Raw genomic sequence first — 67574 nt, forward strand, 5'->3', positions numbered from 1 at the left:
TTCAAACCCAGAACCTATTAAGGTTCTGGGTTTGAATCTCAATCAGCCATGGCATTTTCAACACATTGCAAAAATTGCCATTTCATCTAATCCTCTGAAGCAATACCTAAGGCTAAATAAAGGTATGATTACCAAAGTATTGGCATTTGTTTACTAAATATTGTACACTTCTATTACATAGCCCACCGAGCTGGTCTAGTGGTTAACTCGTCTTCGCAAATCTGCTGATTTCAAAGTCGAGAGTTCTATGGTTCAAGTCCTAGTAAAGGTAGTTACTTCTATATGGATTTGAATACTAGATCGTGGATACTGCTGTTCTTTGGTGGTTGGGTTTTAATTAACCACATTTTTCAGGAGTGGTTGACCTGAGACTACAGGTCTATACACTTCATTCACATTCATACATATCATCCTCTGAAGTAATACCTTAAGGTGGTTTCAGAGGCTAAACAGAGAAAGAAAGAGAGAACTTCTGTTAAATTATATTAACATGAATACTATTTTACCTTTGTATCATCAAATCATTTTTTGTTTAGCCAAAGTTCAGATAACATATTTATTTGTTTAGATTATTTTATATATTTAAGGAGAAGAACTGGCCTTACTTGATGGGCATGTTAGCCACTAATTCGGTTTTTTCTACCTCTGGATGAGAAACATAATCCTTAGATATAGTTCCCACCCCACTGACCTAAAAAAAAAGACCAGTTGCCCTACTGACTGCTAGAAGGTGCCAGCATGATATGAGGAGGTGCCGCCCAATCACATCTTCATGCTTGCTGTCAAAGAAGAAATGAAGTTTTTATAGAAAGAGATTATTAACCCACAAACAGAGTGCCTCTGATATGGGTAACTTACAAACTTGCTCAAGGCTTACACTAAGCATACATCTTCTTTAATGGCATCATGCTAAATTTTTCTATAACTTTACAAAAATAGAATAATAGAAATATTTTGCTGTGGGTATATGTGTTCTCTGTTAAAGCTACTACTGGCTAGGAACGGAGGGGGTGGTGTAGCGACCGGACACGCTACGAGGCAGGATCTTCTCCCCTGAATTGAGATGTGGGGGTATATGTGCTTTAAATATTTGCAAATAATAAAAGGAAAAAATATAACCAAACAATTTAAGATAAAATTTATCTTAAAATTCTCTTGCAACTAAGTGATAAAAGTTTTTGTAAAAAAAACACTAAAAAGTGGTGGTATATATTTGCCCTTCTCATTTAATGTAATAGTATCATTTGCTATTTGAAATTTATTTATGTTGGCAATTGCAAAGTGTTAAGTTCAAATTTTATTTTCTTAGTTTTGGTTCATATGAAAATGACTGAAATCTTTGGTTGCTAAGTGTTTATTTTTTCATTTAATCATAAAATAATAGTAATTTCTAAATTTCTAAATCTCTTATTTCAGTGAATGCATGCTAGTATTTGAGAATTTTGGTTTTGTAATGTGCAATCAGGGTCGAGATTAAATATGTTGATTGTAGCGCATTGGTTCGCTTCATTACCAGATAAGCAACTTTGATGTTGGGTATTATCCATAACAACTTTTTTCAGCGTGTAGAGCTTTGCACCATGTAGAGACATGGTCCATTATACTTTTGAGACAAAAATTTGTGAGTATTGAATCGCATAGGAGTGAAGAGCCTTGCAAAGGCTCTTCACTCCTATATATATTTAGGTGTTATATTTTCAATATTTAATATTTGTAATATTTTTAGGTTTAAATATAACACCTATTGGCTAGAAAAGGCCTTGCAATCAATGTATGGCCGGAAAGACTTATTGTTTGTCATTCTCACAGTGCGATTCCCCTTCAATTCAGATCTCCCTGTGATTCCTGTTTGGGCCACTGAAGAAGGCATATTGGGAGGACATCCCAGAGTGACAACAAACAGGAATTTGTGCATAATTGGCTTTTATTCCTAAAACATACAGTTCTTATGAAGAAGAAATTTCCATGCTACCCACACTAGAAAATGTTAAACAACTGTACTTAACTATTTAAAAACAAAAGTCCAGTATATCTGACTGACCCTCATGAAAGAGTTCTAATTTTTCAAAGCATGTTCTGGTCCATTATATGTTCAATTGAACATATAATATTTTACCCTTTTATGCACACTGCAGCAATGGCAGTAGTGACACTTTATTTAAAAAGTTTGAGAATGAAAAAATAAAGCATTCCATTAAGGAATATGCTTGTATTAAAAACTCTCACAATGAAAGTGTTACAGAAAAACTTATAAACCATTAGTGGAATCCTGGAACTGAGTCAGCACTGTGCAGTGTACAGACAAATTTTTATTTGGAGTAATTCAATCTTTCTTATCTTGTTATAAAAAATTCTATTAATAGTACAAATGAAGAATAAATAAAGGACAGAAGAAAAACAATGATGAAAAAATTGGCGCTGAGAAATGTAGGTAAAAGCAGATTGTTTGTGATAAATTTTAAAGCTTTTAATAGTTTTAACAACCGTTTTTAGGGTTGGATAAGATCCTTCCTCAAAAACATAATCTAATCTAAGTATCACATTTTCAATCTCTTTTTATTTCATGTTTGACTTAAAAAAAATACTTTAAAAAAAATTAATTTCTTTTTATTTCATGTTTGACTTAAAAAAAATACTTTAAAAAAAATTAATTTATTAGAAAAACTATGTCACATTTTCAATCACTTTTCATTTCATAATGTGTTATCTTTAGTCTGTATGATCCAAAACTGCACCATCTTGCTACGTAACATCCTGAAAAATAATTTTAAATTATTTTATAAAATTTATAAAATAATTATGAAATAATGTATGTATCAGGCAATCATCGCAAATTACTACAGTTCATTAGATATAGGGACTATATCTAATATATATCCGTTTTGCAAAGGGACAGGAAGAACAGATCCTAACTAAATTGTGAATATCAAAGACAATCTAAATTTCTTGTGACATCTTTGTCCTGTTCTGAAAAAGGTAAAAGAAGCCCTTAGTTTTGAAGAATTGCAACAAAAATAGAAAATTTCATACAAGTGAAAGTCTATATTTAATTAGTACCAGATTAATTAGTACAAAGGTACAACTAAGAATTAAGGTGGTCTTAACTGTGGTGATGATTTTTGCTTAATATTTTAAGAAGTTTGTTCTATCAGTAGAAGGACTGTATATAATACACAGGGAACAAGGAGACTGAACCTTGATGCTTGACTCCTCTGTTTTAGAGGGATTAGCATGAGCAAGAGGTATGGAATGACCAAGGTCATTACAATACAGTAAATAATTTTATGTTGCTTTAACTCACTTACAATATTTTTCTTTACATTGAGACTTTCTATACCTACAGACAGTAAAAACTTTAGAAACTTAAACAAAATTTATGAGTTATTTCTAATAATTGGTCCCATATTGCATATTACTAGAATAAATTTTATTATTTTGTCAAAGACAAACAAAACAAACACTGTTTGTCTGTACAGTTTTTGGTTTCAATATTGCTTTTCATTATTTTAATACTGATGTTTTCAGTGCAAATTACTAGGTATTAAATGTTAAAAATTATAAAATAAAATTTTGATTAATTTTTAAAAACTTGCTGAAAGAACAAACAAATTTTGTTTCTTAATTTCAATAAAAATAACAATGAATAACATGATAATTCCATCTATAGATCATATTTGATTTTTTCAACAGTAAATAAATTTTTATAGAACACTTACAATCACTAGGGATTAAGTATCTTTTAATTGACCTTTTATCTTCTAATTTTTTAATAGATATTGGCTTTCCCTGAGAACACAAAGTTTTTAAGATGACATGTTTATTGGGTTGTTGAACAAATGCTGGGCTATATCAATTTCCACAAAATCTGTATCATTAAAACAGCTACTTACTAAAACTGAGCTTAGCTTGTCTTTCATTATGCAGTTGTCTGAATAGTAAACCTGTAATGTCTTTTTTCATTGACTCCATTAGTTCAACATAATCACCCAGCGTATACTGTCTTTGTTACAGTTTGAGTATTCCACGTCCCCAAAGTCACTGTTGTTTGGCAAATAAGTGTGCTCTGGGATCAAATGCTTCAAACTAATTTTTTTTTTAGACTAGGTGGCTTCCAAAGCAGTTTTTAACATAAGTACGATGCTAATATTTCTATTTAGGCCTCCACATAAGTTGCTCCATTAATCTTGTGACTACTTCATTTCCAATAAAATTCAATTTATTTTTGCAAACATGATGCAACTTCCTGGGCACCATGACCACTTTTTAACCAAATATTAAAATAACTTTTACCACAACTTAGGTATCTGAAATGGTAAAAGTGAAAAAAGTTATTTTAATATTTGGTTAAAAAGTGAAGCTGGTCGTGAGTCGTATAAGCATAACTGTCTTTTATAGTACATACCATTTGTTTATAAATGGGGTAGAGGAAGTGTCTTCTAAATGGTCAGTATACCCTGACCATTTATTTTTGGCAACTGGACATAACTGCGTAAATTGTTAAATCATAGTCACAATTATTCATAAGAGCTTCTCCAGGTTGCATTCACTGTGGGTTTTATAGCCTGCCTGTGATAATTTAAGTAATTAAATTTAAGTTTTTACCTTTTACAGCATCCTAGATCACATTTATATTTCTACACTTAAAAAACACATTGTAGAGCAGTAAAATGATTAATTAAATTTAATGGTTTAATATTACACAGTGTGGTGGTATAATTTAAAAATACAAGTAGAGCCTATGTTGATCAATTGCTGTCAGTGACTATTTCAATTCCTGACATTTGTTCATTTTCATCCTCTGAGTTAGTAATGAAGGATTCAAGATCACTATCCTTTTGTAAATTCACGCAAACAGAAGGCCTGCTAGATAACGTAATTGATAGTGTTTGCATGAATTTACAAAGGATAGTGATCTTGAATCCTTTATTACTAACTCAGAGCATGAAAATGAACAATTACGTTATCTAGTAGGCCTTCTGTTTGTATGTAATCATTTTCAGTTGTTATGACATGATTACATTTTGATTCCCATTGTTCTTTAGGTATTCTAAACTTTTCTTCGCATAAACAAGTCACGTCACGTCATTTGTGTTAACAGTAACAATTTTGCTTCCAACCAAAGATTCTAAATCTGGTTCAAATCAGGATGGTAAGGCAGCAGTCTGAGTGAGATGTGCTCTTTTCTGTCAGCAACCAATCAATTTGAAATATCTTATGCCTCTGTTTATGAAGTTGTACCAATTCACACAATTCATTTTTCAACATGTCTTGTGAAAATGGTATTTTCATTTTTTGCTGACCACTCTTTCATTACACGATAGGAGCTTTGTTATGATAAGAATCACCATCCATTAAAAAACAAACATTTTAGGTGGTAAATTTGTAATTAAATTTTCCTTTAACCACCATTCATAATAATTATCAAAATTCATATTATCATGATAATCACTGGGGGACTGATTTGATTTATATATTAACAATGCACTTTGGACAAAACTATTTATACTCCCTGCATGGATTATAATTAGTCTCAGGTCCTTTGAAATAGGAGCAGTAAAACTTTCAGGCAAGTTGTCATGCCAGTTTTTTGGTCAAGTGTGGTTGCTATGAATGTAAGTCTTATCAATGTAAATAATAGGTCTATTTTCTCAGCAGTATCGTTAAATATTATATGCAATTTAATTGTATATCATGTGTTTCAATTAAAATCTTTTGTTTTTACCCAATTACATTTCAGTTCTTTAAAATTTTATTAAGACTAGTTTTCCCTCCTTGAAAATGAATAGATTCTCCTAAAATTGGTAGCAGATTTTTTAAAGTGGCTATAATCTTTTGTTCAACATAAAAATGATGTACTGTACGTCTGATTATGGATTTGTCGGAAGTCGTCAGCTTCCATTATTCATTTTGGTACGTTGTGTTTTTTACATGCAGTACTATGTATGATGTATTTGTGTTTTCACCAATTTCTTTTGACTATTATTCTAATGGACAGTTTTGAAATACCAGTGATTTGTGATGCATTCATGAATTTTGTTTACATCTATTACAAATCATCCGTCTGCTTCTTTCTTCATAAACTCTTATACATTTGCCACTATTTCTCTCTTGCTTGACTTAGAAGAGTTTTAAGGAGATTGGATAAACACAATTACATGGTCTCACTTGTGCTGACTGTACAAGTACTGACACTGACAGCACAAATCCATTTACAGAATGAAATGTGCACACACTACTACTGCTAGCCATTAACTAACACCTAAAAGCAAACTGTCGATAGCCTCAAACCAGGTGTTGTCTAAATAAAAATTTAGTGGCCAAAAACAAACTGCTGGGATATACTTCTAAACTTTCAACATTTTTAGCATTTTTCATTTCAGTCTAAAGGATCCTAAACCGTTTCAAACAATGTCAAGTGCTGTTGCTGTTAAGTAATGCTTGCATTTCAGTTTCATCTTCTATGTTAATTTTGACAACAATTGCATCGCATACCTAGCAAGTATCTTTTTTTTCAGAGGTTTTATTAGATAAAAATATTCTAGAAAAATCATCTGATATGAAAAAGACAGTATATTACAAATAGATGGCTTCTGTATTACTTCTATAATAATGACTTCTAATATCTGGGGAATTTGTTGATATGTTCTAGCATATCACTTTTTGACTTATCACTCTTTTGTCAATCATTGACTGAATGCAATTTTTTCATTTAAGTGTCAATGCATTGTGTTAAGATTCGCAAGTATTTTCTGCTATACCTTCTTTTGGAAGGTTCCTTGTCTCTATGGCATTCCACATTAGTTTCTTTGACCGTGTTTCCTATGAAGGCGATTTGGGCATTGCAGTCACCTAATTCCCAATATTTATTAAAATCTACTTTTCTTTCTTTCACAGTATTTTTGTTATTCACTTCTTTTGACAATTGCAAATATAATCTTGAAATAATTTAGGGTAAACTTTTTCACTTTTTTGTTTACATATGATTTGTTCAAACTTTTTTCTTCTTTTTCAAATCTTATCACTTGTCCATTCTTTCTTTTTTTACTTTTCTTAGGCCGGCCTTGCAGAACATTTTCTTCATTCAATGAATCAGTAGAGCTGTTATTTTCCGAATCATTTATCATTTCATCATTTGCTCCTGCATTTTGAACACTTGTATTCACATTAACATCATTACTTGCTAAAGAAGCATTTCTTGATTTAGTCATGGGCACAATTTTGGAGTCATTATTATACTTTATATCTATAGTTTCAATGTCTTCATTCATTCAAAATTACTTTATCCCTATGATGAACATGATGTCAACATTTATTACTTCAGTTAATACCACAGTGTCATCAACATTTGTTTCAGTACTATTCATGTTATCGAAGTCAATTATTATTACAGTATTTTCACTAATGTAGCAATTTGACTAAAGCTAAAAACTTCAGAATTATCTACTGCTTCATCGAATAAGTTGTGTTTTCCTGATGTTCAATAACTGTTTTTTTGCAGAGTTGATGAAATTCTTTTTCATTACTTCCAATATTTTCAACCCAAAAAAAACAAACTTTTGTTTTTTTAGAAATTTTTATTTCTAAAAAGCGAAGCAATATGGAACCAAATTCAAGAAAATATGCATTAATAAAATTATTAAAAAAGTCATTAATTCCAGATGAGACTGGAAATAAAGTTTTCCAGTTAAAAATAATTATTTATCTACAACACTATTTTAATCTTACTATTTAATTTTTCAGTAAGTTACTAACCTTAAAAGCATTTTTATAACAACACATTTACTAACCCGAACATTTGAAAAATGGTTGGACCTGTCATTATTCAGCAGATGTCTATAAATTTTTTACCCCTTGACAATATCATAAAAAGAAAAAAACTCTTTTCATGTTAATTTTTGCAATAATCGGCACTGTCAGTTTAGAACAATAGTAAACAAATATACAAAACTGCATTGGTTCTTTATTGCACTAACTAAGATGGCTCATATTACAATAATCTACTTAACTGTGATTGGATGTGGTTCCTTGTTGCAAAACACATTCACCAGTCTGGGTTATTGATTCTATGTTGGATGACACAAAATGTATGTTATTTCAATGGTATATGGTTCTCTGTTAAATAGCAATAATAAAATAAACTCCAATAATTGGATTTTTTTTGCATATTGTTAAACAGAATATATTATATAAATATATGACTTAACCTTAAAAACATAAAATTGGTAGTTTGTTCCCTCTTGCTTAACTACATCTAAAATGAAGAACTTCATTTTACCTAAAACTTAAACTAGGTTGAAACTGTAAACACAAGAGATAATTTTCTGATAAGAGATAAATCATAAAAGGAGACTGGAAGTAAAGAACTACAAATAACATGAATTTACTTGATGTTACAGTCATTTGTGGGAATGCGTTTTGGCTCTACTGTTGTCCGCAATGGATTAAAACTATAACTGAATTATGATTAACTATATATTAAACATGTTTTAAAATAATGAAAATTATTTTATAAGTTTCGCATATTCTTGCTATTCATATAGAAAACTTACAGTTTAACAACATTTAAATTGTTAAAGACACCCAGCATACAAAACTCCTAATATTTTAATGGAATCTGCTCTCAATTATATTTTGTCTATTATGAACGAGATTAAAATTTTCTAGAGCATATTTCACAACACAGATGAAAGTTTTTATAAAAGAATTTCCATCCATGATCTAATCTAGGACATTAGTAAAATTGTTAGCAATGCCATTCCATACTAGTACTCTTGTGCACATTTTAAAATTAAAAGCAAAGTTAACAAAATGTTATGAATGGTTTACAACATGAAATTGTAATTTTAGACTATTACAACTGACTAATAGTTAATATTAATGATATAATCACCATTTTTTCAACATTTTTATCTTCATTGATGTCAGCTTCATTTTTTACAGGAACTTCTTGAGTTGGTGTTTGCTCTTCACTTTGTGATTCTAAATTCCCAGATTGTGGATTTGATTTTGGTTTAACAAACACTCTTGACATAATAAGTGATTTACGAGTGCAACAGGCAAGTTTCATTGGATTTGATGTTTGTTTACTAAATAATGCATCCACTTTTTGCAACTTTTTTTCTTCATCTTCTTCAAAAAATACAGAAGTTCCAATAACATCGCGCCACTGACCTTGAAATACCTAAAATTTCAATTACATCAATGAAAAATCAGCAGTACCTTATTTTTTACATAGAGAATTTCTGTTACAGTGAGTTAAAAAAATCTGATGTGAACATCACATGACTTCCTTGTATGCCTATTAAATTACATATACACATTTTTTTAAAATGAAAAGTACATAAAATTTTATTTCTTTAATAACTTTAAAAAATTTATCGTACATTTTTATTACAATCAGAGGTTAATAATTATTAATAAATCAATATATTTAAATTAAAAAAAAAGGTGATGAAGTCTGATTACAACCAATGTGCCTTCCCCTTGTGAGATCAAAATATTTCATTAATTAAAATTTTATTTGGCTATAACTCTGGAACCAATGAAAATAAGTCCACTTATGATATATCATTGAAAATCTCTCAATGACAGCTTGTTACTGCAGTTAAGAAAAAGTCCAACATCCAAATTTTTTTTGGTTTTTCAGCTCTTTTGGATACTTTTGGTTCAGTAAATTGCAATCAAAAAGGTAAGTGCACAACTAGATGTTACAACAGAATCCAAAATTTCAACATCCTATGAATAATCATTTTTGAGTTATGCGACATACATATGTACATACAAACGTCACACTGAAACTTGTCAAAATGGATTCAGGGATTGTCAAAATGGATATTTCCATTAAAATCTGAAAACTACAATTTTTTGCGATACCATACTCCTTTACTTCGTACAAGGAAGTAAAAATATATTGGATTTCAATCAACAGAACATCTGAACCACTCATTTGAAGTATTTATTGAAATATGTCAGTAAGTTTTTTCTTGTCAATATGTTGACAAGAAGTAGTTTGAATCTATCAAACTTGACACTTTTTTCACCCAAAAATATATACATTTCTCATCTAAAAAAAGATAATGTTAATCGGCATAAAATAAATAAACAAAGAAGTTAAAAGAATACAAAAATAGTATAATTTTGTTTTTGTTCTCCTTTAACTTATTATTAAACTTATTCAAATGCAAAAGACAAATGTTAACACATTAAAGATATAAAGATTTTGGGAATGCACTCCAAAAGTTTTAGATTTGTCTGCAAATTATTTGGTTTGGTTGTCTTGATTAAAATTAACAGAAATATGAAAGAATAGCTTTAAAAAAAGAAGAAAAAGGACAATGTAAGATCAGGTGGATGGAGTGATGAGTGCATCTGACAAGGGTTCGCATATGAGTGGCAAAAATTTTGATGTAGAGGGAAATATGAAGGTGACTGATTATAAAACTGGTCTTTTTATCCTAAGAAAATAGAAATTTTTCTTATGGTTTTACAGTAAGAAGCATCTGTGTACAATTATTTTCTCCAAAGCTTATTCAAATCAAAAACTATTTAAAGATTAACAAAAATTAAGAGTTTAATCATAAAGCTTTTTATTTGTGGGTCAGAAATGTTGATTCTCAAGAATACAAATAAGAATTCCAGGGGTAAAAAAGAAGATTGATCAGAAGAATTTAGGGCTCTAAATAAGAATGGAATATTAGTTAAAATTAAAGGAAGATACAGACAGCTACACTACATGCATGCAAAAGAAAGAAATTTAAAAAAAGAGATTGGTTGAACAAGATGATGTATGAACATACATAAAAGTTAGATGTTTGGAAAAGCAAAGGTCCAGCATAGGGTGTATCAGCAAGAATATATGCATTACTATTAACTGATTATGCAACAGTTTATTGAGAAGTCAAATAATTTTCCTACCTTATTTCCAACTTGCATTAATGGATTCTGAGAATCAATTCCAATTATTTTGAATGGTAGTTCAGCATTGAACATGCTAGGATCAACTTCACAGTCGAATTCCACATGCACTAATATGTCCTCCTCTTCATATTCATCTTCATTTCTTCCTTCCTGCATACTTGATGTCAATGTTTCAGCAGTTACAGACATTTTTGTTTAACCAGCCAAATCTTAAATATAAGGATGACTACATTAAATTTAGCTATGATATATATATATATATAACATATGTGTGTATGTATAATATATATTATACATACACACATATAAAATGTTCTTTGAACATTTGTTCTTAAAATGTTCTTTGTTTACTAAACACTGTTACTAAATAATAAATTGCATTATTTTATAAAATGATTTCACATGTAGAAAAACTTTAAAGTAAATTTAAGGTTGACGGGTAAAATGCCAACAGTCTATCAATCAACAATCAGTTCCTATCAATCACATAGTTAAACAGTACCACCTGGAACAGTTCTATTCCAATCTATAATGTTATTTGTTGGTGGGTATAACAACAGTAGTTATTATTTATTCATCAGAATCAAGACTTACATCATTATAACTAGCTTATAGTTATTATTTATTTGTCAGAATCAAGTCTTACATCATTATAACTAGCTTATTAATGATGAAGTAGTAGCATCTCAGCCTTTCATCCATTTCCCAGATTCTAACACCAGTTACACAGGCCATTTTTCTGCATGCTACAAAATTTCCAGTATATTTTTTCCACGTGTTTAAAAAGCTTACATATTGAATTAATAATACACCAACTTGTAGTATATGAGGGCATATTGTACAAATCGGCTGGTTTGATTTGATCAATGTTAACATGATTGATGAAAAGAAAGTTGCTGTTCAAGAATTATAGAGTAGTGGGTAAAATTCCTTTCCTTTAAAATAACATTATATATATATATATATATATATATATATATAAAGTTTTTACTACTAGCCGAGTGAAAGATATTACAAAATCAACAAACTTCCACCGGTTCTATTCAACTATTATTAATTAGCCAGGTTGACATTAGAGAATAACGAACAGTACCAACTTAATAGGAAAATTATTCATTTACTTTGTCTAAAAGGTATTTCAAGATAAGAAAAAGAAGTCTAAGTACGTATACGTTTTTGACATCGGTGACTATATTATAATAATTAAAAGTATTAACCAAAAAAAGACGATTTTGAACAACTAATTACCACTAGAATTAAAAATAAATGACTATATAAAAATAATTTAGTTAACATTTACAGTAATTTTTACAAACTATTATTATAAACTTATTAATACATTATCTAACCTCAAATAATTACATGAAGTTTAAAGTTGCTAATCGAAAGAGTGTAATTTATTTTTAAATATATCAAGTATAAAAATCTGAGACTCGACTAAAATTACTGCTTATATTTCACACAGATGATATCTCAAGAACAAAATTGTTTGTAAATAAAAGCGATTCAAGTTCAGCTGCTTCTGATATCTAATAGCGGATTACACATCAGCTGTTTACAAACTCGTTTGTGGTATACGATGAATGATGGCTGGAACTCGTGGTAAAAGTTTGTTTTCGTCTGGAAATTACCATGTGCCTTTAATTTTCAGGTTTATAACTAATGCCTAAATGCTAATATAAAAATAATGGCAAGTGACAGAGAAATTCTACGTGAAATATGGGAGGGCAAACTACCTGTTTGCTTTATTTTAAATTCCGAAGAAGTTATCGATTTACCATCTCCTGAACCATACTATTTGATGGTACCAAGACTTAATTATTTTCCTCTTGTTACCGAAAAGGTAAGTTACAGATTATTACATTTTTAAATCTAAATTTGAATTATACATTTTTGTATCAAATTGATAGTGAAGTAACCTCATCAAATTGTCTTTGTAGCTTGCAATTAATAAATGCACCTTTAGATATTTTAACGTTATTATTGTTTTTGTATGAAGAGTTAAATATTTTCGTTAAAGTGGATAATGTGAACTAAAACAAAAATGCATCAGAGGTTTTATTATTTTTTTTAATTTATCTATCTTTACTTAAGTGTTCATTTAGAGTATTTATATGTTAACCTTAAAATTGTTACATAACCGAAGCCTTTTTAATGTTTATTTCTAAGACCTTGGACATGTTTCTATACATATTATATTGTGGAAAATTAGATGGATAGTTGGTGAGAAAATTCTTGCATGTCCTTGCTAGCAGTTTATCTAGAGAACAACTGATTCAGAAGCCAGCATATTAATGTGTATTGTATTTTCTTAATATACTTAATTTTGTTTATGTTTTAGGTTCGTAAGCATTTTCTGCGGTATGTACATCAAGATAAACATGAAGCAGAAATGTGGCTTGAATTTAATGGACTTCCTATTAAGTGGTAAAATGCAAATATTGTTATAAAGTAATTAAATCATTGAAAATTTATGGAAAAATGTTAAAATGACTTGCAAATTATTTTATTAATGTATATGAAGAAGTATATCAGCTGGACTGAAAACTCATTCTCATTCAAATTAATAAAAATTTCCCTTTAGATTAGATATAGCCTATTTGTTATTTTCCCCCTGTTATTTGAAAAAAAAAGTTGTCTTGTTGAAGCCTTATAATTTGATATGGGGTATTTCTATATTTTGGAAAATAATAATTGCACTAAAGAAATGTTTAGTTGACAATAAAGAATTATGGAATCGTGGAGTACTTCATATTTTTATTCAGTATGAAAATTCATTTAAGTATTGTATCCTGATATATTTTGTAACACTGGTATCACTTTATTAATGGTTGAAAGTTCATAGATAGAGTATAAATATACCAATCTTATTCAGTCTATAGTGTTAAACTCCATATTGTATAAAAAATATTGTTCTTAGTAATAAATTCACATTCCAGATATTAATGTATTTGTAAAATAAATTTTTCTTTTCCTATTGTAGTTGTAGAATCAAACAAGAACTATCAGTCTTTTGGTTGTGACTGTTAATGTATTGAATTTTATCCTCTCCCTATACTACTGCACTTCATTATACATAACAATATTATTTGTACATCACCTAAAATAGTTTGAGGGAATATTTTTGTAGTAATCAAGATAAAAATGCATAATGAGAAGTCTTAAGTTATGAAAACAATTTTGGTAACTTTATCTATTTTAGTGTGATATATAACTAAATTATATTGGCAAGCTACTTGACCATCATGATTAAGATCTAGTGTTCTGGCATTTAGGCAGGTCTCTATGTAGAAGTCATTGATATTTCTCTGCTTATATTCTATTTCTTTTTACTGTTCCTTTATCTTGATATTGGCCTGTAACTGATAATTATATCCTGTCCCTCTTCTAATTTTAATGTTTCATTCATATGGCTGAATTTCATATGAAACACTGCTATTAACTTTTGTCCTTCCTTAATGTTCATGTAGGCATGTTCCTTATTGCCTTCTGTAGAAATCATGATATCATCCATCTTCTTTGCACCCGGGAGCAAATAGTTACCTTCTTTTTGTCTAATTATCATTTCCTTAGCTGTACTTGGGACTCTTTAACTTAGTTGAAGAGTATAAAACTAAGCATAAACTGAGACCGTTATTAATTAAATTTCTGATTGTATGGTATGTGACAATGAGTGGATGAGTTCAATGGTAGGTATCAGTAGGTTTTTGATAGGCACGTACTGTTGAGTCATTGTTTATAAAGTATGTGTAATCATTATTATATACTGTAAACCAAATCAATTATGCAGTGTTATTGAAGTATTTTTAATAACTTTAAAACTTTTTAATCACTTTTACAACCATCTTCTTTGAATGTTATTGTTGTTCACACCCTGATATCAGCTGTTGCAATTGCTGGTGATTACTTTTTAATTTGGCAGATATATATTTATAATGTGGTCAAAAAGTGTGTTGAATTTGAATTGTTTTGGTTCATTTATTATGTTGTACTTACTTAGTCAAATCCTTTTTTATCCAATGGGTGTCAAGGAACAAAAGACTTTCCACTTCTGTCTCTCCTCTGCCAGCTATTTTATCATATTAAAATCTCCACCTCTTGCCTGAACCAACGTTTGCACCCCATCCCTTCATGAATTCCTTGGTCTTTCTCTGGGCCTCCATCCATCAGTCCTGGCCTACCACACCTGCTTAGGCTGTCTTCATCCATTCTTATTAAATATCCCAGGCATCTAAGTTGCTGCTATTCCACATTCTCGATAGTGGGAATCACCTTCAGCACATTCCTTATAAATTATTCCACAGTCTATCCCTTCTTATCTTTGCCAGGATCCTTCTTAAAAACCTCATTTTCTGTGCCTGGATCTTACTTTTGTGCTTCTCAGACAAGGTCCACCACTCACAAATATATGTAAGAGTCTGTAGAATAGTTTTAACCTATTCCAATGGAGTAGGTTGTTATATTGCGAGTTTATATATTTCATGATTTTTAAAGCGTTTTAAGATTGGTCCTTTTTAACATATGTACAGAAGATCAATTTTTGGATTGCTTGCATGTGTTTGTGTTTACTGCTTCTGTAATATGATAATAATTAATGTTGGCTCTGCCATTTAATCCAGTGATTTTTTTTTTAGAAGATTTAACAAAAGATGTAAACCATTACTCTGTTAATATTACTGATATTATTTTTTTCTATGATTAAGAATGTAATATAATAAAATGTTTTCTTAAATTTTGGTATTTTTTAAACAAGATCCATCAACAGTTCTTAACTCAGTACCCAATCTAGTGGTACTTTTATTTAAGATAAACAACCCATATCTGTATTTTAATAAGTATGTCCCACTATTAATTAAGGGTAAAATAATTTTGTTAATTTGTATGTAAAATATTAAGATGTAATGCTTTTCTTTCCTCAGGCATTATCCAATTGGTGTGATATTTGATATAAATAAAGCAGATATAGAACTTCCATGGAATATAACTGTTCATTTTGATAAATTTCCAGAACATGAAATATTACATTGTTCAAATAGGTGAGTTATTATTTACCAAAATGCAACTTCATCATATTTATATTTTTGTTAAACAAAAATTCAGTAGGAGTGAAGTTAAGAGAATGAAGGATATGTGGAACTAAGGTTAATAGTGTATTTTGTCAAAGTTTAAATGTTTTATTATCAATTATAAACATTTTAATTTCATTCTCATTTGACAAATCAAAAAGTTCCTAACTGACAACATGTTTTCCTTTTTGTTTCTTGGTCAGCAGCCTTGGCACAAATTTTGATATGTGATCCATATTCAACTTTTCAATCAAAGTCAAATGATTTGAACATTAATAAAATTTCAGATTTTCTGACACTTTTGGACCGTCAATCTTCATTTTTTCTCAAGAATGGAGCATGTACTTATTTAATTAGATTGCAATCAGTTGGCATTGTTAGCCATCCATATTTTTTATTACCCTCAGTTGTTATTCTGCCTAATTTGAAATGATTAAATCAATAATCACAATATTTTTACTTTACTGAGTGTGACAACAGAAGTTTTCTCTTATTTAAAAGAAAACATAGCACACCATTGTTCTTGAATATCGTTCATCTTTTTTGACTAGTAAATTACCTCTGAGATTAAACATACCATCTTTTACCTCAATATTAAATTTAAACTAAGAATCTTTGTGTTATTTAGGTATATGAGAGAGTAAGCCAAAGAATAGAACATTTTTCAAAAGAACAGAACCAGAAGGTAGATAACGTCATGCCAAATTAAGAGAATTTTTTGAAGTTTAATTTATTTTTGGGCAGTCTGGTATACACTATTGATTTCCTTTTACAAATATAAATGCTGCTTTTTTTGTGTGTGTTTTTTACAGTTGTGAATTAAAACCTGTATTCAGTTAAAGACTTTTATAGTTATCATTTACACTGTCAAAGTAATAGCGATTTTTCTGTTGTTGAAATGAACAACCATATTTTGGTTGTTTCTTCTGTGTTACGTAAAGTATGGCAAGTTATCAGTGGAAGTTATAGATTCTTTTTTTGTTTCATCATTTAATCATTTAAAGATTGAAATACGAGGCATATTCATAAAGTAAGGGCCGTTTGGTCATTAAAAAAAATTAACTTGTGGGAAAAGGTTACTTAGTTTTAGTTTTTTGGTTTTTTTTTAACCTCCGGGACAGAGGATGAGATGGATGACAATGTAGCATGTGAAAATGCTATGCCTGACCAGGATTCGAACCCAAGGCCTTATGAAAGGCTGAGACACTAGCATTTGCACCACAGAGGCCGGCTACAGTTTTAGTTTACTACATATCTACTTCTCTTTTCCACATAATAGCCGTTCAATTCTAAGCACTTTTCATAACGCTGCACCAGTTTCATTAACACCTCTGCATAGAAGTTCGCCGCCTGTGAATTGAATCAATTGATAATGGCACTCTTGAGTTCCTTGTCGTTTTCAAACTGTTGTCCACCAAACCACTTTTTCAAATGCAAGAAGAGGAAGTGTCACTAGGCGCAAGGTCAGGACTACTTGGAGAGAGGTTAAAAACTTCCCAACAAAAATCTTGAATCTTTGTGGTTAAGGCAGTGGTGTGAGGGCAAACGGTCGTGAAGGAGGATTACACTGGACGACAGTTTCCCATGTCGTTGATTTTGGATCACACATCTCAGTTAGGTGAGTGTTTCGCAGTACACATCAACTGTAATTGTTAATCCACATTCCATGAAATCAACCATAATGACGTTGTTTTCGTCTCAGAAAATGGTAGCCAACATTTTTTGACTCTAGTACGGAAAGTGCTTAAACTTTTTTGCTTTTGGGAAACTTGAATAGCGTTATTATTGACTGTAGTGTAATATGACTTATTAGCGTAATATTGACTGTTGTTTTGATTCTTTGTTGATGTTGGATATCCGCATCTTGTCATCCATAACAATGTGGAAAAACAAATCATCTCCATCTTGTTGATAGCAGTCCAAAAATGCTCATTCACTGCATATTCATTGCTCTTTGTGTTGGTTAGTGAGCATTTTCAGTACCCACCTTGCACACAATTTGTGGTATCTGAGCTTTTCTCTCACAATCGTGTAGATAGAGGTGTGTCCAACATACAGAAATTTATCAGCCAGAGCACTAATCATTAATCACTGATCATATCGCTGTTTTCGGTTCACTTGTTCAGTGATTTTGTCGGTCTGAATACTGGGTCTGCCACTCTGTTCTTCGTCATGCATATTTGTGCAGCCATTTTTAAAGTCTCGACAATATTGTCTAATCATTCCTTCACTCATTACTGTTTTTTTTCTGTTTGTTCTGTTGTTCTGGCTTTACTAGGACTTGAACGCTGTAACTCTCGACTTCCAAATCAGCTGATTTGGGAAGACGCGTTAACCACTAGACTAACCCGGTGGGTCACTCACTCATTACTGTTGGTATGAACCTACCACACTGTTCACTAGACACAACTTCTGATGAATTTCAGCAGTTGAAGATCCTTTTGCACACGAAAATCGAATCTCAGCATGTACTTCATAGCCGGCAGGAGGAACAATAGTCACGGACATTGCAATCTGCATTTACTGGCAGGCAAATGATTACTGTATCAAAAAACTGCAGTGGTTTCATAAATAGCTGATAGATGGCCCTGCATACGTGAAACTGTGTTCAGACTCACTAATATTTAAATATAAGCCAATTGCCCTTACTTTATGAATATGCCTCTTATATAGTTTCTAAAGTTCATGCGATTTCTTGAAATATTTTCTCCTGCTGAGACTTTTGTTATTATTAATGTTTCTAAAATTCCTTCTTTTAAGAACAGTAAACTTTTTCATTTTTGGAACTGAAAAAATAATTAGAAACTTCTAGAATAAAGTAATCGTAATTTCAAAATTATTTTAGGTTCAAATACTGTTAACTTGTTGAGTCTGTTTATACATAATTCTCTGTATTTTGTTTGAAAATTATTTATTATGAGGAGATAGAAAGCATCTCTGTAATTGTATATTTTTTCATCATACTGCTAATTAGTCTATTCATATAACAATAGTTTTTTGTGTAATATCTATTACGGCTTAGACTCGCAAATTGTTATGAGTGAAAAGTAATTGTGTAAAAGCTGTACAATCTATATTATAGTCAACCTAAGGAAACTACCTAAATTATTGTTCACTAAATGTCCAAAGTGTTTTGAAATGGAAGTGAAGATTAAACATGAATGTTAGTTAATGTGCTTTGAGATAAAAGGATTTTGTTTCTTGAGATATTAACATGCGGTGGAATCATCATCTTGTAAGATATAAATTTGCTGCATCAATTGTAAGCTCTTTTTTAATTTCTACAATCCATTAGTATTTTAAATTGTGTAACTTACAATTTGGTAAAGTTCTTTTCAATATAAGTTATATTTTTTATGTCTGTTTAGGGAAGTAGTAGAGTCTCATTTTATGTCCTGCATTAAGGAGGCTGGAGTATTAAAGCATCGTAGTCAAATTGTATCAAGTATGCAAAAGAAAGATCATAATCAATTATGGCTTGGATTACAAAATAGTAAGTAGTTGTGATTTATGTTTAAACATTATTTCATTTAGTTATCAAGTAGATAAAAGTATGTTTTTTATATTAGTTTTCAAATTCTGTTGTGTTTATACATTTTAAAATTGTGTATTTTATGTTTTGAGTAAATAAATTTTTTTTTAAATATATTTTTTAGAATTCCAATTAGTGTTAGTTAATCAAATCAGGTTATTAAAAGGGTGGTCTTAATAACAAAATTAAATTATCTACATGAAGATTCATTTACTTGATTTATTTTGGATACATTGTCCTCATATTAATTTTGCAAACTGTGTAGTATGAGGCCATATTGAGGTGGAAGTAATTTTTATTCTAATTGTCATTTTTGTATTTTCTGAAGAACAGACACTAGTGTTTATTCCTTTTGTTATTCAGTTAAATTGTTATTGATTTTATCATTGTCATTTATATCCATTTAATATCAATTTATTCACGTAGCCGTACAATAATTTATTTACAACTACATCATACAATACATAAATTAGTTATTATTTTTAGGAGTGTTAAGTTCAGTATTCCATAAAAATTAATATACCTTTTTAGTTCAATTTATGTATTGCATTAACTGAAGGTAACTTGCCAAAATCCAAAGTCACTTGTACAAATATCCAAATTGTACAATGTATGTATTGGTGAACAGAAATCCACTATGTAAAATCTAAAAAAAAGATGTGGAAGCATCATATTGTGTATCCTAATGTTTAACATGCATTTAATCAGTTGTTCACTTTCAGTTTTGTTATAAAATACATTTTTTATTGTTATTTACTTTTACAGTTTCTTCTATTACTTCCAAATGGTTTTTAATCATGAAATCTATATTTTACATATAGCACTTAGAATTTATTTCAATAAAATATCTATTAAAAATATTAAGTGCTAAGCTTATTCTATCAGTACAGCAGAGTTGTAAGTGTTAAAAGTTAACTTAAAAATTAATGTTTCTAGTGTTGACAAATATATTTTGCCCCAACATTTATGTCATCTGTATTTCTGGCCACCCATCATTGCTACATGGTAGTGTTTATTTTTTTGCTGTTATTATTTACTCATTCAATTGTACATTTATTTTGAAGGTCAGATTTTACATTTGTTCATTTTTGTTTTAAGAAACTGTACTTAAGATTTAAAAAAATTATGTGATCTTTTTTCCACTTTGTTATAAATTTGCTATAAATTTTTGTTTGTAATCTGCATTATACATTCTAAACTTTGCAATAATAAATGGGATTTTTACATTAAATTTTGTTTTTAATGATTTAGTTTATAGCTTTTGGCTTTTTTTTTATATAAGATAAAATACATACAGAATGCTGTATATTTTAACTTTAGATGCAGTATTTTTAGGTAGTATTAACTTCAAAAATATTAAGTATTAATATAATTCTGAGTTGATGTAAACTTTGTTTAATCTACAGTTTGAGCGTAAAGTTCCTTTACATGTTAATAGCGTAGTACAGTTAGATATGTAGATAAGCATTGTTATGAATAAAAAAACAGTATATTTCAACATTTATGTGTGGTTTTACATTAACATTTATTGTGAATAACATTGTTACAAAAGTTTAAGGTTCATTTATCAACAACATCAGTGTGCACTCCTCCACATGTTTGATGCAAAGGTTGATGCGCCACTATTTTCTTGTGTGCATCCGCTGCAGCACATCAGGAGTGATCCTTTCAGATGCCATACAAACTTCATCTTTCAGTTGATCGTCATTTACAAACGTCTTCTTTTATTATCCCCCATAGTGCATTGTCCAGTGTGCAAAAGCCATGGCAACGGTACTGGAAGGTCTTGTGATCCACGTCCAATTCAGCACAGAAACAGTTCATTTAGCCATGTGCAGCCACTCACAGCAAAATGTAGTAGAGCAGCGTCTTGTTAAATTGTAATGATGTCAGCTATTCCATGTGTTATGTGAAGATAGCTGTGCTGGCTCACAGAACAATCAAAGAAATATAGTCTAAGCAGATTGTCTGCCATTATCCCTGCTGAAATCATAACATCCAGCAGATTGCACTCAATTTCCTCATAAAAGTGTGGATTGTCTTTTGCTTAAAAAAAGATGTTACGATTTTGTGAGCTGCGATAAATTGCGCACTCGTCAGAGAACATTAATTTTTTTGATCATTTGTATGTGGGAAGCATGTGAGCAGCATTTCACATTATTCCAACTCACGATCATTCAACTCATTCACTGAGGATGGCCGAAAACATGAAACATTCAAGTTTTTCCGCATGTGGTCTCGCATAGTCGATCGCAAGATGCTTAATTCTGCAGACCGCTTATGGGTTGACTTCATCAGTAATAATCGTTCAGTTGATTCCAGCATAGCAACATAAGTTTTGGTGTGAGTCATAGGCCTTCTACTACATGGTGCATCAAAAACACTTCCTGTCACAAAGGTTTTCTTCTCCCATGCAAATAATGTTGGTCGTGATGGCGGTGGTTTTCCAAACTGTACAGTGAAGTCTATCAAAATATCTGCCAATATCTATCAAAAATGTATACCATTTTTTGTATTGTTTTGTATTTATAACAGTATTTATCTACATGTCTAACTGTACTGTGCTATTAACATATAAAGGGAGTTTTCGCCCACCTTGTATGTGTGAGTGTAAATAATACACACACAAAGCATGAAACTGTAAGCTTAGTTCTACATCAGGCAGTGTTAAGTCAAAAACTCTACACATATTTCTTTATCCATTATACTTATTGCACTCAGTAATATTTATTATACAAATTAATTTTACTTATTCATATTCTAAATGTTTATTTTAAGCAAAATTTCAAAATATTTTTTTTTACTTGGTCTTTGCATTATCCTGCATGACTGCCAGCTAATTATAATAATTTCTAATATTTTAAACTGAAACTTGTCATAATTACAGTAAAGCCTGAATTAACGGAGTTTTCAGGATTGAAAATATTTTCCTTTGTGAACAGGATTCCGATGAATACAGGGATGAACTAGCAGACTATACAATTTAAAAGAAAAAATATAGTAGTGAACGTACTAGAACCCCATTTAATTTTCAGCAGTGGATTGTTCAGTAGTTTGTTAGTGAATTCATAAGCACAAAATTTCTATCTTATTTTAACATGTACAGAACAGTATACTAGATTGTAGAAGAATTTTCATATTTTAATTTAAAAAATTTTAAATTTAGAAACTGATAATGTTGAAGAATAACGAATTTCATTATGACTAATACACTTTAATAAGAAAACATAATTTAAATTAACCTAAATGTACTTTTTTACTGTTCATTATGTAATTTAGTCTTTATTATAAGAAAAAAAATTGGATTTTTTTTTTTGTACTGAACTTTTACATTCAGTACAAAAAACTGAATGTAAAGCTGTATAAAACTCAAATATCAATTGATATTTGAGTTTAAAATATCAATTTTCACTAGATGGTGGTCAATAAATTTATCTATATTCTCATATTCTCTATGTTAGCCTCGGTCTCTAATAAGTTGCAAGAGTAATTAAATTATAAAGTCGAGATTAAATTATAAAAAAGATTAGAGGGGTTGTAAGTTACATTTCAGCCACCTGGTATATATAATTTAATCAATAAAATCAAAACCATCAAATACAGTACATTAAAAATTAAGAGACATTTAACAACTGTAGCGCTTTCAAAGTCAATATTTTATAATCAACAGTTAACACATAAGAAAATCTGCATATAGTACTTGTCATTTAATATTAAAATCTCTATCCCATACCATGGTGTGGCATTGAGTAATACTTCATATTGATGTCAGTATCAGTATTATAATATTGTGATGTCAGTTCAATAATAATAGAGAAATTGATATTTTTAAAGGATATTATATCAGTAAATTTAAAAATAAATATAAAATAATAAACAGAATATGATGGTTTGTTATATTGATATAACTGATATCATAATATTTTAATAAGAAGTATTACTCAATGCTGTGCCATGGTATGGGATAAAGCTTTTAATAGTAAATGGTTAAGTACTATATGCAAATATTTTTACATGTAATTTATAATTTTAACTGCTGATGATGAAGTATTGACTTTGAAAGCACTGCAGTTGGTAATTATGTTACTTTTTATTGTACTGTATTTGGTAGTTTTGATTTTATAATATTATCATCGGTTAAATTATAGAAATTCAATACTGTAGAAAAAATGTTTGATAAAATATATGAAATTATGTGTATTTTTTATTATAAATATGCATGTGTGTGTTTGTGTTTATTTATATTTACATTATTATATATTTTTAACCTACAGAAAGTAACTTTAAAATCCAGATTTAGTTTTTGTTTTATTTTTATGATGTTAAAAAAGTAGCAATCCACAAAACCAATTTTATATACATTATTATGTTTACTTAAGATATTTGAAATAGTGCTTGATTAGTTCAAAATCTTCAGGTGCTAAAGAGAATTAGCAGAATATAAAATTATTATTATTTTGTAAATATAAAGAGTTATATAAATTCTAAAATAATTTTGTTTCAGATAAATTTGATCAGTTTTGGGCAGTTAATCGAAAACTAATGGAAGTTGGTCAAGGAGGGGAAGACACATTTAAATACATTCCATTCCGATGTCATCATGGCGACAAACCCATGATACAGAGACTTGTCCGGCCTGTAACAGAAGAAGGACATCGTAAAACTCTTTTACATTTATTACAAGAAGTTTATCCTAATGAATATCAGAATTGTGAGTAAAATAATAAAATTATTTACACTTCTTAATTTGGATAACTACAGTGAAACTTTCCAATAATCGACTCCTCATAATACCAGAAATTTTTAAATTCCATGGCAATTTTGTACTGGTATTAATGGATAAAATACTTCTCTCAGTAATAGGCGCAAACAATGAATTTACCTATAAAAACTTTTCAATCAGTTTTGAAAAATGGAGCAGGAATAAAAATTGCATTTTTTTTTTTTTTTATATTCAGTGCAACTAATTTATTTATCTGTTGTGAATTACACCACTTCCTGTCTGGACATTGATGTTATGAATTCAATCACTTCATCATCCAGTGTGATTTGTCATCACTGTGCAAGTATATACTGTACATTGAATATGTGTAATATTTTTGTTACAATATAGTACTGTATTTCTTCCTCCAAATACTATTGTAGTACGTCAACTGCTTGATCCGGGGATCATTCAGAACTTTAAAATTAAGTAATTAATTTTAAAGTTCTGAAAAACCAGTACTTATTGTGAACAATGAAAGTCACGTTTGCTGATGAGCTTTCTAAGAGCATTAATGTATTGGATGCAGTTTTATGGATTCATATGGCTATAAAGCAGGTTACTACTATGACAGTAAGAAGTTGTTTCGTAAAAGCTGGTATTAAACCTCCACACACTAACTTCAATCTTGCTGAACCAAATGAAAATTCTGTGGAATAGAGTGAATTACAGAACTTTAACCATTTGGAAATACAAAGAATACCTGAACACTGACAGTGCACTCAACACAGAGGAAGTATTGACTGACATCTGTGATATTGTTGCTGCCACTGACTTTATTTCCAAAGTAAATGACTGTGACTGAAGATGATGATAATGACAATGAACCTGGAGTTACCATCATGAGAAAGGAAGCAAGAGAAGAGGTTAGAAAATTAAAATCAATTTCAAAAAGGATTACCAGAAGGCGTTGTTTTAATATCATAACTGTAGTTGCATATTGAAAAAAATATGTACCAGGACTTCAAACTAAAATAGACAGCTGTGTTAAACCTTCTGCATATAAATAAATTATATGTAATCGTATTTGGTTTTTTATTTTGATCTATACATTATTTTTTTTACATGTGTTTTGATTAATATCTTGTATACTATAGCTTCTTTGATTAATATTTTTGCAGCTTATATTGTTTTTATTCCATTTTAGTATAGTACAGAAATTTTATAGGTTGATTACAGTAGTATAGTACTATTTTTTTTATTCAAATATGAACATAGAGGACAGTGTTTTATTTTCAAAGAAACAATAAAAAAGCTTGAATTTTGCAGTCATTTAAATTAGCAACTAATTTTTTTTTTAATTTTAATTTACATGAAATAAATAATAATACTGTATTCACATTTTTCTGAATAGAAAACGCTTCTAAATAATGGACAGATTGTTATTCCCAAGCAATTTCTGATATTGGAAAGTTTTACTGTATATTTATAATATTTCTTCCCTATTTATTTACATGCTGCAGATTTGTATGCATGTAACTTCAAACAAAAATTAGCATCTCTTTTCCTGAAAAGGAATTTATGATTAAACTAAGACTTAATCGATTCATGCTTCTTTTTCCCTATTATTTATTGGTTAACAAAGTGCTTTATTATTTATTTATTATTTTATTATTTATTATTTATTTTTTTATTAACAAAGTGCTTTCCTGGAAAAAAACCAACTAAATGTGTATTTATTTTGAAGTTTATTTAATATGATTTTTATTAAGATTTTATAGAAATAAGTCTTCTATTACAATGTTACTTAAATTACTATGGAAAGATTTATATTGCATTCTGCTGTAAATGTATACAGTATTTGTGTTATTACATTAATGTTAATGATATTTTTACTTTTCAGTGAAAGTTATAATGCACGGTGTCGAACCACCCAGGGAAACTCCATTACAATGGATGAGTGAACATCTTAGCTATCCAGATAATTTTTTACATCTGAGTATAACAATGCAACAATCATCGTGATGTTATAATGTTAAAGATAATGAACATATACTATGCCAACTCGTGTTACCTTTAGGTATATATGTTATGACTGTTAAGGGTAATCTAATTTAAACTAGTTCTCATTAGTTCATCTTTGTATGTTATGTTTTTTTTATATTTTATTAATTTTATTATAAAATAATTGAAAAATAGTAACATAAAAAATGCTTAAATATTTATAATCTTTTTCACAATTATGAGTGTAATAAATATTTCAAATTGACTTTTTATATTGTAAGAAAAATATTGTTACATTATGAAATTTCTCTTTTATTATAATTTAGCAGTATTGATTATTTGACAAGCTTATGTTGTTATGCGACAACATGTTTTATCTATCATAAAAGTATCATTTGATACATATAGTTAAATAAATATTTGAATTACTTGAAATAAATGTAAACATAGAGATGAGTTAAATCTATTTATGTATAAATACAAATAATTTTTAATGTATGCTTTTTATATTATTATATGTCATGTATTTTTTTTTTCAGTTTGAATTCAGTGTCTATAGTTCATATTATATTGTTTTTAAGTAAATCTTGTTATAATTATCTTATAACATAATTAATCAAATGTTGCATGAATTAATATCAGCATTATAATCATTGGGAATGAATGTTACTACTTATTGGTTTGCAATATTGATGAAGCTGTAATTAAATGTAAATGATAACAGTTGATTTATATTTACTATTGCTTTTTTTTCTTTTTAATTTATAAGTATATGATCATTTATTTATATGTTTAAAAAAAAATTATATATTTAATAAATTTGAAAAGCGCCCCCCTATCCACTGAATTATCATGCACATTTGATTTCTGGCAGAATGTTTTTCAAGTTAAAAGCATTTTTATTATGCGTCTAATTAGCTGTTCTGTGATTTTTTTGTAACCAGCAAAAATAAATCATTTGTTGAAATAAAAGTAATAATAAGCTGATTTTAATTAAAGATTTGCTTATTTGATTGTTACCAAAAAATGTACCTTTCAAGTAAGTTACTGGATTTCATTTCTCAATCTGAATCCAAAAAGTTTACATAATTTTTCTAAATCTGTTACATTTTGCTTAACTTTCTGTAGTTTCTAATGGCTTGAACCAGCTTCCTTTTTAGTCATAATGAAGACATTTTGTTTGTCTCTTATTCATAGATGGTGTTCTTGAAGTTTGTTGTTCACACTTAAGTAGTATGGTGAACAATTTTTGTTGTTGGCTGCTTCAAAACAATTGCCTACAATTATCATATCAAAAAAATTATCATAATTTACTGGAATGGTTGGAATTAAATAAAAAATAAATAAGTGATGGTTAAAAAATCTTTTTTATTGAAAAAAGTTAAGGCATTTAAATTTTGTGATTTTTATATTTACTTCCTTTTATTATGGTTTTGACTATGTTTACCGCACAAATATCATGGCTATTGTGAAACTGTTATCGTACAGAAAAATTATTGGAATTAATGAAATGTTTATTATTTCTTTTAAAGGTATTGTTTTAACATTATTTGATTCATCTCTCCTTTCTGTTTGTTTGGCTTACATTTACATTGTTCTTCACTACTTCCATTTGGGCAGTCACCAAAAATAGTTTGCTGTATGTATCAACTGATATTACTGATTACTGTGAGTATTATGTGACAGAGTGATAGCAGTGGTTAGTGCTCGCTAATCTACTGTGTGAGGTATACACAGTCTGAAATCCAACTGGCAGTTATAATTTAATGTTGATCCTTGATACTGTTTCACCATTCTGTTGTTATTTTTAATAATACATTTTCATTTCATGATTCAGAGCTGTAACCGGATATAGATATATCGGCTACACGAATGAAACATTATAGTTGCTTAAAAGTCTTGATTCAAGGAAGTTGCATTACATGTCTTGAGACTAACAGAATGTCATGGAATAAAAAAAGCTTTGATCTCTTGAGGGGCATAGCATCTCTGTATGGTTTGATTACTTTTACTTCCTCGCGTATCCCTCTTTTCTTATACTATATTTTTATTTCATTAGATGTTATGGGAGTTTTGGTTAACGAAATCCTTTCCAGTGCTGTTGGAGAGGCAACTACTCCTTGGTGAAGCTTGCTGAGATAATGCTCTGCCTGTGAGCTTCTTTGGAAAGTTCCTTTCCTGGTGTTGTGTATTTACCCTCATAAGACTTAAGAAGATGCAGATGTGCCTGTGTTATTATTTTGTTAGAATTACAAAAGATTTTTAAATAATTGGATAATTGCTGAAATTGTACATAAGCAGGAATTGCTTACGTATAAATTTTCATCTAAATTAATTAATAAAAAATTACAAAAAATAGTATGTTTGTTGAAAAAAATAAGTATTGACATGACTGATTGATTTTTTGTAGGGAAATATATTAAAACACGGTTTTGCAGTATGATGTTAAAATTTGATTGCTTCCTAAAGAAACACAAGAAAAATATTATTATATTCAGTATAAATAATGCAATATAAATAATAAAATATATTGGGGGTAGTTTTATCTAAAAATTGTTAGATTTTTTCAACATAATCCTAATTTTATATTATGTATTCACTGGTACAAATATAAATACAAAATATTTATACTTTTCTAAGCAATATTTACTTATTTTTTTATACTTATGTTTAGATCAGCAGCATACAGTTTAAAATTATCAAATATGTGGAATCTCTCCAGCATGCAAGTGTTTTGAACAGGAGTGTCTTAAATAGCTATCGTAAAATATAACAAGAAAGAAAGTAATGAATTATCCGTTTTATTAAATGTTTTCTTTGTTTCTTTTATTTATTTTGTAACTGAAATTCTGTCCTGTTAGTGTGTTCATAATATGATGAGAAAAAAATTAATATTCTTGTTTTCTTCCTTGGATTATTATTTCACCTGAAATTCTATTTTAATTCCTTGTTTCGTATACAGTTTTCTCCAAGAATAGTGATGTTCACTATGTAGCCAATCCCTACTGTGTTGTGAGTGAGCGTATATTATCTAGAACTGAATATCATCTGCATTTTGCTCCCATATTGATATGAAATAGTGCATTTGCCTCAGTAAAGAAAGCAACAGGATATCATTTCACCTCATCTGCTTGACATGAGATGCTGTACCATTTTTCAAGATTGACATAATTTGCATCTGGTCATCTGTAACTGTTACTGTTGAGGCATACAATGGCTAATGGAGACAGAGCTTAAATTTAACTCTGTTGAAGAGTACCAAACAGCATTGTTTGAAATTGGCTAGTTCTTTGAAATTATGTGTTGCATTTAAAACTGGTCTGACAGTCAAATTTATATTTCTTAATGTGCTATAGATAATTTTTCATTGAACTTCTATAAATCTGTCAGTTATTACAATGTCGCAGATGATGTATAAGAAGCAACCTGGTTTAAATCCTGAGTCTGTTACACAGTTTTAACATAAAATTTTTGTTTCTATAAATTCTTTTTATATGTATTCGATACTCTATAAAAATCTCATCATTGTTGTTAATGTTTAATTTTTATCATGTTTATTGCTGTTATTGATTCTGTTTTATTTATATGTATGTGTTTTAATGTCTAATGTTACAAGTATTATATTTCATAGTAATAATTATTTTTATAAAATCGATCCTTTCAAGAATCATATTTTTCTGCACAATACAAATTATATTAATCCGATCAACCTAAGTACAGAATTAAAATAAAATAAAATAGGATGACACCTATTTTATTCCATAATTCAAGCCAAGGGTGCTTTCGCGAGTCCCTCGTACCATCAATTGCTCGATACAATTTTTCAAATCATTCGTACCAATTTATACATTAAAATTGAAATTAAAAACCCTATACTATACATAAGATCTAAAATTTAGAATTGTTAAAAGATCCTTTTACAAATTAAAATCAAAATAGAAATAAAACTAACATTTTTCAAATTCAGAAATTTTAAATTAAAATTAAAAATTGCATATATATAAAAAATATGAAGTCATGTAATAAAATTAAATTAAAAGTCAAAATTAAAATCAATAATAAAAACAAAATAGAAAAAAACATGGACTAGCTAGCCAAAGTTATGTGACTGTCATTATCATTTATAATAATTAATAAATAATAACAATAATAATGTGAAAGCAAACAACTGACTTGTTTTGTCTATTAATACATTTTTATTATTGTGGTGCCATTATTAGCAATATTAAATCTATTTGAGATGGAAGTAAATTTCTTTGAGGTAATTAACATAATTTCAAATAAAAAAAAAACTTGATGAATTAAACTTCTTTCAAATAAATAGGAATAACAATCAAAAAAATGAAATTAATAAATTGTTATTGTATTTACACATTTCAAGTGAATTTGTATGTAGGTTTTCTTCACTATCTTGTTTTGTAACTATTGGGAATATTATATTTTTAAAATGAGTATTAATAAAATATATGATGGAAAGCATTCAATTTTTCTTTATTCTAATGATAATTGCTGAACTTTTAGGAATTATAAAGTTAATAGTTATTTTTATTGTTACTTGCTCAAATTTGTTTTCATTTTGCTTTATTTACTGCTTGAAATGGTATATGTACATCAGTTATTTCATATAATTTTTCTTGGCTTGTATTAAATAGAGTATTCTCTTAGAATTTAGTGGACTTCTGTCTTCTGTAACAAGTCACAACATCACAAAACTTGCCTTAATAAGATTGTAGCTTGAATGTATTTTTTTGTGGTTACTTATTTAAACAGTTTTGGGCTTCAGAGAATTATCTGAACAACTTTGATATTGAGTAAATAATTTATTTATTAAGATACAAAAATGAGTTGTGTGAATTTAGAAGCATTAAAACTGAAAGCTTTTTTTACCTGTAATCAAAAAGGCATTTAATGTGTGTATCATTAGTTATTCAAAAATATCCAACTGGTAATTTCACACAATGTTTGTTATGACATATCCACATCTATGCATTCAAATGCGTTAACAATACTCTCCTTAAGGTCATCAATATTCACTACATGAGTTTTATATAATTATCATTGATGAAGACCCATAGGAAAAAATTACATGGCTATATCTGGTGATAGATGTGGCCAAGCAGTCGGTCTGTCACATCCAATCTAGCAATTTGGGAATGTGTTTTTTCATGCGAGGGATTCACACACTAATAAACCCCAGTGTGGCAGCACTGCATCATGTTGAAATATGATTTCAGGTTATAATTCTTCGACTGAGGGTAAACAAACCCTTCTAACAAATTCAGCTAGATTTTCGGGTTAACTGCCGTTTCCGCATAGAAAAAAGGTCCAGTCACATGATCATGAAGCAGTTACACCAAACATTTATTTTTGGGCTATCTCTGGCGTGATTAAGTGTAACGTGTGGGTTCACTGAACATTCCAATTGTTCACTTTTTCAGACCCATGAAATGTAGCCTCATCTGAGAATATAACTTTTTTAAGGTAACAATCGTCATTTTCATGTCTTTCAATCATTTCCACAAAAAAATTCCTTTCTAGCAGTGTGATCTTGCGGTGTAATGCAATTTTTTTAATTTTTAAAGATGCAGTTTTAAATGTTTCTTCAAAACACCAGGAATGATAGATTGTGGAAGATTTAACTTATGTGCTGCGCTCCAAGTTGTCTGCCCAGGGCTGCAAACAAAAAACTGATGAATGATCACCATTTTTCATCTGATGTTCTAGGCCTGCCTGCATCCTTCTTATGTTCAACACAGCCAGTTTCTTTAAATTTATTGTACCATGAATGAATACTTGTTCAAGAGGATGGTGATTAAGTTGTACCAAATTCAGAGTTCTAAATTTGCGTAGAACTTGTGAGTTTGATTTTGTTTCAATAAACTACTCTGCGCATTGTTCTTTCATCTATTAATTCATGGAAACTGACGTATGTGGTTATATATACAATCATAGTGCTATCTAGTATTTGCTGAGGGAAACTTTATGAGTTACCTGTTAAATAGAGCCCAACCATTCATTAATAGAACTATTTTTTTTTTCCTAATAAAACTCTAAGTTTGGATAATTCTCAAACACCTGATAGATACATTTTTGTTAATAATTACTTATTATTAACTAATAAAATACAGACTTGTCCAGTCATAGTCTTTTCATCACAGATGATTCTGTAGCAAATGAAAATGTTAACCAAGACCAGAATTTGAACCAAAACCTAATGGACAAAAGTCTGAGATTCTACCATTCTTCCATGGAGGTCGGTGGAGTGATATGCAATAATAATAAAAAGTACTGCATGGCTTAGTGATTAGAATAACTATTTTTAATTCTCAAATTGCCATAATTGAAGAAAAATAGTTTTTCTTCTTTTGTCAATTCATTTTATAACAACCATAAAGAAAAACGTACATCCCAATTTTCCTATTGGGAAATAAGATAGTTTTTATTAGTATATTTTAATAATTGATTCTTGCTTAATAAACTTATGTAGTATGCAAGCACATTCCACATTGTGATCTATGCCTAGATACCCTTAAATCTATTTTTTGTTGTAGACATGTTGTAGAGTGCTTATTGTAGTCATCTGACTAAAATATCATCCCAGATTCTTAAAATAACTAACTTATTTTCTGTATGAATCATGAAAGGGGAAATTTGTTGCCAATTAATCTTTTTAACTCTATTATCTTCCTTGTATGAGTTGTTTCATCTTTTAGCCTTAGTAAGTAAAATTAAGACTAAATCTTCATGAACAAATTTTTTAAATCTTTTTTTTATTTTTGGGAATGTGTTTTGGTTTATTTACAATATATATTTTTTTAATTGTTTTTGAATATTTTTTTATACCAATGTCAGTTATTCATAACTAAGTCACAGTCATTGTTAATAAATTTCTAACAGAATTATTAAAATAACTTATGAATTATAAAACTGTAAGTTTATAAAATTTGTGAGTAGTGCTTGAAGATTTTTCTTATTTTCAAATTTATTTCTTCAACTGTTAAGCATAGTTTTTCTTTGTACTTTATTTTTAAAGTTTCTTTATTATTTTCAGCCCCAATTTTGAATTTAAAAATAAATAAAAAAAATATAAAAATAAATAAATAATTTTATTGTTATATACATATATGTTTTATTTCAAAATGTAGTTCTAGATATATCGTGGTTGATTTATAAACTTCTGAAATAAAATTTATTATTTTCATCTGTTTATATTACTGTAGAATATTCATGTAACAGTGATCGGGGTTTGTACACTATACTATAAATTTACATCACAATGTCAATAATAAATTTATGCTTTTTTTAATTTTCATTTTATTTTGATTAACTGATGTTCTTTGTAGGTGGCAAATTGTATGTAATTCTTGACAGCTGTTGAGATTATCGGTATTAGTACAGCAATGTCAGCTTTTGTTGATTTCTATATACATTTTTTTAACTTGTTTAATGTTTTATAGGTTGCAAGTATAAAAAATTCTTGTATAGTTTATAACATGAGATCTATTTTTATATTTATATGACGTGTGTTTGATTTTCACATAATTTATAACATAAAATAAATAGATGATATTTTTTCACTACAAAAAGGAAAATATCATTTATAATATTGTTCTAAGAGAACAATAATTTAATTGTATTAGAAATTATTGTTTTTGAAATGTTATGTATAATTTTGTATTTTAATACATGTATATAATACATAGTAAAGGAGTTTATATGTCTGCTTATTAATTTCTTAACTACAAGGCTTGGCTGATAAATTTTGGATATATATGCGTAGCATGTGAATGAAAAGAATAAAAAGTGCAATAACTTAGCTACAGAATGCAGTATTTATTTTTCAATGTAATCCCCATTTACACTGATACTCTTTTCCCAATGTGTGACAAGTGCATTCCGTCACTGGAAAATTCTGGTGGTCTTTCTTGGATCCAAGTGACACAGCTTCCTTCACCTTATCATCAGTGGTGTAATGATTACCTTTGAGATCCTTCTTGAGATAAGGAAAGAAGTGGAAGTTGCATGGAGCCAAATGTATAATACCTAACTGAATAGTGATGTGATATCGCTGAACACCAAAATACCTAACTGAATATCGATGCGTTACTGGGTGATTTGCCGGTCATAAGTCACAGAACCTGGTCATCCACTGCAAGATGTGTCCTCAATTATCACTTTACCAGCTTCACATTCACAAAATTTCAACACCCACCTATTCACAGTACCCCTGTCAACAGTTTCACTATCGTAAACTGCTTTTAAATGATGAAAAATATTCTTAGGATTCACATTTTCTCTGCTGTTAAAAATTTGATCCCTGCTTGCTGTTTTAACTGTGTTGACATATTGACCGTACTTGACTCAATTTTAACTGCTACTGAAAACAAAACTGGTTAACGGATTTCAACACATTATCGCAGGTGGTTTGTAGAGGAGGAGTTTAGCTATCATGTGCTGCCATGCCAAACTCGATAGTACCTTTCATCTCCGTGTAGCATGCTAGTGTGCAAAATTTATCAGCCGAGCCTTGTACTCCCCTGTTTAATTTATTCTTAACAGCTCATATGAATGTTTAAACTCTATCTATACTCTTTACAGCTGATCTACCTACTTTGTTGAGCATTTCATCAGTTAATTGTTATCTTTACTAACTGCCTGTAAGAAAACCAATACAATAATTACCTAATGTATCAACAGCAGTTTTGCAAATTTCTTTGATAAGTGATAGTGATTTACACATAACAGATGTAGTGATTTTCACTGTAGATATAAGCACAAGCTGATTCTGTTTAGTTTTACTTCGTGATGTTATGCAGAATTTTAATTTTCTACCTGACGAGTATAGCATATTTAATGAAATTGTGTCATAGTTAAGAGCCTAAATCGCATCACAAATAGGAGCTGCCATATTTCTGTATGCTGTGATTCTCTATATGCACTAAAACTGCGATTATATAATTACACTTAGTTGTGCAGGAATTTCAGCAAATGAAAGAGCAGATGTAACATTTAAGGAACACTTGGCTGATTTTTATTGAGCATATTACTGGATAATCATCTTTATATTGGCTTTTGTTTTTTTTTATTACAGGTACTGGTATCATATAACACATGTCTCCAAAATTTGGGTTGCAGAATGTTTTTTAACTTTTGATAATTGATTCTTGTATATTTTTTAGAGATGAATGCGAAAATAACCTTAATTTTTTCACATCGAGATTTTTCACAAATTTCAAATTTTGTAAAAAATTGAAAAATTGTTAAAATGTGATATTATAAAATTGATATAAATTTTTTTTTTAATAATAAATTAATGTAATATATTCACTTTTTTGCTTGTACTATACATTCTTATAGCTAAACAGTTCAGTGGTATAAAGAGAAGGACGGGGTGGTTTGGGTTGAAGGTGATGAGATGGTGGGAGAGCTTGACTGACAGGTTGTGACAAGACTGAACAAGATGTAAGATCTTGTTCAACAGATGGCAGCTATCTGTGCCACTCACGCACCATGAAATTACTATCAATACTGTTTCAACCAGTGATAACTATCAGTGTATGTAAAGGAAGTTTTTTCCATCCTCTGTGATCAAATGTATTTTTGTCTGTGGAAAATATATTTTCAGGCCATAAAGCAAATGTTCCATTTTCAAGGCTGCAAAAATTTAGCAGATACTTTTTGTTATTTGTAGTGAGTTAATGGTGGAAAGGGATAAAAGAAATATAACAAGTTTCGTTCGACAAGTGTACATCACGTATTTCAGAGTGAAAATAGGAGATCAAGACAAAACTTTGGCATCCCATAAGTTTGCTACTCATGTGTTTAAAGACTTAGGCAGTGGTCAAATGATGAACATGAAGCATTCAGATTTGGAGTTCCAGTGGTGTGGCGAGAGCCACAAAATCACACCAATGTTTGTTACTTTTGTTCAACTTGTGTTCACAGTTTCAATTTGAAGAATAAAAAAGAATTGTCTATCTAAATATGCCATCCACTTTATACCTGGTTCCTCATGGTCCAGATGTACTGGTACCAATTCCTTCAGAAAATTTACAATAGACAGTTCCACAAGTGATTTAAATGAAGATAACATCGAGGAGTGTGAATCCAGAGATATCTGTGTGCCAGAGCTTTATTCACAGTCTGTGAAAAGACTGTGAAACGTCTAAACCAAACCAACGATTTGGTTCAAAACTTAACATCTAACCAAAGAAAATTCATAGTTGCTTGGTTTGATTTATAGAGAAGAACCTGCTCTCTCTGGAACCTCATTTTCCTGGTTCAGGTACAGAGAAAGGGTTTTCTTCCATATTTTTCGGAATAAGGAAAATTAGTTTAGTGCACTGATGTCCATGGACTTTTGATTTGATTTAGCATTCCGTATGAAAGTACCAATTGGAAATTGTTCATAGATTTGTCCATAAGAAGCCTCAAAGTTGTATCCATCAATACCCATCAGATGTTCTGTCCATTTAAAAGAGGGTTTAGAAGGGGTAATTTGAAATTCGTTCTTGATAAATTTAAATATGTCAATTATAAGTGGATTACGTTCTGCAATCTCAAAATAATATCGATCCTACTATCTATAATAATATCGGAGAATATACAAAGTTTCTGTGGTTTTTGTATGAATGGGATAGTAGAGACAGAGAAAATCATTGGATAAGGGAAGATTGGGCAAAAAGAGCTTCATTAGAACCTGGAACCAAAAATGTGCTCTGAAAAGCTCTCATACATCCAAATAAAGTTCTCCTTCCACCTCTGCATATCAAGTTAGGCTTGATGAAGCAATTTATCAAAGCCTTACCAAAAGAAGGTAAAGTTTTTTACACATCTTTGACAAATTTCTAATTTTATCAACCCCCAGACTAAAAGAAGGTGTCTTTATTGATCCTGATGTTAGTAAACTTCTCAAAAATGGTAATTTTGAGAAACAAATGAGAGTTACAGAAAACAAAGTCTGGGAGCCTTTAAAGATGTAATAGCGAAGTTTCTGGGCAATAAGAAGAATCTGGACTTTAAATCAATTTTGAGAACATGCTGCAGAATTACAAAAATTTAGGCTGTTCCTTGAACTTGAAGGTTCATTTACTAAATTCACATGTGGACTATTTTCCTGAAAATCTGGGTGCCATTAGTGAAGATGGGTGAGATTTAATCAGGACATGAAAGAAATAGAAAGGAGTTATCAAGGAAAATGGACTACTATGATGATGGCACACTATTGCTGGATGTTATACCGAGATGAACGCCAATAAAAGCACGAAACAGAGTTCCAAAGAAACTTCGACACCTGGAATAAAATTGTAAGTATTTTACATATTTTGTCATTAAGGATGGGTGAAGAGGGTGAATGGTTTCCAAAGGCATGATGTATCTAATAAAAATAAATTAATTTAAAAATGTACTATAACAGAAATTAGGCTTATTTTATGGCAATTTTCATTATAATAGAGGAAGGCGCGTGGTCAATGACCCCCGTACCCTTCTCTTCAGACCACTCAACTGTTTAGCTATAAGAACTCATAGTGTAAGCCAGAAATATGAATATATTAGATTAATTTATTATAAAAAAAAAAACACATATCTATTTTATTGCATCCATTTTCACAGTTTCTCAACTTTTTACAAATTTTGAAATTTACAAAAAATCCTGCTGACATGATGGAAAAACTTACTATAAAAAATGAAGCGCTAAAAACTACATAAGAATTAATTTATAAAAAACTAAAAATCACAACCATCACATGCTTCTCTGAACCTGTGTATAAGGTGACATTTTCAAACAATTATTATAAATAAATTATAAATGACATAATAAATAATTATTTTTTTCCACAAACAACATACTTAAATATTAATTTCTCCAATATTACTCATTACCAATTTTATTTATTTTCTTAAAATTTTTGCATCTACCATTATTTTATATAATTATAATAACTGCGTATTTATCAATACACAGTTATTGTAATTATATAATAAAGATAAGTGATACATCTTTTTTATTCATTAATTTTTTACTTTGTACTATTGCTCTGATCAAGGTTTTTGTGTTTCCCTTGATATGTTCCAAGCAAGTGCTGGAACAGTTCTTTATGTGTAGAATAGTACACCTACCAGTTTAATATGATTTACAGTAATGTATACTTGTTTTATGATCTCAATAAAATACTTATTATTGTGCAACATTAGTTGAGGACACCATCACATAATGAGTGATTGATAATGTTGACAATAAGCGGTGCCAAATTGCAGTTAGTGTATTCCTGTAGAATTTGTATGTGGTCACCATAAAGGAGTTGTTTTTGTTTTAGTGTCAGCAAGTTAACATATAGATTTCTCATGGAACCTAGTAAATGCTTCAATATGCCTAATTGTAAAATTACTTATAATTTGAAGGAGGGGAATTATTGAAGGAAATAAAAACAATTTTCCTTAATAAACTCTTCCATTTTGTAATAATTTTTGTACTGTCATAGAGTAATTTTTACATGAGCTCTAATGGCTCATGTTATTTTTTTTTAAATCTATTGCCTTACAATTCTTTTGGTCAGGTAATTTTAGAGTAATTAATTCAGCGTCAAATAATGGGCAGGCAGGAGTAGGTTTCATGATGAACAAGAAGATAGGGAGGAGAGTGGAGTATTTCAAGACGCATAGCGATAGAATCATTGTAATAAGGATAAAATCAAAACCTAAACCGACAACGATTGTTAACGTCTATATGCCTACAAGCGCCCATGATGATGATGAGGTAGAGTGTGTATACGAAGAGATTGATGAAGCAATTAAACACGTAAAAGAAGATGAAAATTTAATAATAGTTGGAGATTGGAATGCAAGCATTGGAAAAGGCAAGGAAGGAAATATAGTGGGCGAATACGGGCTGGGCAAAAGGAATGAAAGAGGGGTCCGACTTATAGTTTTACACTAAGTATAATTTAGTAATTGCCAACACCCAATTTAAAAATCATAATAGAAGAATATACACTTGGAAAAAGCCAGGCGATACTGCAAGGTATCAGATAGATTATATCATGGTTAAGCAAAGATTTAGAAATCAACTCGTTGACTGCAAAACTTACCCTGGAGCAGACATTGATAGCGACCATAATTTGGTGATAATGAAATGTAGATTGGGGTTTAAAAACCTGAAGAAAAGGTGTCAGATGAATCGGTGGAATTTAGAGAAGCTTGAGGAAGAGGAGGTAAAGAAAATTTTTGAGCAGGACATCGCAAGAGGTCTGAGTAAAAAAATATAAGGTAGAAAATGTAGAAGAAGAATGGGAGAATGTTAAAAAGGAAATTCTTAAATCAGCAGAAGCAAACTTAGGCGGAATAAAGAGAACTAGTAGAAAACCTTGGGTTTCAGACGATATATTGCAGCTGATGGATGAACGTAGAAAATATAAGAATGCTAGTGATGAAGAAAGTAAAAGGAACTATCGGCAATTAAGAAATGCTATAAACAGGAAGTGCAAACTGGCGAAAGAAGAGTGGATTAAAGAAAAGTGTTCAGAAGTGGAGAGAGAAATGAACATTGATAAAATAGACGGAGCATACAGGAAAGTTAAGGAAAATTTTGGGGTACATAAATTAAAATCTAATAATGTGTTAAACAAAGATGGTACACCAATATATAATACGAAAGCTAAAGTCGATAGATGGGTGGAATATATTGAAGAGTTATACAGAGGAAATGAATTAGAAAATGGTGTTATAGAGGAAGAAGAGTAAGTTGAGGAGGATGTAATGGGAGAAGCAATACTGAGATCTGAATTTAAGAGAGCATTAAAAGATTTAAATGGCAGAAAGGCTCCTGGAATAGACGGAATACCTGTAGAATTACTGCGCAGTGCAGGTGAGGAAGCGATTGATAGATTATACAAACTGGTGTGTAATATTTATGAAAAAGGGGAATTTCCATCAGCTTCAAAAAAAGGGTTATAGTCATGATACCAAAGAAAGCAGGGGCAGATAAATGTGAAGAATACAGAGCAATTAGTTTAACTAGTCATGCATCAAAAATCTTAACTAGAATTCTATACAGAAGAATTGAGAGGAGAGTGGAAGAAGTGTTAGGAGAAGACCAATTTGGTTTCAGGAAAAGTATAGGGAGAAGGGAAGCAATTTTAGGCCTCAGATTAATAGTAGAAGGAAGATTAAAGAAAAACAAACCAATATACTTGGCGTTTATAAACCTAGAAAAGGCATTCGATAACGTAGACTGGAATAAAATGTTCAGCATTTTAAAAAATTAGGGTTCAAATACAGAGATAGAAGAACAATTGCTAACATGTACAGGAACCAAACAGCAACAGTAACAGTTGAAGAACATAAGAAAGAAGCCGTAATAAGAAAGGGAGTCCAACAAGGATGTTCCCTATCTCCGTTACTTTTTAATCTTTACATGGAACTAGCAGTTAATGATGTTAAAGAACAATTTAGATTTGAGTAACAGTACAAGGTGAAAAGATAAAGATGCTACGATTTGCTGATGATATAGTAATTCTAGCCGAGAGTAAAAAGGATTTAGAAGAAACAATGAACGGCATAGATGAAGTCCTACGCAAGAACTATCGCATGAAAATAAACAAGAACAAAACAAAAGTAATGAAATGCAGTAGAAATAACAAAGATGGACCACTGAATGTGAAAATAGGAGGAGAAAAGATTATGGAGGTAGAAGAATTTTGTTATTTGGGAAGTAGAATTACTAAAGATGGACGAAGCAGGAGCGATATAAAATGCCGAATAGCACAAGCTAAACGAGCCTTCAGTAAGAAATATAATTTGTTTACATCAAAAATTAATTTAAATGTCAGGAAAAGATTTTTGAAAGTGTATGTTTGGAGTGTCGCTTTATATGGAAGTGAAACTTGGACGATCGGAGTATCTGAGAAGAAAAGATTAGAAGCTTTTGAAATGTGGTGCTATAGGAGAATGTTAAAAATCAGATGGGTGGATAAAGTGACAAATGAAGACCTCTTCATTTGGGATGTAGGATGTAGAGGGTATACTGAAATGAAACGACTAGCACTAGATAGGGAATCTTGGAGAGCTGCATCAAACCAGTCAAATGACTGAAGACAAAAAAAAAACAATTGATTATTGCTTCATAAATAACAAATGAAGGAATCATAATTAATAATTCTTTAAAAGGTTGCCTACAGTTTTATGTCCATACTAAATTGCCCACTGCCCAACTAAACCTTGTTTTATGATGCTCTGTTAAATAGTATGAGTATCATACTTGAGAGATTATAAATTCACGATACACTCCTCTATTCATTTATCATCTCCAAACCTACAGTCAACCTAGAGCAAAGGTATTTTGAAGTTATTTCTTTGCAGATGTTATTACAGTCATTTTGAAAAGATTATGTTTAGTCATTAAACTGAAGAACTTGTCTATTAATAACTACTGTATATGGTATTGCTATAACCTACCATGATAGTGATATTACTTTAATTGCTTCATTTACTTATAAAGTTTATAAAATTGAATACATTCTCATTTTATACTTAGTGACACTGAATGAGATGTTTATTTCAGTGAAAATACCTAAATATATCTACATTAGTATTAGATCATAACATTATTTTGGTCCTCCAAATCAATGTATCTTGATTGTCATGAGTGTAAACAGTTAAATTAAATAAAGATACTTTTTAAATATGTGCTTATTTATCCATTTTACTTAATTTGCTCTAGGAATAACATTAGTTTTTCTAATTTACCTTGTATATTTTTTACAATAGTAAAAAATATTTTCCACAAATGCTGTTTGCTATGGTGGGTTACCACATTCATGTTAGGTATAGAATATTACTTATTCAACATTTAACTAAATAAAAAATCTTATGGTTATTTTTTGTTTAGTTATTATAGAAACTAACAATAATTTTATGGTTCCCAATTAGTTATCTCTATTTTTTACATATATTTTATTTAACCTTATCAATTAACAATTTTTAAAATGTATTTAAAATATTGTGTCGCAGATATTTTAATATATATTCATGTTTGTAGTAAGTATATTATCTGAACACCTTATTGATTGAATTGCTTGTTACTGATTGCGTATGAAAGTAACCACTTCAGTTCCAGGCAAGGATTTAAGTTTCCTTTTAGTATGATCAAATTTATTTCATGGACTCACTCAATAAATGCCATATATTAATATTAGTAATCGTATTTTTATGTATTTGTTTGATAACTGACAATTTTTAAAACACATGGCTCATGAATCTTCAGCTAAAATTTAATTTACCTGGTGGTTGGTAGAATAATACATCAGTTCTTTAAAATTAACATCACAGTCTTTTATTATATTTGTGAATTAAGAATTCTCAGAATGTTGTTGCTTATAACTAAGAAAAGATTTTGTCTTCAGTTGCATGCTTAATATAATAGCATTAGATATCAAGGCAAGTTAGATATTGTCAAAGTACATTTTTATTTGTTGTGCTGAAACAAATTCTATATTTTTTTAATAATTTAAATTCCATAGTAATTATAAACATTTGCTGTTTTTAAATTTATGTTGTATCAGTGGCAGGTCCAGGTTTTTCATGGTAGACAGAATCTGACCACATCCAATCTGTAGGTAGGTTTGTAGTTTATAGTATATGATGCCAGAAGAGTTTAAACACAACATTGTATTATTTTGAAATTTAAGGTGTAAAAGTAAATTTTTTAAATTTATTTGGATTAAATTAAAGTAGGATTGGGTTTTCAGAGAGTGTTACGGATGAAAAGCCCTGAAGATGTTCCATGTGGGTCATGAAAACATAGCATTTGCAAAGTTGTCATGATCATTGTATTAAGCAATCGTAAAGCAATATTGTTTGTGTGCTATTCTTGTTTATAATTAAGTAAATCAATAAAATTGTTTTAGAATTTTGTTTTGATGATCATATGATATGTTAATAATTCACAAGGAATTAATGTTCATTTTTTTAGAACTTTAGATATGTTACATATGATTGGTTAGTAACTGCTGATGAGCAGAAAGAACATGTATGTTCAAATGTTACTATTTGATAAGATTTGTTTGAATTATAGGTTAGTCTTTACTTCTCTCTCAAACATACAAATTTGAATCCTTGCCATAACAATTTTTTATTTTTCATCTAGCTATTGCTGTACAATCTAACTCAATAGGAAACTATTTTAGCAAAGAGTGGTGAATTTTCTTTCTTGGCAATAAAGGATCTACAGTCATGATTTAATATTTTCATACTACTGTTTTATAATGTCATCTTACACTATATATTGTTCTAAAACATCAGTTTACACATTACCCTTTGTTGTAAAACAGCCACAATCTCATCATCATAAGATATTATTTAGTGAGCCGATTAAACATTTTGTAAAGCATCCCTGATTAACACCTGTCATTCTTTGAAGTCAGTATATATTTTCCAAACTAGATCTCAAAAATACAGCTGTATTTACTATCCATCAGCATATTTATCCACTACGATAACTTCCACTATTTAATTTTCAGCTAATTAACTATAAGAAAATTGATACAAAATACCTGATGTCAGACACAAGATTCTGCAGACTTCTTTCCCAGATGAACTAAGATATAATGATTTACATCTGGAATAATGAGCAATGAATGATGGAAATAAGCAAACAATTCTGTTAGCTTTTTCTTTGTGGCAATTCATAGAATTTACAATTTGGTCTGCCTCACAATTTTTGTACATTTACTATAAATAAATAGTCTTTTATTCTGATAAGTAAATAATTAATATATTACATTGGTAAAAAATATAAAAACATAAATTATGGGGGGAAAAAATTGATGTGTTAAAGCCCAATATTAATTATCTAAAAACTGTTCATGAAATAATGTTGAAGTAAATATATTAAATATAAAAAATTACTCTAGAATAAATAATTCAGAAGGCGCAATTGAAAGTTATTTTGAGTACATATTTAGTACATTGAGTGGTATGCAGAAATATCTGGTTTTTTACTTTTGTCTAATTAATATTATTCAGAAATTCATAGACTATCAATTTTTTTTCTATCAGAAAATTTTTTAATTATATTTTAAATAGATAAGAAGATTTTTCAAATGGTTTGGTAATTTATTCAAAATTGCAGTGGAAGCATATTAAGGCCCATTCTTGTAAGCTGAAGTATTTTGTTTAGTTAAATGAAAACAATTCGATTATCTGGTTTGTTATTTTCTTAGAATAAGTGAATATTCTTTTTAGCAAAGATGTCTACTGCAGTTTTATTGAAGTGCTTTATTCATAGCCCTTCATCTCACAGTTAATCAATTATTCTTATGTACTATGATTTAGTAAGTGCTCTTCATGCCTTACCTGACATATTTGATTCTCAAACAATGACTGTGAACATTTGAGCATCTGTCTTTTTTTGTTCAGCAATCAGTACACATAATTTTTTGCTGGGTTCCTAGGATATATAGGAATCCCTGTCAAACAATTTAATGTAGACACCAAGGAAACTTTGCATTCAGCCGATTTTCAAATGTAATTTTCCTAAACTAATGTAATGTTTGAATTCATCAGCTCTTAATTATCTGTACTGAAGTTCTGTGCTTTATACTGTATATAGTACTAGCATGTATTTGCATATTTATTGGTTGTATATTTAAAATGTTATGGTATTTTTTCACAAATTATTGGTTTCATTGGTTGTGCTCTACTTGAAAATTTTGTTGTCTTCTTTCATTTCTTTCAATCTGTTCTAGAAAATTTTACAAATGTTTTTCACAGTTCATAACAGTACAACATAATGTTAGTATTTCTTCTTTTTTTTGGCAATGATAAATGTCTGATTGTTTGCTTTTAAAATAAAGTAAAAATTCAGGGATTAGCATTTTCAAAATAAAAGCGTAATGCAAGGAATAAATTCCAGTAACCAAACCTATGATGCTTCTAAGAAATGGCAGTACTTTTTCATTTCTCCCCCTCCCAAAAGTTTGCAAGTTTTTCAACTGGAAATAACTCAAAATAGCAGGAAATATTGATATTAACAATAACCAGGTTGGATAAATAACCCAATAACACACTAACATGCTGTTTTATATTGGTCATTTTAAATATTTTCCATATTTACATATTTTACAAATCTATCTAAATAAAAGTGTAAATGTTAGTTTGTTCAAAATCTTAAATCTCCAAAAGTTCTTCACCGATTGCTTTAAAATTTTGACACAATGTTGCATTCGAATACAGGTGTGTTTTTATATACTTAAGATGTTAAACCTGTGACAGGTTAAAACATGCTTTTTTTGAAAACTAGTGCTATCTGTTGGACGTAAAAGTAACACACGCTATACTAAATATTTTACGATTCCATTTCAATGTTTCCGATATGTGTGTCCACTATAAACTAAAAAACTACTGGACTGATTTACGCGTGGGGAAAAGGGTGAAAGGGAAAAATCAGAAAAGGGATAGAGGGGAAAATGGAAAGAAGAAAAAAATGGGAAAAGGAAATGAGAAAAATAAATGAGGGAAGGAAAGGGAAGAAAAATAAATGAAAGGAAAGGGGAATATGGTAAAAATGAAAATGGGAAAAAGGAAAGGGTGGCGGGGAGGGTGAAAGGGAAAAAGGAAAAGGTTAAATTTTGTGAAGTTCTGTAATGTTCATATGTTAATGTTTTATCAAACTCTCAATTGTGTTCATTTATATACTTAAATCTAGCAATAGTGAAGCATTGCTGGGTCTGCTAGTTAAAAGTGAAGCATTGCTGGGTCTGCTAGTTAAAAATATGACTATTATTGCTTATAATTATAAATTATAAATATAATCTTTTTTTTATTATCTTTTTTTAATCACTACAGGGGCAACTGGTAATCACTTAGTAGGCGTTGCCTCGATCGGCCCTGAGTGACGTGGTGTAGACTAACACCCACCTGTCTTGGATCCGTAATCGGATCCCCTATTGAGGTCCCTTTGGAATCATATGTTTACCCCAACCCCCTGTTCTAGATGGCTGAGACGCCCCTCCTAAGAAGGGCTATCCTTCCCGTTCCTACTTCCTATATGGGTCCGAGTATGCACCCCACGCATACCATGAGGGTCTTTAGTGTGTCATCGAAACACCCTGATCCAGCCACTCTTGGAGCCATACCAAGATGTCCTCAGCAAAAAGTCTACCTCCCTGGCCCTATATGGTTTCATGATTCACCCTCAGGCTTCCAGGATTTTTTGAATCCGGGAAAATTGCAGTGCCATCTTGTCCGTTGTACATAACCAAACTTAACCTACACTTGCTTCACTCGCTAACCTCGATTGATTAATGTTTTGATTATTTAATTAATAAATAATTGCAATAAATACTGAATTTATTATTTAAATACTCAAAACTTTACTGTTACTTAGACAAGGTTAGCCGAGTGTAGGTTAAGTTTAGTTAGATTATATTTTTAACAAAATAGATATAAGTAGTTATATAGGGTTATTCCTCCAACCTGGTTATTGTTAATATCAATATTTCCTGCCATTTTGAGGTATTTCCAGGTGAAAAATTTATAAACTTTTGGGGGAGGAGAAACAAAAATATACCGAGATGGCAAGTAGAGATAGATTAACTAAACTCATCTTCTTCACCTTTATAATTTCTTGATGTTAAAATTTCAGGTGTTTGAATAAATCTAGCAGTATCAGATTTTTACTATTTTTCATTAAAAAAAAACTTGAGTAGAATTTTTGGTAAAATGTTAACAAAGCAAATTAATTAACTTTCTCTTTCTAAAAACAATATAGCTAAACACTCATAGATATGAGTAATGATTTGTTAATTAAAAGTTTGTCTTAACTTCACAGTTACATTATAAGTGACCATGAATGAAATTCTTATGTAAGTTAAGTGGTGTTGGTCTATTCTTTAGCTTAGTTGGTTTCTATTCCTATTAATTATTTTTTCTTCTTAAATCACTTTAATTGTATTATACATACTTGGAAAAAGATTAATTTTAAGAATATTCATACAATGAAAATCAGCTACCCATATGTAATATTACATGTTAGTAGTGCTGTGAGCTCCTGTTTGTCTACAAATTTACAAAAGCAGTTTATTAATTCAACATTTTTACCACACTTATTTATAATACAAATCAAATTAATTGGGAACCAAGAAACTAGTTTTTTAAACTACTTACAAAAAAAAAAAAGATTCTACATATAATCTATAAATAAATGACCGTTGTAATTGTTTAGCAATTGTCATAAGTAGACACTAAGAAGTTACTGAATTAAAAAAAACACATCATAAATGAATGAATAATGGTTAATCACCATAAATTTAGGAGAAATACTTTCCTTCTTCATTGTAATTCGATGAATATAATCAGATATGAAAAAAAATGTTCTCCTTCAATTGATAAAGCTATTCAAAAATTTATTTAATATAGTTACAATACAATTAATGTATACATTTTTTATTTTATATGCAAATTCCATAGTATTTGCTGAATATAATTTTTTATGAATCGAAATGGCCATCAAGATTTAGATTTGAAGTAAAATTTTTTGTAAACCCTTTTTAAGTATTTTCATTGTTGTTTTTCAATAACCATATAGCAAAGATCATTTCTTTGTATTTAATCTGGCAGTTTACATGTAATAAACATCTGATAGAAATTAAAGAAAAATCTTTTATTTTGTATTTACAAATATTTGTTTTTTAATAAATGCTGAAGGGTAAAGAAGATTTTTTTCAAATTTATGATTGTTAATATTTTTTCATGTATTTATTTTTCTTATTATTTATCCCAATGATAATGATTGACAAATTTAAATAGTCATCTAATTTTAAATGTTAAGTAAAAAATTTTATAAATTGTTTTTGAATGTTTCCCTGTTTTCCACTATATTTATCAGTTGATTATTTTACCTACAGTGTTACTGTTTTGATTATTTTACCTACACTCAAGACATTTAAAAACATAGACGCATTATTCTGTTGTTTGACTTGGTACACTTTGTCAGAAAATATAAATATATAATTCCTTATATTACATTAATGAAATGAAATTCTACCTATTTTATATTGTGTTACTCATTACTTAATAGTTTGTACGAACTTTTTTCTTGCTTTGTTACAAATGAATACTCAACATATGTGTGTGTATTTTTTTGTGAAAGCACTTGTAAAAACAATAATCAACCTTAGATTGTTCAGTATATTATTGTTTGTACATGAAATTTGATTTGTTTGCTTTCTATCGTAAAACTTGCGTAACATCTGTTTCATTCATATTTTGTTTTATTGAAAGGAAAACATATATTTAATTTTTCATTCACTTCCCTCTTTCTTTTTAATAATAATATAATTATTACAATACATTAATAACTGTATAAATGATATCTTGGTGTTACTAAATCTTTTTAGAAGAAACATTTGAAAAGTATATTTTATATATATATAAATTGAATATTTGATTTGTTCATCAGAACATTGTGACATTATTTTATGTTTCTTCCTCTATTAGTTTTTCTGGTTGTTTTTTTAAATGAGAGAACAACCTGGTTTACTTCTGAAGCTTCTAAACTGATTAAGTAACATTAAACAATTATAGATAGATCCACTGCATCTTTATGTAAGCCTTCCTGTATTCTGAAAATGTATCTTAACAATAAATCTTTTCATATCTATGATATTATAAGATTTGTTTATGTAAACAGAAGTAATAAATACTTTTAATTTATTCTCCTAATGTGTATGTTGCAATCTGTTTAACTAGTGAACAATAAGCAACCAACCATGGCTCAATAAGATGAGGATTTTATATGTATATATGACATATAATGAGATGTAGTCTTGTGCAGACACAAGCCAACCAATCCTGAGACGTGTGATTAACTGAACCCCAACCATTAATGTACACCAGTATCCACTTGTTCGTATTCACACTATGTAAAAGCAACTAACGTTTACTAAAACTTGAACCTCAGAACTTTCGGCTTTGAAACTGAGCTATTAGTCAACTGATTTGCAGGAACGAGTTAACAACTAATGGGCTGGTCTAATTAATAAATACGCAAACATATTTATATCAAAGTGAAATTCAAAACAAGTAATAATATTGGTCTTATTATTTTAAACTTGATAATATTTCTTTTTAAACTAAGCTCATAAATTGATGAATCTATCTTATGAACTTTATAAGATTGTTACTGTACATTTATTTGTTCTTATTAATAGTATGAGAAATTTTATATTTATATATATGCTAATTTAGAATTGATTTTATTCTATTTTTGCATCAAGCATTCTGTAGTTTATTTGACAAAAAACTTAATTCTTTTTATAAAAATTTGAAATTTATCTCAATTTTATTTATTTTTTTTTTTAATGTAGAAGTAAATTTAAAAACAATCTAAAATATGGGGAGATAGATATATATCTCATTTTAGAATTAAGATATTAAACATTGTATTAAGATACCAATGTGTAATATATTGTATATATCACATACATAATGTACATTTCATCAGGAATATGTAGATCTCCTGGTACTTCATGATAAAAATAACTTTCCCAACATTTAACAAGGCAGATTAAGGAACTAAATTATTTAAATAACTATTGTTTATAATATTTTTAAATTATTATGATGTAAAAATTGATCAACGGAGTAAATGATGTTACTTATGAAAAAATCTTTACTTTTAAGTAAATTTTTCAGAAATATTTTTTAAATTGGTAATTCATTTATAAAAAACCAGCAATGGAACCATATAAGATCCAATGACAAAATGTCATGCTGAATTATGTAAATGCAGTTATGTAATTCAGTTTCATAGAGGTGGATATTGCAATATTTTAGGAATGAGTGACCAATATTTTTAACAAATGTAGCAGATTCGTAAATATAAATGCATAGATGAGTAAAAATTATTAATTTACTAAAATATTGGCTTGTTTATGATTTACATTTATGAGTTCTAGACAATGATCACATTTTTGTTGTCAATTTTTTTTGTATTATAAAAACTTGTTCTGACTTTCTGAGAGAGCCCCAAGAGACAATATTATGTTTGAAATTTGTTTACCGATCTTGGTGATGGTAATGAAAATTACATAAAACAATAGACTTATGAAACAAAGCATTTTGATTAATTAATTTTTTTTAATAACTTACTTCAGAATGTTTTCAGTCACTCTTGCAAGAATCATTTTGATAGTGACTTTCAAAACCAATTAAAAATGTTCTGAAGAAGATAGTTAAACTTTAGGTTTGTTGTTTCAAAATTTACATTTAAAAAATAATATATTTCAGATGGAAATATACATTTGTATAACAAATTTTTAACAAGGCAAAATCTGGTTTAAACTCATAAAAAATTACGATACTCATCAATGCACTGTCTGACAATTTTAATAGAAGTTTCCTAACCAGATAAACACAATTAACAACAGTGCCATCTGTCACACCACTGATGAAAGAATTGTGTAGTAGTTAATAAAAAATATAAAGAAAATTTCATTCTGAAATTGAAATTGTATCATTAAATATAAATGATAAATATAAACTGATAAATTGTATCAGTTGATAATTGAAATTGTATCATTAAACAGTTTTTAAAGTGAATTGATTGTTTATGTATTTACCAAATTTAAAATTTTTATTTAAATTCTATAAATACTTTTAGGATTTTTATATGTATATTATATTTTTTTCAGATTCATTATACAAAGCACTTGTCATTCCAACATAACTACTTATTAAAAAAATGCTCACTGAAGCTAGTAAGTGAACTAGAAAGCTTGAATATATTTACTTTTACTATTAACTGAGATTCCAAAGCGGTTTTTTTTCCAAAGCATTTTTCTTCATGGCACATACTTTTGCATTTGCTTCTGATTGTATTCATGAATTATCATCTTAAAACATTACAGAATTCTCACAAATATATTTATCTAAGTTATACTTATTAGGCTCTGAAAACAAACCTCTTACATTTGTAATGAAACTTAGGATATTTTCTTGTTTTCTATTTTTTTAGAAAAAATACAGGCAAGTAAATACAGGCACTAGATCCAACTATAGTTACTGATAACAGTGATGAGGAATGAAAAATGTAAGTAAAATAAACAATTTTGTTTTATTATTTATTATCATTTTTTTTTTTTTTTAGGAAGGTTTAATGTCACGTTCTTTGGATGAGATGTTCACAAAGTAAAGTAAGCTGAAGTGCTGAAAAAATTGATTTGGTCTAAAACCATTTGGTAAATTCCATATCCTTAAAATTTGATGATTATACTTGAACATGTTTAACATTTCAGTTACATATATCCTGTAATATATAAGGATATGAAAAATATAACACCAATAGTATAAATAACACCAACTGGTTTTCACCAGACTTAATTTATATATCTTTTCTCTTCAAATCAATAATTTCATGTGTTTTTAAATGCTGGATAAAGGCTGATTTCCATTGAAGCTAATGCTATGTTAAATTGAGTGCAAAAGAAGAATGATAAACAATTTTTTTTAACTGAGATTTAACATTTTTATTAATTAATATTACGCTATTTAAATTTGTAGAATTAATCAAAATCTTAAATAAGACACACAATAAGTTTAGGAGTGATTTTGATTAATCGGTTTTTAATTAGAGCATAATGTTAAACAAAGTTGTACTTTATCATTAACTAAGTCAATTTCAGAGGTAACACTTAAATCCTTTTAGTGAATTTCTAAATTTGATTAACCATATAAAAAGAATCTTCTTTGTTTTTGTAGTTATTAATGAAATACGTTGAAGAGGTTTTTCACTAAGTTCATTTACATTATTAAACATATCTTTGGAGTTTGAGGAAAAGGATGATGTAAAACAACTTGTTGATTTCCATTATTACTATATAGTGACGTTCTCCGATTTATACCAAATGATAAATAATTAGCTTGAGCTTTATTTTGTTGCTTTTTTTCTTCGTACTCCTGAAAAAATAAGTCATAATTTTATATGCAGTTATTCCAGAATGTTTTTGAAATAATTCTTTTGTAATATGTACTATGGATGACAATGGAACTAATTATTTTAGACTACTAGAAGCTGACAGAAACTGTATTGCCTTTTTCTTAAGGTGTTCACTCTCTTTCTGCAGGTTAGTGTCTCATTCCCCAAAAGAAAGTTATATGTTTATCAAATTTTTTTCTAATGATTTTTCATCATGATTTATGTTTCAACTATACAAAAACAGTGGCTAATTAGTTAGAGACATCTTGAAATTAATCATTATTTAGCATGTGCTGCCATCAGCTATAGGCTGAAAAAGTAATGATCAGAGTAAAAACATATTGATTGAGCTCTACCACACCAAATTGTTGATGACAATGAATTTTGTCAATATGTGTGAAATATATTACCTGATAATATGTTATAAATCTGTCATTAGTGACAGAATAGATTTAGAATTTAAAAGAAATAACAATCCTCATTTTCTTGAATAGCAACTTAGTCAGTAATTTGTTTTTTTGTGAAATTTCTAGAAACAAAACAGAACAACTGAAAAATCCTGCAAGCATAATCGCTGTGTAAGTCACAATAATAAAGTAGCTGCACTGTCTGCTACTAGAAGGTATTAGCACAATAGCAATAGTTGGTACAATTTTCACTAATCTATTGTACAAAGTACTTATCCATGAAATAATGGATGAAGAATAAGGATAGGAGAAAAGTTGAAAAGGGAAACAATCAACTCTAGGAGAGACTTTTTATTGGAGTAAGCAGCATTGCAACAACTAGAAATAAAAGCTGAGATAAGCAAACTATTTTACAAGTGTTTTTTTTTTTTAATAAATTGTAAAATCATAATTGAAAAGGTTTATTGCCATACCTCATTGTAGCATAATATAGGCTACAAACGAAACTTATAATATTCATTAAAATTGAATAAATTATTAAATAAAAAATAAGAGATAGTTTTTAATCATTAGAAAATTATTTTAATCACAAAATTAATTTATCTTGATTAGCTGTAAATATTTTTTTGATAAGGTACCCATTTGTGTCAACTGTAGAACAGTTGATACAGTAAAAATTGTTATCAGCTGTTGCTCTTGCTCTGGCTCCATCTGTGGTACCGTATTGTTACTTTCTAGTGGTTGATGGGGCAGCTACTTCATTACTAAGATGTAGTAAGGTAGTGATTCTAATTGCAGAATTTTTCAGTGTCCTGTTATTTTTTCAGAAATTTCACAAAAAATGGTTTAGTGGTGAACCCATTCATCACAAATCAGCTGATTTTGAAGTCAAGAGTTTTGAGGTTCAAATCAAGTAAAGGCAGTTACTTTTATATGGATTTGAATATTAGATCGTGGGTACCAGTGCTCTTTAGTAGTTGGGTTTCAATTAACCACAATTAACCATTCGGGAATGGTAGACCTGAGACTGTACAAGACTACACTTCATTTACATTCTTATATATATCATCCTCTGGAGTAATACCAAACGGTGGTTCCAGAGGCTAAACAGAAAAAAGAAAGATGTCAACAGCATATAGTGAAACTGTATCCAACATTGTTTAACTTTGGTGATAAGAACTGTGTTATTAAAGTGGCTTTGAGCATTTTGACATTTTATTTTTACTTCAATCCTGTCTGTCATTTTGAATGCTACTCCTTAGAGATTCCTAAGTATTGCAGTAAAATCAAGTTGTAAGGGATGCTGTTTACCATCTCATCTCGGACCCACTAAAACTGTTTACAAGTAAAAATCAATTAAAAATTTTCTTCATGGTTAACAAAAACAAAAATTAGTTCTTATAATTTTATATTTTTTAATTTTCTATCATGAAATAGTTGATCAGTTTGATGCTATTCTATGTTTCTGTTTTCTGCTAATCTTAACAAATACACTACATCCTACACACAAAATTACCTGTTTCATATGTTCCAATCTTTATCGTCTGCAAGTTTTCCTCTATACATGCCCTTCTATCACCACACGGGTGTGGTGAAATAGCCTATTTACAAGATTCTGCTACAAATATCTCTCTTCTATTTGTCTTAAAACCTCTTTACTTCAAATTTTATCAACCCACCTATTTTTCAACATCCTCTTGTACATCATATTTCAAAGTGTTTACCGTCTCCATTCATCTAAATTGATTATTCCAGCTATGGCATATAAGTTTTTTGGCCATCCAATTTTTAATAAAATATGTTACTTGATTTTCTCAAAATTTATTTTAAAAATCACGACAGCAGCAGTATTCTGTTTGTAAAATCTAAGGAACGTACTGAAACAGCTGTTGTGATTTTTTAAATAAGTTTTTTGAAAATCAAATAACATATTTTGTTTATTTTCTTTTTGTTTGTTATTATGGATTTTCATCAAAAAATGGCTTCATCCATCAATTACATATTATTTTTGTTTTTTCTGAATTTACTTAAAAATTCTCATTCTTTCAGTTTTATATTATACATACATTTTTAACCGTTAACCTGTTGTTTAGACTTAACTTCTAATTTTAATATTAGCTTAAATTAAATTTGATGATTATTTGCTTTAAATGTAATATTTCTGTAGCTAATTAACATTAGAACTGAAGCTTACTTTAAATATCAGTGTTCTGATAGCATTTTTTTGGTAATTTTGGCAACTTTTTTATTAGTTTAAGTATAAGTTAAATACATTTTTCTGATGTGTATAATTAAATATTTTAAGTTTAATGTTTAAGTACAATATGAAGAATTATCATTACCTGAAATAATACAAGAGACATGTCACTATATCGACGTTGTATTTGTTCAGTTGTCATACAAGTATAATTTATCACATGTTTATTATAAGTTGTCTTATTATCTTGCATCACATTCAGAAGTATAATTACTATTTTAAACAGAAATTAATTAAATTATTAATTTGATGTGTCAGATTATAATACACATCAATTACAAAATAATAATGATAGCAAAATAATATTAACTGTTTGAATGAAACTAGATTGCTAACTAGTGGTAGTTATGCTTGACCACAATTTTTTAATTTTCCTTGGCATTGACGATTATCATGTATGTATCTCACTAGCAGACTGCAGATTGTAAATGGGAATAAATGATGTTTTTTTTTTATAATTTACTAACATTTATTTAACTGCAGTGCATCATAATTGGTTTCACACCTTACCTTTCATGAGAAAAAAAATATTTTTCTGTAAATATATTAAATTGTATAGAAATAAAAATAAAATTCAATATTTATATTACTTTTTTAATAACTTATGTTTTCTTTTGCAATAAGTTAAAAAACAAACACACTCCAGTATGTACATATAAGTACATATTTCATTTTGTGAAAGTTTTTAATTAAAATACAACATAGGCATTAATAAAAAATATTAAGTTGAGACAGATTAGGCTGTCATTTTCCAAATGGAAACCTAGTGCTGTGGCTAATTTCTTTTGAGTAAAAAAAACTAATTCTTTTAGGATTTAAGCATCAATTTGTAAAAAAAGAGCACAGGTGGCATGCCCTCTTTGATTTCAGTTTAACTTTTTTTCTATTGTAATGATAAAATATGAAATACCTTGAAATGGAAAAACAATGAAATCAGTACGTCAAGAGAAAAGTTAGTAGGTTTTTTTTAAAAATAGTATATAAATAATAATAAGAGTAAACAAAAAAAAAAATTATTGTGCTAGTTGGATTATATAATCACTTTTTAGAATCAAACTTCAGGGGTTTGAATTTTGATTATAAAAAGTGCTTTAAAATTTAAAAATAGTTTACAAAATCAGTTTAAAAATGCAAAGAAAAATAGTTTAATTTAGTTAATCTGTACAAAAATAAAAAAAATTAAAAAACCTTTGAAAAATTTGTCATTTTCTATAATTTTATTCTCTTCTTCTTAAATTACTTAAACTACTTAAAGTAAGTAGCTATTTATTATAAAAAATTTACTTAAGTTATTTTTTTGAAAGTGAAACAAGAGATTTATTACAGATAACATTTTTAAATATCCTGAAATAACTTAATTACATGTATTATAATTTTTTTAATTATTAAAAATTTAACAATGATATATATTTAAATGAATTTCATTCACTTCTTGGTAATATTGTATACTATTTAAAAATAAATTAAACGAAGGTAAAAAATTAATAAAAACCTTGGAATGTAGATGATTCGGTATATTTATAAAAAATATTTTTTTCATTCAGTTTGTACATCAAAATTTTGATGTCATTGTACATAATGACTGCCATGATACTGTGCATTAAATAGTTAAAAATATAGAAATGTGAAGGTTTTTAGTTAAAAAAATAATTAAAGAAGGACAATTTTTGTTTTAAAATGATTATTTCTTTAGCTGTTAAAACTGCCGTCAAAGAAATGAAAAAGAATAAAATTTACAACATAACTTCCTCATTAGTAAACATTACCTTATGCTAATCAGTTTAAGATTTAGACCTGTAAAAAGATATACTATGATTTCTAACTGTCCTGTTAAAAGCAATTAATTTGCCAAAGTAGGCTACTGTTTTCTCTTCTGAACAGGTTTGCCTATTGGTTCTATTTGCGTATGGTCTTTATTTGGGGTGTTTATATAGTGAAAATATCCACAATTTGTGTTTCTCCTTTTCTTTATATGCATGATATATCTAGATTCATTAAGAAACTCTAAGTAAAAACATGTTCTTTTTGTAAACAAGATACAGAACCCATCATCGTGTTTAATGATAAAAATAGTTGCTGTTCAATAGTACATTTTAAATCCCCTCCTTTAGTAACTTGTGGTTCTACCAGTTTGGTTTTGTAGTACAACATTCATTCAAGTTAACCTTGACTGATTTCCCCCTTCCTCTTTCTCTTCTAAGAAGTTCCACTACATACAATTTTGTAATAAGCATGAATGACTGATGATGTTTTATTTTAAATCATGATATTATCCTTACTGGTCAACCTGTTCAATGATTTAAAATTTTATAAAATTATATTAGTAATTTTGTATGTATTCAAATGTAAATTACATGTATTATCTGCACTGAATGGTTTTTTCCTCATTTATAAATCATAGTATACCAAAATCTGCTGAGTGCAATGTAATCTAAGCGAAGGATGCCATATTCTACATTTTTTAAATTAAAGTTTATCAACAAACCAGACACTCTACTCCAAAAAGAAGTGCATTTGTAAGGCTGGTAGTCACCTCATTTTACAGCCAACAAACTGGAGATAGTGAAGTGGTTAGCATCATGGCCAATCACATTCAATTTCTACTGTCTTTAATTATGGCCATTGAAGTATCCATTGCAGCTAGTTCAGCATCATAAACTTAGTCATTAGGTTATAAAATTTTAACTGGTCTTTTTAAGTCTCACAACAACAGCCCTTAGATTAGAAAGCTAGTTATCTACCACTGATGTATGTTGATTCTCTTTCCATACATTTTTAAAATTAAAACAGTAGAAGGTTTAGTCCATATAGTTTCAATCCATTGATCAGTTAAAGTCAAATATGACATTTAAAGTTATTAAACATAAAATGACTTATTTTCAAAGTAATGGAACATTTTCTTCCAAAGGACCTTTGTAGCTAATTAGCAGTACCTCCTCAATTGAGCTATTGTTAGCACTGCACTGATGTCAATGAATGCAGTGCTACAAGTAATTCCAATATTATAAAACTGATTTGTTTTTAAAGACCTCTTAGAGCTAATTAGCAACATCTTTTTCAATGTACACACCTTTAAAGAAACCCCACGATTGACACACTTATTTATAACAAATTAAATCATCCCACACAGCAGAAACAAGTAGCTTTCTTTCACATATTAAATCGTCTAATTTATAACCTAACATAATCTATTATATCATCTAATATTATTTATTGGTACACCTTTGATAGTTAATAACACTACTGAAAAACATCTGGTTAATACCATAATTCTGGCTGCTCACCTAATCTTACAGACAACATTGTACATAAAATGCATAGCAAAATTAAAAGCACATTAGCGACTCCTTAAATTCTGTTATTAATAGATACCTAGTATTTGATTACAATTGGTTCTATTCATACACAATACCTAATAGTTTTATTCAAAATTTTTAAAATGGTATTTGCATTTGAGGGCTGTCATTCATTTGCAGATAAGTAAAGTAGAAAACATTTTAAAGTAAAATTTAAATGCTTTTAGACAAATTTTATTCCAAGTATTATTTACTCAGGCAAACCCATTTTATATAATTTATAATTTCTTTCAAACACTTTCTACTGATAATTTAGATAAACAAAATGCAATTTTTTCAGTTTGTAATATTTTTTTAAATCAAATTTTATGTACTATGCATCATACAAACATGTTTCCATGCATCATGAGTGTAAACTACTTATTAATGAAAAGTTTCTAAAGTTACACAGAATATTACCAATAATTTGAATTATTCTGCAATTTGTATTTTTTAATGCAACTTGTTTTGGTGGTAATTTAAAATTCAGTTACAAAGCAAATCTTTGTAATTTAAAAATTTATAAAGGTTGAGGAGAGAAAGTTAATCCTCTGTAATAAGATGATCAGCAAACAAAATCTTAGGAAAAATTATTACATCCTATAGTCAAAACCTAACCTAAATTAATTATTCTTTCATTCTGTTATAGTATCATCAGTATATAAATTAAATACTTATGGTTTAGAGTAATCCTGTCTGATACTACATTTAAATATTCTTAAGCAATTTCTCTAGAATTCATTTTCACATGTACCATTATTATAAAATTTGTTCTAGTGAATGTCTAGGAATTCCTTTTTTTGTTATTTTTTTCTCATACCTTATTTTTCACTACTCTGTCAATTGTCCTCACATCTATTAAGTGAAAGTGCACGTATAAATTTTCTAGTGCATTCTAGAAGAACTGAAATTGGGTTAAACCAATAGCACTGCTTCTAATATTAATTTTGTTTCCTATCCAAGAATGCATTCCTTAGTTTTCCACTACCAGAACGTTTGATTTTGTATGATAGCAGACCACAAGAATATGGTCCACAGCACAGGTGATTACATGACAATATTATGAAAGATGCACATTCATTTTGGTGTTTACATTGATAAGAAGCAAAACTTATCTTTTTCATGTCAAATGTTAACTTTTTTCGTGAATTAGATTTTTGCAAATTTTGTCTATAAATTTTTTTGCACATTTTCAAATGATGTGATTTTTATAATTTAGGTTATATTTTTTATTGATTTTAAGTTAAATAAATTTTATATGAAATAAAAATTTTTTATTTCTTCCAAAAACAGCAGTACCAGAACAATGTTCCAGCACCGTGCACCCCTGGTGAAAACATGTACTTTTTAACATTGTACAGATTAACAGTATTTTTTTATCCTTGTTAAAATTAATCACTCATTTTTTTGTAGGTTTGTAGGTTGTAATTAACCTATTCATTTTTTAATAAATAGGTTCTTATTTGTAACAATTCTAAATCACTCAGTTACTATAGCAAAGTAGATTAAACTACAACACAAGGTTGAAGGAAACATGGCTAATGTGTGGTTCACACATGGCTGATGTGGTTCAGCTGTTATCCCAGCTCTATTTTTATCAGTGCACACTCCGTTATCTACTTAGTATAATAATTTGATCTATATTGATCAAAATTAAAATTATTAAGCTCAATGCTATTACAGAACTTGCTATCAAAGAACTTAGAAGAACATTAAAAAAAAAGTGCTGTATACAAATAAATAAAATATGAAAATATTTACAAGTTCTATTCTATCTACAAGTACAAATTCTATCATTCTCCAGGCTGATTATTAATTGTTTTTTAGTACGTGATACAGGAATATTAATTTTGTATAACAATTTCACCCAACTAGCATCAGTCAGATATGATTCTTAGAAAAAAAAGGAACTTTGTCATCTACACCATACCAGTAGCTCTATTGTCCCTTCCAAGGACAAACCTAATAAACTTACATAACAGAGGATAAACTTTACATACCAGATGATAGTAGCATTGATTACTTTTTCTTACAAATGTAGATTATGAAAGTGACCATATTATAAATTAATTTTTTTATGTTGTATATTAAATGTTATAACAATAAACATTTGTAAGTGACAACATGAATTCCTCACAATCAAAAATGGCAGTTATTCTCGTGAATAACCAGCATGCCATGCTATGCTTTTTAAGAAAAGTAAGTAGTGAAGTGATTTCCCACTGCCTTTTTCAATTAAGCTGAGTGTAGTGTTGCATATTAATAAACCAAGCCTAACAAACAAACATGATATTCAGCTCTATAACTAACAACTTATTCTGTTTATCATAGATTGTAAGATGAAAATTACAACCCATAGAGAAAGTAACTCTGATTGGTTACTCGTATAGCTAAGGTGCTTTATGTATGTAAAGTTATAAGAAATACTGGAATAGATAATGTAAACAGCAAATTATTTTGAAAACATATTTTACACATTGCTTCAATTCATTAGGGAAAATATTTTTTAGAGTATTACATTAAATTACAATTCCATTAATTCAAAGTCACTAATGCACAGGTAGTTTACTGAAGGGTGTACTGTAGAATTACTTTAACATATAATATATATATACATTATGCTAAAGTAACATACTTTAACATATAAACAGCCTTGAGAAAATATATCAATTCTAATGACAGGTTTTTTTTAAATAAATATTTTTACAGTTGTATGTTTCACTTTTTTCTAATTTGTTTTTATTAATACAATTCATATGGTATAGTATAACAACCAAATTAATGCGATGGAATTTTTGAGTTTCGTCAGTTGAAACTATGGATTTGCACTAAACTTTATTTCCTTTAGAAATGAAAGTAAACTGAAAATATGAATTTATAGTACCTAGTTCTTCATTTTTCAGTGTAACAAAATATGGTATATGCTTTTATAAAATAATTCACTTTTTACATAAAAAAAATATGGTAATATCTAAGGATGGGAAGATGAGTCAAGAAATTAGATGAATTGTATAGTTGGCAGGAGGACTCTTATCAAAGTTTAGTGTAAGATAAGGTAATACCAATTAAGTGTAAACAAAAATATGTAGGAGTTACTATGTCCCTATCCTAACATTTTTTAATCTTAAATGACTACAAAAAGAGAGGATAGTAAAGTACAGAAAACTGAGATGAAGATTTTCAGAAAGTTGACAAGAAATAGTTTTTACTGTAGACCTAGGATGTAATGTGCTATAGAGGAGAGCTGAGCGAAGTAGATATAAATAGTTTGGTTACCGACAGAATATGTCAAGAGAAACTGCTGCAAACAAATGTTTAATTTAAACATAATCGGAAGAAGGCTTAATAAGACCAAGAGAAAGATAGTTTGAGTGCTCATGAGGAAGACCTAAAAAAGAATAGAGAGACAGAGAAGCATTTCAAGGAGTTATGGACAGACAGAGCAAAGTGGAGCTGCATGATCTGCAGCCCAATCCATAACAATTAATTGGGAAAAGGATAATGGCGATGTATGAAATATGCTTCAAAAAGATTTTTTTCAAAACTATTATACAACTCTTTAATTATGTTGCAGGCGGCCCTGTTGTTTTTAACATTTATTTTGAAGTAATTCTATTTAGTTAATCCATTTAATATATGAATGTGTAATTTACTTGATTTATGTTAAGTTTGTTTACAATTTTTATAAAAAGTCAATTTTTTTGTAAATTTTTTATTGTTCAAGTCCTGATTTCATGGCTTCTATGAATTATGTGTCAATTTTTCATGTAACATTTAATTTTTCTTTTATTATTACAGTTAATATGATTTTTATTATAACTTGATATAAAACATAATTCACTATTTTAATTTTTTATTACTCTTCGACCGATTTAAAAATTTGCAATCTATGTTTTTATCATGTTATTATGAATACTTTTCAAAAATTTGTGTGAATTATGCTCATTTCATTTTTTTTTTTTAAATGATGTTAAATAAAAATAAGCTACTCTATACTGATGTGTTAAAATTACAAAGAAACAAAAATCCATCTTGTTCCATATGCCATTATTAAACTATTAAAAAATAGTATAACAACAGTCAGATCTAAACTGTTGTTTTTAAATGAATCTGAAGCAGATCCTACTAAAATATAGTGAGAACATTCAGAGGCAATCTGCCTTACCAAAATTTTTAAATATTGGATCTTTTTTATTTTACATTTGTTTACAATCAATATTCATTAAGATTTTCCTATATGTAGATGTACTTTATGAAGCTTATTAAGAAAAACAACTATGTGAGTGCATGTAAATGATAATTTTTAAAACAAATATTAGCATAGTATACAACTCATTTAATGATAAGACAATATATTTCTTATTGATCCCTTGCAGTTCCTCTTTTTGACCCTTTAATCTTATGAACTTTGTACCAATTACTGGAAATGAGAAGTTTAGATATATTATAAACACTATATCATGTTTATGTCATAACTAAATATAGACTAAGTGTACATTATTTTTTTATGAATAAAATAGATAAATGTTTGTTCATTATTTTTTTGAAAGAAAACATAATATCTTTCATTATAGCAATTATATTAGAATAATTTCGGTTATAATTTTTAATAATAAAGATTTAATTTTTATATATTTTATCAGTTTTATTCTGCAATAGGCAAATTTTGTGTTTTATTTGATTTTTTTTATTCATAATAATATATTTTTAAACGATGGAAATACTATGATAATATTGCTGGTTTAATCAATTACTTTTTAAAATTAATTCAAAATAAGCCATTAACTAGGAACCTAAAACAGCACAGGTTTTTTTACTGCACAATGTAATTTATATCTACCTGTAATCTTAAAAGTTTAGCTTTCTTATCTTATTTAATGTCTGTTTTTTTTTTTTTAGTAACAATAAAGATTGTTATTATTTTGAAGGTGAGTTGTTTTGTAATTTTTCATAACATTCTAGTTTTACGTGCAATGTGATCAGAAAGTCACTGCGTAATTGACTTTATAAATTGAAAGATGTTTACATATTTAAAATTAATAAAACTTTAATCTCTTTGTATTGATGAACAGTCATGAAACAATTTAATTATTTTGTGATACTTTTAAAGTGTATTGTATTAATTTATGGAGGATAAATTTGTTCAAGCTTATTTTATCGGTTTTGATTTCAACATTGTTTTTTTTTGCAGATCCTTACAGAAAGTAATATAGTAAGCTCAAATCCAGTGTTTGAAGGGGCTAATATATCTTAGAAATGATGTAATCTATAAAGATTGTGCAAGAATGCCTCTTGGATCAGTTGCAATAGTATGGCACTATTTGAACTAAATGTGACTGATCTCTGCTTTTGTAAATTGATCTATGAAACTGATTATAGAAAATCAATTTCCATTAACAGTGTTTTCCATAAAGATAGCACCTGTCCACAATATAATTTCTGTAAGGTCCACCTCAACTTTTACTTTGATCGAGTAGACATCTTGCATGCAAACCACAAGAAGATATCTATATATCACATTCTGAAAATTCATGGATTTATCAAAATTCTTATTGTAAATAATGTGACATCTTCAACATTTTATTAAGAATTACATAATCAGTGCAACGACTTTCTGAATGCACAACTGTAATGAAATTCATTCTGTTTTAGATCATTTCTAAACATTAACAAATTTTATCATTAAATTACATAGATGGTGCTACAGTTTTGAAACCACATTTATAGAATGTAAAGAAGTATTTTATTAAAAATAAATAACAAATATTGCTTATTTTTTAATGTAAGGAGTGATAGAATCTCAGCCTTTCATCCAGGGATACCAGGTACAAATCCAGATCAGGCATACATTTTTCATATGCTACAAAATTCAATTTCCGTATTCCCACACACAGGCTTCAAAGCTTCTGTTGTGATTTAATTCAAGCAATAAAAACCAATTATATAGTGTTTACAATATTTTATAGTTATATTCTAAAGAATATTATGTAAGTTTGAAAGTTGAAATGTTTTAAATAAAACTAAAAATTTCTGATTTGAGCTTCTTAATAACCTCACAACGTTTACATTTTTGTCAGTCACTCATTTTATGCAAAATTATTAATATACAAACCATTTTATAAATTATTTTTATGAGAAACCAAACCAAACTTAAACATTTAAACTAAGCCAAAATATTTTCAGTTGCTCTAGCAGTCATCTTAATATTAGTGCTACTGTAAAGCAGTGAAATAATTGATTGGATATTTTTCTTAATCACAAAGATCTAAGGATTAGTTTAGGATGGTGTAAAAAAAATGTAAAACTAAACTATCTGTTCACTTACTAAATCAGTGTAATGTTTTTTTTTATATTTAATGCTTCAAATAAATTAAGATATTCTCCTTTATATGAACCTGAACGGCATTTAAGTTTTTGTAAATGTGGGTGTGTGGTCACTATCTATAAGATAACATATTCAATGATAATGTGGGATGTGCTTTTGTGTTCATTTGGGGTTATAAGATCTGGGTGAATTTATCGTATGCTCTTAAACTGTATTTCAGACTGAGGAATTTTTATGTTCAAAATATTGTGAAGAGGTAACATATTGTGTAGAGGTTTTACATTTTAATTGTTCGCAGATAATGCTTATTCATAGGCCTATACGAATGTACTCTTTACAAAAGCATAGTATAAATTACAGTATAGTTAATTATATTTATTGTGGTAAAAGTCAATTATACTTATTTCATTAATTTAAAATATATAGCTCCTTAATTTTGAAAACTACAGGTGTTGTGAAATTGTAAAAAATAATTGGCTGTTCAGCTTCAATAAATACTGATAACACACCTTGAAAAACACCTGAATAGCTTATTTTTTCATGTTAATGTGAACAATCATTTCAATGTCGTAGAAAATTTGAAATATAAATTGCCTTTTGGGCACTGAAAACAGCTCATAAAATTTGCTTATCAGGATTAAAATTATTACAGTTTGGCTATAGCTTTGAAAATGTTGAACAATTAATAGTTATAGTTTTCTGACTAGGATAGTCAGAGCAGTTTATACTTTGCTAAGGTATTGTGTATAGTGTGCAAATTCCATTTGTTTTAATTTTGGCCTTGAAAGCTGCATTACATATATATATATGTGTGTGTATGTGAGTGTGCACACACACACACACAACTATTAATTTACACTATCTTTTTTTGTATTCTTAAATGTCTGGAATGATTTTTTTTCAATATTTTTCTCCCTACATTCAGACATTAGATTTGCATAAAAAAAATTATGTTAATGTTTTGAGTGCTCCTGAATCCATTTTACAAACATAACTGCATTGAGTGTGCATGCATCTATATTTTGTATGTACAAACTTTTTGTCCATAACATCTTAAAGGCACACAATGGCACCTTATCGTCTGTGTTGGTAATGCCAATAATGAAGGAGATACACAATAGCAATGAAAAGATTTTCTGGAAGCACAATTCCGTAATTATAAAGTGAACTTTTCTTAAATTTGTAAAAAAGTATTAAAAGTAATTTTTTAAACAAAATATTGGTATTGCAATCAAAAATGTTTTCAATTTATATATATATATATATATATATATATATATATACATATATTAATAAACCGTTTAACAAATTTCATCCTAACAGTAGAATATAATTATTTATTAAAAAAAATGTTTCTATGTTTATTATTTTCATACAGATATCTGCTTCTTCAGAACATTTCATATGAGATTAAATTAAAAAGATAATTTTAAATATTAAAATTATAGAGGTATATTTTCCATTTCAGTTACCGATATAAAAAAAACATCATAAAATGTTCTTATGAGCAGAGAACTTTACAAAAGTATTAGATATAAAAGAAAAACAAAGCAGTAAGTGAAAAGATTAAATTTAAAAAAAGTATATAATATTTTATCAATATTTGGTGTTATTCTTCAACGTTACGTTAATGCTTCATCTTATTCATTTACTAAGAGAATGGTCAGATCAGATATTGGATCAAAATGTTAAACTAAACTATGAAAAGAATTAGAATTTCAATTCTTCATAAAAATGGTGTGGATCATTAAATATTTTACGTATTTATACACAATACCAATGAAATAAAGTAAACTGATATTTATAAGAAAAAAATTAAGGAAAAGATTTATTTATTTTAAAGTAATCTTCCTCACTATTCCTGGGAAAAAGGTCATGTACTGGTCATCCATCTGATTTTTTAATCATTTTTTTGCTACACTATTTCATTTATGTGCCTGATATAAAATCTTCTGTTTGATGCTGGTGTAATAATTGATGAAAGTAATAGTAGATTTGAACTGAAAATCAAATCCAAGGCTAATTAATGACAGGAGTCATGCTGACCGCTAAAAAAATTTTAAATTTTGTGACTGTAATTTGTAATTTTGTTTTATATTAGAATAACTTCAGAGATTATTTTTTCAAAATTCATTTACTGAAATAGTAATATTCAAAACAGAAATTTCTAGGTATGAATGATTCATAAAAATAGGGCATAATATACAAAATGAAGCTTATTATAATTATTTATTTATTACGTAATAAAATTCACATGAAAACTTCAACACAGATATAATTTAACTTTTATTTTATAAACAGACCTTTAAAAAAAATGACAAAAATGTAATTTCCCTTTTTTAAATTAATGCTGTATAATCTAGCAGAAAAATATATTTATTTATTTAGACAAAACCAATTCAAAAAGTTCTAGTGTGTATAGTTAATATCAAATTAATTTCTATGTAACAATAATTAATGTATTAAATATAATTAATTATATCAGCATATAATGTTGTATTATATAATATATAACAAACTTACAATTCATTAACATTAATTTTATTAACGTAATTATTAATTATAAACATTTTGAATTACTAATATATTTAAAATAACAAATTAATACTATAACTAACATATTAAAGCTTTTCTTTATCAATCAAACTTAAAAGTAATATTTGTATCCACAATAAACAATATCCTATGACAAAACAGACACACATGTTTTCATAAAAAGTTAACACCCAAACACACACAATACATACACACATACATACATTCATTCATATTAATTTTTAGAACACAAGTGTTTGGAAAAAATTGAGCAATACAATAATATACTTAAAAATTATTAAAATAAGTTATACTCTCTATAAAACAGGATAATATATAAATATAATTTACTAAATACAATTTTTAGAAATAAAATTTACAATGGTGACTAATTTATGGATGTACAACATATATACAAATTTGTTAATCATGTGTGTTCTACATAACTTCTAAACAAATTCATTTAAATATGTAAATATATGTACATAAGTAACTATAATCATATATAAATTGTCAGTTTAC

At 28.5% G+C, this 67574-nt stretch overlaps 2 protein-coding genes across 3 annotated transcripts; one reads left to right on the forward strand and one right to left on the reverse strand.

The window, feature by feature from the left end:
* Positions 1-2591: 2591 nt before the first annotated feature.
* On the reverse strand, positions 2592-12451 carry LOC142328228 (general transcription factor 3C polypeptide 6). Its single transcript, XM_075371837.1, has 4 exons — positions 12267-12451; positions 10915-11126; positions 8891-9181; positions 2592-2754 (listed from the first exon to the last, which is right to left on the reverse strand). Exons 2-4 carry the CDS (start codon positions 11104-11106, stop codon positions 2743-2745), a joined length of 495 nt encoding a protein of 164 aa, XP_075227952.1. The 5' UTR covers positions 11107-11126; positions 12267-12451; the 3' UTR covers positions 2592-2742.
* An 11-nt stretch (positions 12452-12462) lies between these two features.
* Atg5 (autophagy protein 5) lies at positions 12463-33931 on the forward strand. Of its 2 annotated transcripts, XR_012757231.1 has the most exons (7): positions 12463-12760; positions 13259-13344; positions 15837-15953; positions 19352-19476; positions 24020-24226; positions 26121-26297; positions 28896-33931. XR_012757231.1 is itself a non-coding variant. In XM_075371836.1 (6 exons), exons 1-6 carry the CDS (start codon positions 12605-12607, stop codon positions 26240-26242), a joined length of 813 nt encoding a protein of 270 aa, XP_075227951.1. In that variant the 5' UTR covers positions 12463-12604; the 3' UTR covers positions 26243-27219. The 2 variants fall into 2 exon arrangements, 1 of the variants encoding a protein (XP_075227951.1); XM_075371836.1 differs by lacking the exon at positions 28896-33931 and having other exon boundaries at positions 26121-27219.
* Positions 33932-67574: the final 33643 nt, after the last annotated feature.

The sequence above is a fragment of the Lycorma delicatula genome, chromosome 7, assembly GCF_047948215.1.
Source record: "Lycorma delicatula isolate Av1 chromosome 7, ASM4794821v1, whole genome shotgun sequence".
In the NCBI taxonomy this organism is placed as follows: Eukaryota; Metazoa; Arthropoda; class Insecta; order Hemiptera; family Fulgoridae; genus Lycorma; species Lycorma delicatula.

Bases quoted from the DNA above. Each gene is read 5' to 3' on its own strand.
- Atg5 (XM_075371836.1), top strand. From the start codon at position 12,605: ATGGCAAGTGACAGAGAAATTCTACGTGAAATATGGGAGGGCAAACTA. The intron at 12,761-13,258 runs GTAAGTTACAGA...TTTATGTTTTAG, and splicing joins TTCCTCTTGTTACCGAAAAG to GTTCGTAAGCATTTTCTGCG. The intron at 13,345-15,836 runs GTAAAATGCAAA...TTCTTTCCTCAG, and splicing joins AATGGACTTCCTATTAAGTG to GCATTATCCAATTGGTGTGA.
- LOC142328228 (XM_075371837.1), bottom strand. From the start codon at position 11,106: ATGTCTGTAACTGCTGAAACATTGACATCAAGTATGCAGGAAGGAAGA. The intron at 9,182-10,914 runs GTAGGAAAATTA...TTGAAATTTTAG, and splicing joins TAATGCAAGTTGGAAATAAG to GTATTTCAAGGTCAGTGGCG.